At 42.5% G+C, this 50,864-nt stretch overlaps 1 protein-coding gene and 2 non-coding genes across 5 annotated transcripts; all 3 read left to right on the top strand.

Moving 5' to 3' along the window:
- Window positions 1–7,442: 7,442 nt before the first annotated feature.
- On the top strand, window positions 7,443–7,549 carry LOC116857792. Its single transcript, XR_004380801.1, has one exon. It is a non-coding gene; the product is annotated as a U6 spliceosomal RNA (small nuclear RNA).
- Window positions 7,550–18,180: 10,631 nt separating this feature from the next.
- Window positions 18,181–49,693, top strand: ZNF875 (zinc finger protein 875). Of its 3 annotated transcripts, none has more exons than XM_032842084.1 (5): window positions 18,181–18,196; window positions 18,593–18,681; window positions 29,405–29,531; window positions 30,014–30,109; window positions 46,840–49,693. In XM_032842084.1, exons 2-5 carry the CDS (start codon window positions 18,649–18,651, stop codon window positions 48,510–48,512), a joined length of 1,929 nt encoding a protein of 642 aa, XP_032697975.1. In that variant the 5' UTR covers window positions 18,181–18,196; window positions 18,593–18,648; the 3' UTR covers window positions 48,513–49,693. The 3 variants fall into 3 exon arrangements, with proteins under 3 accessions (XP_032697975.1, XP_032697974.1, XP_032697976.1); XM_032842083.1 differs by having other exon boundaries at window positions 46,837–49,693; XM_032842085.1 differs by lacking the exons at window positions 18,181–18,196; window positions 18,593–18,681; window positions 29,405–29,531; window positions 30,014–30,109 and adding an exon at window positions 45,490–45,514 and having other exon boundaries at window positions 46,837–49,693.
- LOC116857797 lies at window positions 42,211–42,317 on the top strand. Its single transcript, XR_004380804.1, has one exon. It is a non-coding gene; the product is annotated as a U6 spliceosomal RNA (small nuclear RNA).
- Window positions 49,694–50,864: the final 1,171 nt, after the last annotated feature.

The raw sequence follows: 50,864 nt of genomic DNA, 5'->3' as shown, positions 1-50,864 counted from the left end.
CTCTCTGTCAAAATAAATAAGCAAAATCTTAAAAAAAAAAAAAAGAAAAGAAAGAAAAACTCTTCGAAAGGAAAGCTATTTGAACAAAAAGGAGTTTAGGAAAGTGGTACTTCAGACAGCAAATTTACAGTAGTGAAATCTTTATAATAACCATAACTGATTAGGAAATTAATAAATGAAGGAGAAGGGGCGCCTGGGTGGCTCAGTGGGTTGAGCCACTGTCTTCGGCTCAGGTCATGATCTCAGGGTCCTGGGATCAAGTCCCGCATCGGGCTCTCTGCTCAGTGGGGAGCCTGCTTCCCTCTCACTCTCTCTGCCTGCTTCTCTGCCTGCTTGTGATCGCTCTCTGTCAAATAAATAAATAAAATCTTAAAAAAAATAAAATAAATGAAGGAGAAAAGATTCTATTCACAAAAGCAACAAAAATATCAAACACGTTTCATTGAACCTAAGGGGAGAAAACATGCAAGATCTTTAAGAAGAATGCAGTAGACTCCCTGAAGGACAAGAAAATTATCATTTTTTTTGTTTTTGTTTTTTATTAACATATAAAGTATTATTAGCCCCAGGGGTACAGGTCTGTGAATCGCCAGGTTTACAGGTTTACACACTTCACAGCACTCACCATAGCACATACCCTCCCCAGTGTCCATAACCCAACCACCCTCTCTCTACCCCCCTACTCCCGGCAACCCTCAGTTTGTTTTGTGAGATTAAGAGTCTCTTATGGTTTGTCTCCCTCCTGGTCCCATCTTATTTCATTTATTCTTTTCCTACCCTCCAAACCCCCAATGTTGCTTCTCGACTTCCTCATATCAGGGAGATCATATGATAGTTGTCTTTCTCTGACTGACTTATTTCGCTAAGCATAATACCCTCTAGTTCCATCCACGTCATCGCAAATGGCAAGATTTCATTTCTTTTAATGGCTGCATGGTATTCCATTGTATACATATACCACATCTTCTTTATCCAGTCATCTGTTGATGGACATCTAGGCTCTTTCCATAGTTTGGCTATTGTAGACATTGCTGCTATAAACATTCAGGTGAATGTGCCCCTTCGGATCACTACGTTTGTACCTTTAGGGTAAATACCTAGTAGTGCAATTGCTGGGTCATAGGGTAGCTCTATTTTCAACTTTTTGAGGAACCTCCATGCTGTTTTCCAGAGTGGTTGCACCGGCTTGCATTCCCACCAGCAGTGTAGGAGGGTTCCCCTTTCTCCGCTTCTTCGCTAGCATCTGTCATTTCCTGACTTGTTAATTTTAGTCATTCTGACTAGTGTGAGGTCGTATCTCATTGTGGTTTTTTTTTTATTTGTATTTCCCTGATGCCAAGTGATGTGGAGCACTTTTTCATGTGTCTGTTGGCCATCTGGATGTCTTCTTTGCAGAAATGTCTGTTCATGTCCTCTGCCCATTTCTTGATTGGATTATTTGTTCTTTGGGTGTTGAGTTTGATAAGTTCTTTATAGATTTTGGATACTAGCCCTTTATCTGATATGTCATTTGCAAATATCTTCTCCCATTCTGTCAGTTGTCTTTTGGTTTTGTTGACTGTTTCCTTTGCTGTGCAAAAGCTTTTTATCTTGAAGAAGTCCCAATAGTTCATTTTTGCCCTTGCTTCCCTTGCCTTTGGCGATGTTCCTAGGAAGAAGTTGCTGCGGCTGAGGTCGAAGAGGTTGCTGCCTGTGTTCTCCTCAAGGATTTTGATGGATTTCTGTCTTACATTGAGGTCCTTCATCCATTTTAAGTCTATTTCTGTGTGTGGTGTAAGGAAATGGTCCAGTTTCATTTCTGCATGTGGCTGTCCAATTTTCTTGACACCATTTGTTGAAGAGACTGTCTTTATTCCATTGGACATTCTTTCCTGCTTTGTCGAAGATTAGTTGACCATAGAGTTGAGGGTCTATTTCTGGGCTCTCTATTCTGTTCCATTGATCTATGTGTCTGTTTTTGTGCCAGTACCATGCTGTCTTGATGATGACAGCTTTGTAATAGAGCTTGAAGTCTGAAATTGTGATGCCACCAACTTTGGCTTTCTTTTTCAATATTCCTCTGGCTATTCGAGGTCTTTTCTGGTTCCATACAAATTTTAGGATTATTTGTTCCATTTCTTTGAAAAAAATGGATGGGATTTTGATAGGGATTGCATTAAATGTGTAGGTTGCTTTAGGCAGCATAGACATTTTCACAATATTTGTTCTTCCAATCCAGGAGCATGGAACATTTTTCCATTTCTTTGTGTCTTCCTCAATTTCTTTCATGAGTACTTTATAGTTTTCTGAGTACAGATTCTTTGTCTCTTGGTTAGGCTTATTCCTAGGTATCTTATGGTTTTGGGTGCAATTGTAAATGGGATTGACTCCTTAATTTCTCTTTCTTCTGTCTTGCGTTGGTGTAAAGAAATGCAACTGATTTCTGTGCCTTGGTTTTATATCCTGACACTTTACTGAATTCCTGTACAAGTTCTAGCAGATTTGGAGTGGAGTCTTTTGGGTTTTCCACATATAGTATCATATCATCTGCAAAGAGTGATAGTTTGATTTCTTCTTTGCTGATTTGGATGCCTTTAATTTCTTTTTGTTGTCTGATTGCTGAGGCTACAACTTCTAGTACTATGTTGAATAGCAGTGGTGATAATGGACATCCCTACCATGTTGCTGACCTTAGTGGACAAGCTCTCAGTTGGGGGCGACTTCTTATCCCCACCTGACAACTCTTGTCCATTTCAGCTCCACGAGACCCGGGGTTTTGAAATCAGCCTCTGAGTCAGTCATGCAGCTTGTCCCAGGATGTCAGCATTCAGAGAAATCAACAGGTATGTTGGGTGCAATGTCACATCCATGTCAGGACGGGAGGTAAAACTTCTCTTTAACCCGAAACCTCCTGAGCGTTTCTCTTGTCTCTAGTGGAGCCACAAAGTCAGACGATGCAGCTGTCAGCAATCTTGAGTGGGTGCCCGAGTTCCTTAGTTTCCCTGCAGGGAGCGCATGGCAGGGGATCCCATTTTCTCCGCTTCATTCCTGGCTTACAAAGGTACTTGGAACATCTCTTTCCTAGGCAATCACTTTAATTAGAAAGGGAAGACAAGATTTACTCTGTGTGTGTTTTTAATATATAATGTGTTCTTTCATCTAACAGTGTTTATTCCATTGGGCCGAGACTGTGGTGGTGTGGCCAGCATCTAGAGTTAGGTGGCTGTTTGTGGTCAGATAGAGACTTGGATGATGTCCTATCATTTGTCAGAGGTGATGTTTCCTAACTAATTAGTCTTTTCATCCAAAGAGGTACAATGAGGGCAGAGGGGAAATTCAAAATGATTCTAAGGAGGCTTTTATGATTTAAAAGTTAAGTTTAACTTTCTAATTTCACTAAATGGATCATCTAGATATTTGGACATGCCGTATTTTCTCTGTAGTTTCATTGGTGGTGAAGTCAGAAGGAGAGTGTTTGGGAATTTTCCTGGATAGAAACATGCTGGTGGCTTCAAATGGGTTGCCGTCAGGAACCCTGGGATGAATTTCTGGAACTGCTTGCCTGTCGCTGCATGAGTCAGGTTACCCCACAGGTTTTTCCATTCCCTCCTTAGGAAATCGCTGGCAGGTAATGTTGTGCATAAAGTGGAACACTCCTGCACTGTTGGTGGGCATGCGGGCTGCTGCAGCCACTCCAGAACCGAGTGTGGTTGTTCCTCCAAAAGCTAAGAATCGGGGCGCCTGGGTGGCTCAGTGCGTTAAAGCCTCTGCCCTAGGCTCAGGTCATGATCCCAAGGTCCTGGGATAGAGCCCCACATCGGGCTCTCTGCTCGGCAGGGAGCCTGCCTCCCCTTCCTCTCTGTGCCTGCCTCTCTGCCTACTTGTGATTTCTGTCTGTCAAATAAATAAATAAAATCTTAAAAAAAAAAAAAAAGCTAAGATTCGAACAACCCTAGGATCCAGCAATCGCACTCCTAGGTATTTACCCAAAGGACACAAAAATGCACCTTGAGTGGGGTCCCAGCACCATGGTGTTTATAGCAGCATGAACAACAATAGTGAAACTGTGGAGGGAGTCCCAGTGTTCGTTCACTGGTGAATGGAGAAAGAAGATGTGGGAGACAGATACACAACGGAACAGGACCCAGCTTCCCAAAGAATGAAACCTTACCGTCCGCAAGATGCGGATGGACCTAGAGTGGGTTAAACTAAGCAAAATCTGTAAGGAAAGACAAAAACCTACTGACTTCCCTCCTCTGGAGTTTCAGAAAGAACACAGATGACCATAGTGGGTGGAGGACGACAGGCACATGAGGAGGCAGACTCAACCTGAGAGCACAAACCGAGGGTTGCTGGAGGGCAGGGGCGTGGGGGGAAGGGGTAACTGGGTGGCGGCTGCGGGGAGGGCACTTGCGATGGGCTCTGGCTGTTGTCTGCTGGTGAGGAATCACGAAATCCTCCCCCTGAAGCGAAGAAATCAACACTGCGTGGAAACAAACTGGAATTGAAGTCAATGAAGGAAAAAAACCATGCTGTGCTTCATGAAGAGCGAGGTAAAAATGGAGGGTTTTCCGCTCTCCTGTTCTGTAGATGATAGTTTTCAAACACCCCGGGGTGGGCTGCGCTAGTTTCTGATTGCACTAGGAGTCCTCGGAGAGCTGCCATGAAAGGTTCAGATCTCAGAGCACGTTCACGCTCCATTGATGCGCCGCTCGCAGTTTGCCCAGGGAGGGAGGTGAGTGCGGAGAAATATGACAGAAGAGGAAAGGAGGCGTTCACCATTCAGGAGGGAGCCTTCTGCTTCTAATGAAAGCCTTGGGCCAGTGTAATTTTGGAAGGGGCCAATCCTGGAGCTTTGCGGCAGACAGGGGAGCTCCAGGTCTGGGGAGAGCTGGCAGGGGTCCCGGAGGAGAGCAGAGTGCATTCTGCAGGAGGCTGTGGGCAGGGCTGGCTCCAGGGGTGGCTGTGTGTGCTCCATGTGACAGTTGTGACAGGTCAGGGTGGTGAGAAGGTTCCTTGCTGAGGACGGGTGAGGCCCAGGTAGAGAGCTGGCAGAGCACCTTCTTCTGAGCCACCAGCCTCACCCAACACGCACATCCTCATCGTCTGTTCCTGTCACTCCGGTTCAGACCTCTCCTCGTTTCCAGGCCGAGACGCTGGTTTGTGCTTCGTTCCTTGCGTGTGGGTGACGTTTCAAAAGTTAGATGGTGGGAATGACGGGTCATCAGAACATCTGTTCTTTTATTTCCTGCTCTTTTTCAATCACTGAAGTGAATCAGACCTGCTAGTGGAAGAGGCAGTCTATGTGGTTTCTTTTTCATGGTTTTTTTTTTAAAGAATTTATTTATTTATTTTATAGACAGAGATCACAAGCAGGCAGAGAGGCTGGCAGAGAGAGAGGGGGAAGCAGGCTCCCTGAAGAGCAGAGAGCCTGATGCGGGGCTCGATCCCAGGACCCCTGGGCCACGACCGGAGTCGAAAACAGAGGCTTTAACCCACTGAGCCATCCAGGGCCCCTCTTTTTCCTGTTTTAATTAATTAATGGGAAAACAGTCTTCTGAAATAGTTAAAGAATCCGTTGTGGGTGTTCATGTTTTTCTCTTCCGTGAAGCACTTTCTGATAAGAGAAATTATTTTTTAGGAGTGCCTGGGTGGCTCAGTCGTTAAGCCTCTGCCTTTGGCTCCGGTCATAATCCCAGGGTCCTGGGATCAAGTCATGCATTGGGCTCCCTGCTTAGGCTTCCTGCTCAGCAGGAAGCCTGCTTCTCCCTCTCCCACTTACCCTGCTTGTGTTCCCTCTCTCGCTGTGTCTCTCTCTGTCAAATAAATAAATAAAATCTTTAAAAAAAAATCTCCAAATTTTTTTCTTGGGGTTGACTTCTAGGTTATAGTGCTACGGTCAGAAAAGATGCATGGTATGACTTTGAGCTTCTTGAATTTGTTGAGGCTTGTTTTCTGGCCTAAGGTGTGATCTATTCTGGAGAATGTTCCGTATGCTCTTGAAAACCATCTGCTGTTTTAGGATGGAGTTTTCTGAATATATCTGTTAAATCCATCTGGTTCAGTGTGTCATTCAAAGCCGTTGTTTCCTTGTTGATATTCTGTTACAGTTAACATCTTAAACTTATAATAGTCTAGCTTGAATTAATACTAACTTTGCCTCAGTAGTATACAAAAATTCTCTTCCTTTATAGCTCGGCCCCCCCTCTTTTTATTATTGTCACAAATTATGTTTTTATACCTGTGTGCCATCAACATAGATTTATAATTATTGCTTCATACAGTTGTCTTTTAATTCATATAGGAATTAAGACAATTATAGACCAAAAATATATGAACACTGACTTTTTTAAAAAAGATTTTATGTATTTATTTGATAGAGAGAAAGCATGAGAGGGGAGAGGGTCAGAGGGAGAAGCAGACTCCCGGCTGAGCAGGGAGCCTGATGCGGGACTCGATCCTCAGACTCCAGAATCATGACCTGAGCTGAAGAGAGTTGCTTAATCAACTGAGCCACCCAGGCACTTGAACACTGATTTTCGTATTTATTTATATAATTATCTTAACTGGTGTTCTTTATTTCTTCATGTGGATTGAGTTATTGTCTAGTGACATTTTAATTTCTGTCTGAAGGACTCTCTCCTGATAATTTTTTGTTGAAAACCTGAACTCCTGACATTATAATGTGGCAACTCTGGAGATCATATTTGCCCCCTTCATCTGGGTTTACTTTGGCTGCTTGTTATAGTTATTGATGTCCATTTATGACTTTTCTGAACGAATTTTGCAAAGTCTAAACCCTTTATCATATATGGCCATGGAAGTCTCTGTTCTATTGGTTTGTGGGGAACTAGTGATCAATAGAAATTTTCTTTACCTGGAACCAAAAACAATCTGCTAGTTTTTGAAGATGGTGTGTGTGTGTGTGTGTGTGTGTGTGTGTGTGTTTTGGCACACTTTCAGTACTTTAGCATTTTGCAACTATGCCTTAACTTTCATTTCCTGGTTGGACAGAGCCTGAAGGTAAATCAGAGGTGAATCTTTGGGCCTTTTCTAGAAACAACTCATAACAATACAAATAAAAATAACACAATCTTGGAATCAAGTGTCCCACGTTCTTCCCACTGAGCCAGCCAGTTGCCCCAAAAAGTCACGTCTTTCTAAGATAATCTATAAATTCTAGGCAATCTCAATCAGAATACTAGCATCAGTTTTTAATAATAAAATTGACTAGCTCATTCTAATTCTCAGTTGGAAGACAAAAGGGTCCTGAAGAGCCAGAAAAATTTTGGAAGATAATTATGTAATGGAAGGACTTGCCTTATCAGATCCCATAAAGCTTCAGCATGGTATTGGGACAGTAACACAAACATAAAAGAGAGATGGAAAGAACGGTTGTTCTGTAAATGGTGTGTGGACATCCAATGGGGGCTGGGGGAATGGTTACATCTCTACCTCACACCATGCTCCCTTCCTCAGCACATATACTAAAATTGGGATGATACAGAGAAGATTAGTGTGGCCATTGCACAAGGATGACATGGAAATTCATCTGTACCTCACACCGTACCCTGAAAATCAACTGCAAAGGAAATGTAAAAATCAGAAAGTCTTTACAGAATTAGAAGAAAATAAAGAAGTGCGTGTTTTTAAGTTTGAAGGATAAGGATACTTTTGCATGTAAGAAACAAAATTCAGTATCCATAAAGAGAACGATAAATGTAATTTAGTGAAAGTTGAATATTTTAAAAGTCCAATGATGCCATCCCTTCCAGCCAAGATGTGTACATTGAAATTGAAAGCTCTGCAACCAATTCTAATTCAGGCCAAGGGAGCAGAGACTGGGGACTAATGTCTCCTCAAAAATCCCCTAGGGGAGAGCTGCTCCTGGTAGAGAGGGAAATCTGATTAGGCAAATGTATGGTGTAAAATAAAAATACTGCCTTAGTTGATGCATCTCCCACCCTTTCCACCTGCCACCGCTCCCCAAGCTTCTACCATGCTTCAGTTCTGCCCTCTCCCCAAGTGTCTCAATTTAAAACCTCGAGGAAAAGACAGTGATTCTCTCATCACAGCTTGGGGAACCTGAGTGGGCAAAGGTGTGCTGGAGCCCCTCCCCCACTCTTCCCCCACCACCGACCCCGCCACCGGTACCCTGCATCTGCTCCCCCTTCCAAAATCCCAACTGCCCTCTCGGTAGCCGGCAAGATAGCCTGTCTAGCAGGGACAAGAGCCAGAATGAGGCAAATGCGTGGGGTAGTCAGGAGCAGACGAGTGAGATTAACGCAGTCATTTAGGAAACAGCCCTGAGACTAGAAAAAACTCGGCTACCGGAGACGGCGAATTGAGCCCTCATAAGGATATGAGAGCCCTTTAGAGAAAGAAAAACTGGGAGAAAGGATCTAATCAAGACCTAGAAGGCCCTTAGTTCCCATAGCAACGCCTCAGCGTGCCTTGGTATGCAGGATTCCTTCCTAGGGGCCTGGAAAAAACAAAAACAAAACCAAAAAAACGCAAGAGAGCCATGGATCCCTTCAAAATAGAAATTTTAAAATGTTCCCTCCAAAGGCAGTTCCAGATACTACATAAAGAGAAGTTTGCTGAAATTAAAGCCGTTGGTTGCCTATAGAAGAAGCGCTGCGCCCAGAACTGAGGTAAACTGTAGAACATTGAAATGGCTGCAAACCCTGGGACTTTACTGACAAATTGTATGAATCAAATGCAAAGCCCTGCTGCTTGCCCCCTCTGTACTCTTGACTGCTGGTTAGGAACATGCAACTTGCCCCTGGGTTTCGTTTTGTAAAGAAGGGGCCATTGCACCATAAGCATCTGTTTGATTTTATTCATTAATGTCTTCACTGTCCATTTCCTTTATTATATTTGATTTATTGGCCCATTGATAATGAGACCTGTGCGCAAAGTCAGGTCTCGGAGTTCAGGGGTCATAACACGTGGAGGAGGACAGGGGGTCTCCAGCGCTGAGTGCAAATCTCCTAGAAGATTCAGCCAACAGCCTGAAACATTGCGACGTCAGGGGGCGCCTGGGTGGCTCAGTCGGTTGGGCGCCTTGGCTCGGGTTGTGATCCTGGGGTTCCTGGGATAGAGCCCCACGTCAGACTCCCTGCTCAGCTGGGGAGTCTGCTTCTCCCTCTTCCTCTGCCCCTCTCCTGCTAATTCCCCCTCTTCTCTTTTTCTTTTTCTCCCTCAAAAAAATAAAAAACGGAAGAAGAAGAAGATGATGATGATGATGAAGAAAAAGATGATGAAGAAGATGAAGATTGAAAGTCCGGGTGAGGCGTCCAGAGCAAGTGTGTCTGCCAGGAATCCCACAAGAAACCTGTTACTCTTTGTAGGTGTGTCAGCCACAAATGCTTTTTATTGGTCAACGAGAAGTGAGCCCGCCTCCTTTGCACATCCATTGGCTAAGAGTTCTGTCTATATTTGAGATAACTGCATTCTTCCTTTCTTTCCCTGTGTTGCTTTCAAACCGAGTCCGGAGGCCTGCCTCCAAGTGAAGGCACAGGCATACACGAGGCCGGAAGAAGCTGGACAGGCAGGTGGCGTTGTGGTTCCAGAGCTTTACATTGTGCTGGCAAGAGATGGCGGGACGTGGGACGCTGGGGGCCCGCGTCGCGCGAAGTCCTCTGGGTCAGTCTTGCGTGCCTGGGAATTCGGCAGTCTTGGTGGTGAGGGTTCCAACTCGGGCTCTAAACCCAAGCGGTAAACCTGCAGCTCTTTCTGCTTTCCAACCGGACTTGGTGGGCACCTGCGCAGAGACTGATCTGCAGGGTTTCCCACCTCCGACTGGCAGGGTCTTGATATTAAAAGGAAAAGAGAGCATTTTCCAGCCCACCCTGTAAAATGCCCTTTTATTTTCTGGCAGGTGTTTGTGTGTGTGTGTGTGTGTGTGTGTGTGTGTGTGTGTGTTTAAGATTTTACTTATTTATTTGACAGAGAGCACAAGCAGGGAGGGGGCAGAGGGAAAAGCAGACTCCCCACTGAGCGGGGAGAACGATGCAGGCAGGGCTGGATCCCAGGACCCTGAGATCAGGACTTTAGCAGAAGGCGGATGCTTAACCGACGAGACACCTAGGCGCCCCTTGGCGAGTGTTTTTTGCAGGACACCCTTTGTGAAGCCTTGGCGGATGGATTCAAGTTTATTAAATGAATAAATTCCTGGTTAAGAGTGCATTGAGGGGCAACTGGGTGGCTCAGTGGGTTAAGCCTCTGCCTTCAGCTCAAGTCATGATCTCAGGGTCCTGGGATCGAGCCCTGCGTCGGGATCTCTGCTCAGCGGGGAGCCTGCTCCACCACCCCCCCTCACCTGCCTCTCTGCCTGCTTGTGATCTCTGTCAAATAAATAAATAAAATCTTTTTTTTTTTTTTAAAGAGTGCCTTGATACCATAGCGCCACAACCTTCAAAAAAAAAAAAAATCCAATTCTTGTTAGCTGTGTTATTTAGTGGAACGTCTGTGATAAGGACAGCCAGTTACAGTGACTTTGGGGATTTTATGTTAATGAAACCTTTTAGTTTTGATTAGCCTAGGCTTCATAAAATTTATTTTGAGAAATTGCTGTGAAAGCACAACAAGTTACTTTGGAATTTTTTTAAGTTCCTGACTTTGATACCACAGTATTAGTAATAATTCCCCAGTTTCTTTAACATCTTATTTTTTGGGCAGATGTACATAGTTTTTGTAGAAAAAACAGCCAGTTAAGGAGGTTTAGGGATTTTTGTTTTGTTTAAAAACTGTAACCCTGGTTTGATTCTTTTAGTAATAGGTAATAGCACCACCTCCCAAATCCTTTAAAATATTATTCAGTGGATCTTTAATTTTTGTAGGATTTATTTCATAGCTTTGGATGAGAGACATCATACAGGCTTAGGTCCCTGTGCCAAATGAAATTTTATCCTTGGGTATGTTGCATTTTCTTCTTTGACATGCATCAGTTTAGAAGTGTGTTTAGTTTCCTGAGTTTTCATTTTCTCCCTTTTCTTCTGCAGTGTCCAGCTTAGAACAAATACCGACAGAAAAGAATAACTTGAGGGATTTGGAGAGATACTTTTTACTTACCATTGAGATTGATTTTTAGTCATTGTGCATCAGTCACAGGCCTGGGAGGCCAACATTCAGATCTCAGATCTAATCTTTATTACCTGTCTGACCTTGAACCCACCCATGAGCTTCTCTGTGGCTTTGATTCCTCATGGGGAAAATGGTAGCCTCCAGAGTGACTGGCTGCCTGGTTCACATTGATGATCCAGGGGAAGGGCCTGGCCTCCATCCCTCCTTGCTACTCCAGCTTTTGTCTTGTTAATTGAAGAAATACTGCTATAAACACATCTTGGAGGTATATCTGGCTTTTACCCTCCTAACGGTTTATGGAGAAACCCCTTCACATTTGCAATTGCTTCCTCTGGTGTCTGTCATTCCTAACCCACCTGACTCGATGTGGTGTGATCTTAATTGTGTGTGTTTGCATAGATAGAATTTTGGCTTACCTGTCTCTTCAGAGTCTGATTGCCCCCACCCCCTAATCCAGGATGTGGAGTTTCTCTGGACTCCTTCCCAGCCCATCCTAGACTCCTGTCCTCTTCCCCCTCCCTCCCCATCACTGCAGCTTTATTGCTTAAACATTTCATAATGGACTTCCCTTTCTGACTTTGTATTATGTTAAATTATATTGAGTTATCCTCTGGGTGTCTGTGCTGTATTACAGTTCATGGAGGCAGGTGGGCCTAGGTAAGAATTTGCCTTCTGTTGCTGAAGGAGGAGTCACAAAGAGTTGTTGAGCAGAGATGGGGAGACACTGGGCTGATGTTTCTTTAAGGGTTGCCCTAAGAAGGGGGAGGCTGGACCTCCTCAGGCAAATCTTGTTTTTATTCTTTTAGGTCTGAATTGTGGGTAAATCGTGTAGAGATTGAAGAGGTAAGACTAAGCCTTCAACATTCACATTGAGAAAGGCACAGGAGAGGGCTACAGTTTGGGCTGGCAAAATGGTAGACAGGTGGACAGCAAGAAAATATAACCCAGAGGGAGAAGAGAAAATACCACTCAGAGATCAGGGCAAAATCCCAAAGTGTCTTTTTCCCCATGGTTATCACCAGGATGTGGATTCCCCTCCCAGCTCCACCCCTGCAGTACGAGTGAAGGACTGCAGAGTTGTGGGGATGAGGGTGTGATCTGTCCATTCAAATGCACACCCAGATACAGGCATGGCACCTCCTGGCCCTGCTGCCCCACTGGGTAAGTTCAGTGCTTCTCCGTGCGCAGCATATCTTTATTTTCAGTTGACACATCCGGTCTATATGGTACCTGCTGGTTTGGTTTTGATCTCATGTCATGGTGATAATTGAGACAGTGACCCTTAACACTATAAAATTCTTTAGCTTGTGGGTATGTGCTTGGGAGATAGTTTTTTATTTTTTTTTTTTTTTAAGATTTTATTTATTTGGCAGATAAGAGCCAGCGAGAGAGCCCAAGCATGGGGAGCAGAAGGCAGAGGGAGAGGGAGAAGCTCCCTGCTGATGACCTGAGCTGAAGGCAGACGCTTAACTGGATGAGCTCTCCAGGTGCCTCTGGAGTGTATTTTATCCCTACACCATTTCTCGATTCAGACTAGCTGTGTTTCTAGTGCTTAGTAGCCACATGTGATGAGTGGCTGCGTAATCGAACAGCACAGCTCTAGGGAATGATTTTATGAACTCACTCCACCTCTCTTCCTGCCTCCTTTATTCTCATGGACCTCCAGATCCCTGGAGCCTGTGACTCCTGCCTCTGTTTCCTCTCTTGCCATTTGTTGCATTCCTTTTCTGATACAGAGACTCATTTCCAATCTTAATATTCTGCCCTGATTTCTTCTGTCTTACTTTCCTTTGAGAATCACAGTTTTTTGTTTTTTTTTTCTTTTATCCCCCATCTCAGTCTTTCCCCATAAGACGTGCCATGCTTTTTTGTCTTGGTTGGGCATTTATTTGCATTACTTACTAATAATCATTTTCTTTGTCCCATCGGTTACATTAGACACTTTCCCCATTTTTTTCACAGATCTTTCTTGACAGATCTCCAGATTAATTTTAGAGTTAAACTGGAAAACTGGAATGCATGAATTTAGAGGTGTGTAGCACCCCTTATGCTTATGTTTCTGCCTTGATTTTTAAAATAGCACATATAGCTATATATATATTTTTAGAATATAAGATCTCTTAACTATTGCTTTGCTTGTTGACTATTTTTAATAATTGTTTTTATATCTTTTACATCTTTTTATATCTTTCCTATGTGTTTTAGGGTTTCCATTAAACTGATGTAAAATTTTGTGTTTTTTTAAATGAAAAATAAATATTTATTTCAAAAAATTTCTACTTGAGTGGATAGTTTTACCTAGGAAAGTCCATAAAAATGGGCATATTAGTGATGTTCCTTCCTGTGCTATAATGGAATGTTATCAGGAAACAGGGTGTCAGATATCAGGGAGGGTAGAAAGTAGGGGTTCTCAGAGTGCCAGGGTTCTGGGTTTTCTGGAAGGTCTACGTGGGTCCGGTGGTTGGGTGTGTCACTACCTGAAAGAGCCCTGCCTCAGTGGTACCTTTTATTTGTAGACTTGAGCTGTTAACACTCTTTCAGCATCTTGGAGGTTTTTATGTTTGAGGAGTTTCCAGAGAACCCCCCCTACACCCAGGGTTCTAGTCCCTTCTGCGGCCAATTTGCTCTTTCGTTCCTCCCCCTGACCTGGTGTTAGAGTAGAGCCCAGTGTGCGGCTTGGACCTGCAGCATCAGTGCTACCTGGAAACATGTTAGCAATGCAGATTCTCAGGCGCCACACAGACACTGAATTAGAAACTTGGCGGGGAGGCCCAGCAGTCCGTGTTTACTAAGCCCCCCACCTGGGTCTGTTGCAGCAGCTTTCGAGAAGCCTTGTATCAGACAATGTTTGAGTTCATGCTGACTCAGTCACAGACGCCCGTGTCTGCTCACTGCCTGGCCTTTGAGCCCCCATCTGGATCCCCTGGGAATCCCTCCCCTGGAGTTTCTAATCCCTCCTGCTCGAAGTCTGTCTTCCACAGCCTCTGCACTTCCTGGTTTTTGCTTCTCGTGAGTTCTGGGGTATGTACATCCGTGTCTGTGAGGCTGTGGGAGAAGTGGCCCGGGCCGGAGTAGGCATCTACTGCTGCGGTAGGTAGTAACGTGTTCAGAAGGGGGTGAGGAGCTGTGTTTGTGTCTGACTAATACTCTCTAACTGCTTTGTCTTTCCTTCATCTCCTGTTGACTTCACAGCTTGACTGCAGCTTGTGTAAACATCTCTACTGAGTGGCGTACAAATACAAGTATTTTTGTGAACACGTACAGTCTACATATGTGGGTCCGGTCCCCTTACATTATCATTTACTTATCCATCACTACGACTCTCCGTGATTCATCTACCTTATCTTCTGTCTCTGTGATTATTTGCTGTCTCCATGATTTCTCTACCTCATTTTCTGTCACTGTATCCATCTCTACTTGAAAGTATATGAAATAGTTTATTATAAAGGTATATAAGTATTATGTTTACTTTGTGTTTTTTCTCTCACTGTGGGCCTCCTGCCTGCTGGAGTTTCAGTGTGGGACCAGTAGGTCCCTTTGGGAGGCCCTAACTTCTGACCTCTCCTGCGGGACTGCCTTCTCTGGCTAACTCTTTAGGAACAGAAGGTGTTGCCTGCCACCCTGTGGCTGCAGGTGACATAGCAGAGGTGTGTGCAGCCATCTCTTACCCTTGAACCCGAGTTTCCACATGAGTAGATTTAAGGGTTATGTGTCTTTCTTTTTCTTTCTTTTTTCCCCCTTCCTCCCTTCCTCCCTCCTTCTTTCTGTATTACCTTTGTTTCTTTTTTAAAGATTTATTTATTTGACAGAGAGACAGTGAGAGAGGGAGCACAAGTAGGGGGAGTGGGAGAGGGAGAAGCAAGCTTCCAGCTGAGCAGAGAGCCCCAGAATCTTGGGATCATGACCCAAGCGATGTACTACCCAGGGGCCGTCTGTGCTTTGTTCCTTCCTTTTTGTTGATTCCTACGAAGATAGACCAACTTTTTAATGTCGGTTTAGGTGTTTGTGAGTTTTTTGGGCAATTTGTATAAAAGAAAAACTATATTCTCCTCCTAAATGAATTAACAACCTGGTTGTTTATAGCTGAACTATTTCAACAATAACGTGGAGTAAGATATTTAAGCCCACAGACAGCTTTTCCCAAAGTTGCTGGAGCCCAAGTGCTTAAAAAAGTTCATGAAATCAAATGATCCGTATACTGTGTCATACCTGCCACTGAGAAGCCAAAAAGATGATCCCGTCGAATCCCAGCAAGTGACATTTTTAGAAACACTTTTATAGACACGCATAGGCAAATGACTATTACCTGACCGTTATTTATTTTCCGCAAAAAAAAGAAGGAATATGAAACTTACATTGTGTGAGGTATTTTTTTTAAACTTTGTGTCCGGGCCGTTGTTTATAACTAAAATAAAATGAACACTGAATTAAAAAAAAAAAAAAAGCCCAAGCTGAAGGCAGACACTTAATGACTGAGCCACCCAGGCATCGCCCCCTTCCTCTCTCTCTCTCTCCCTCCCTCCTTCTGTGTGTGTGTGTGTGTGTGTGTGCGCGCGCGTGCGTGCGTGTGACAGGATTGTGCTCATTTCCCCCATCTCCCTCTTGAGGGACTATTTGCTGTGTTTATTTACTCCCCATTTGTCTGCTCCCCATTTGCCCATCACCTGCTGATTATATCCATGCTCTCTTCCCTTCTTCTGTGTGCAGAATGGGAAAGGCTCTCCACTTGACTCCACTTTTTATTCAATGTCAACCCCTGAATATACCTTTCAGGGGTATCTGTCATATTCCAGTCTAGCCACGATCCTTGTGTGCACACCTCCCCAAAGACCGTCTCTCTCTAATGATTCTGTGCACAAACTGCCCTCCTCCTTGCCTCCTGCATCCCCATAAGTGCTCCACCCCCACCCTCATCTGATTATTTCTTCCCTCTCTCATATCCTACTTTTATGTTAGCTTTCTGACCTGAAAGGTGATTACTAGCTCCTTTGTTTTCAGCCTTAATTTCTAGGTCATAGATCACTTTCAGGCTAAATTCTCACAGAATTCAGAGAAATATTTTACTTACCAGATTACCAGTTTATTATATACAGATAATATAGGAACAACCACATGGGAGAGATGCATAGGGCAAGGAACAGGGAAGGGTCACAGAGCTTTCATACTGAGTGCACCACTCTCCCCAAATCTCCATCAATCTGGAAGCTCTCCAAACTCCCATTGTTTGGGGTTTTTATGGATGCTTCATTACACAGGCATGATTAAGTCATTGGCCACTAGTGACTGATTCAACCTCCAGTCCCTTTTCCTTCTCTGAAGGAAAGAAAGGGGAGTAAGTTTGTAGAGTCACATCATCACCTGACCTGCTGTTATATTATATTTGCCTTTTTAAGGTAACCTATCAGCCTGGGTCTCTCTTCACTGTGTACACACATGTCTACATGCAGGGATCTGGATTATCTCAGGATCCCACCTCCAACCACCTCCCACTCCCTGCACCCCAATTCCTTCTCTAACACTCTCAGTTCTTCCATTTCATGTTTCCTCTTCACAGCCCCGTGCCTGATTTTGGTTCTTACTGAGTTCTGTCAACAAGCATTCCACATTCATGGATATAAAACCCTCTGTGAGCTGTGCCACCAGGATTGGAATAGGACACAAGGCTGATCCTTCCTGAACATCATCCTATTGGGGTAGGCTGATACTAACATGCAAACTTTTTTTTTTTTTTAACTTTTCCAAGTAAAGGGATATTGGAAGAGATTCTGGAGTGGGATGTGAAGATTCAAGAGTAGTCTTTGAATATTTGCATCATCATGATAGGTCTGGGAGGTGCTTTGTGGGTGGGGTTTGGGAGGTTCAGATATCAGGGGATTGTGGATATTAAGGAAGTCAGGAAAGAAAGGATAACTCACAATGCAACAATTCTGGATAAGCTTCCAAAGGCCTCTTTCTGGCTACTTAATGCCAGATGCCAGGCCCTCACTTCCTATCAAGACTACAGGCCAGTAAGTGCCAATGAGGTTCATACAATGTCAGATCTATTCATGCCTTTCCCTACAGCTGGGACTTTGAGGGCAAAATATAAGGGAGCACCAGAAAAACTCAGTAATCAAGATAAGTTTTTTGAGGTAGTATCTTTGAAAATAAAAATCAATGCAAAAAAAATTCATGGTGAACAAAACTGTCAAGTTCTGCTTCCACTTCATACCCCATGCCCCCACCTCCCAACCACAACCCTGGTAAGTTTCTTCTAAGTGGCACCTGTCACGTAGCTTCCAATAAAACAACAACAACAACAACCCAGGGATTTCTGGATCAAGTCACAGTTTCTCATCGCACTACTACTTCTACCACTAGGGAGCCGTTTGCTCTTGGCTTCAGTCCTCCTTCCCCACCCACAAATATCTCCGAGATACAGGACCAGAGCCATCCACCGCTATGCAGGGAGTTAGCCCAAGCCAATCCCGCTCCTAGAAAATAGCCTCGGCATTCCCTGTGCGGACTGGCGCACCAAGGCCGGTGTCGCTCCTATCCCGGAGTCCCAGCAGAGCATCACTCCACGGCTTCGTCCCCCAAGAGCTTTGCCCTGAGCCGCGCCCACTCGCGCCAATCTGGACTCTGGTTTCTGCTCCTGGAAGGGCGCACAGGGTTACCCTAGCTCACCCGCGCTGCTGAAGGTCAGCGCACAGTCTGTCCACCCGCCTCCGTAACACCGGTGGGGCGCCAGGACCACATTTTCTAGAATCCTCGGGCATTTCTGCGACTCTCGTGGTCCGCGAGATCCCATTGGCCCTCGGAGGAAAAACATGCACACCTTGCGGTCTGGGCATCTTAACAGTGACTCCTAAACTTCGTTGTATGAGTCGTGCAGACGTCAGAGTCACCCTGCCACCACAACCTCTCCATCTCAAAGACTACACTTTCCAGAGGCCCGCGCGGCCACTTCCGCTGTCCGTCGCGCTCTCCTTGCTGTGGCGTTGACGTGGCAGGAGCGCTTCCCGTCGGTGGGTCCCGCCCACTCTGTAGTTGGCCGCTGGGGAATCCTCGGTCTTCGGGTAGTTCTCACAGTTCCGCGCTTAGTTCCCGAGCGTCAGCCTCAAGACTGGCAACGTGCGCCCGGCGTTCTGTGAGTGCCCTATAGTCATTGCCTTGTCAGTCAGCACGTCCTTCTGCTTGTCCCTGTTTTACTCGTGAGGACACAGGTTGCCTCTGAACTCGGGCGCTCTTCCGTAGGTACCTCCAGACCATTATCTTTTCATTCCAACCCATAGAGTTAGAGACAGACCCTTATTCCTTTGCAGGGGGACATGGGCTTCATTCCCTGGCCAGAGCTTGGGGCTGAACTTGAGGGTGCTCTGTCACTCAGAACCCCTTTCCCAGGGCTCTGGATGGGAATTGGATTGTGCTGGTGATTTCTGTGACACTGAACCCCTAGGAGTGGGACTCTGGCACATACCCGCCTTGACTCCTGGGAAGGGGCTTTTCCATCTAGGAACGCTCTCGTTTCTCTTCGTATCCCCAGATCTATCTTCTGAGACTTTGCCCTTCTCCAGGAAGAGCATTCAGGAGACCAGGAAAATGGCCACGGGGCTCCTGAAAGCCAAAAAAGAGGTGAGAATTTTCATCAAATTCCATGTTGGCTGCCAACAGGATGAATCTGTTCCTATTTCTTGCACTGCAGGCTGTCCTGTTGATATTGGGCAAAGTTCACACCTGTTCCTGGAGGAGGGGTGGCTCATCTTACATGGGAGTCCCCCCATCAGCGTTCCTTTCCGCTCCATCCATATCTCAGTCATCTGCGAAGTGGTCAGTTGTAAACAACACACGGAACAGTTTAAATAAAAATACAGGAACATCCAAGCTTGACTGTCCAGTGGTAGTGATGCAAGACAGGGCCAGCAGAGATGCTTATGACCTGAAGTGGTTAGGGAGGGCTTCTGGAAGAAGTAGGGCTGTCTGAACGGCCCCTGAGGGTTTGGTAAGTTGGAGAGTTGGCAGAGCAGAGAGGAGAGAAGGAAGTATGGTTAGCCTGAGGGTGGGCACACTGCCCTTGCTACAGTGTGGGAAGATTGTAGTAACTAATGGCGTTATTTAAGGTTGATTTTTAACTATGTGCTGGTGAAGATACAGACACGTGGAACAGAGGAGAGCTTGATGGTCTGACCTGAATTTTTTATTGAGAGCGTTTTCTGCATCTGGCAATGGGAGATTTCACCAAAAATTCTGGATTGCCTGCCTCTCTGAAAATAAATTGCACTGTGGTGTCAGGGAATTCACACTGAACAATGTCTTCATTTGGACAGGTCCTGCAAAGTTTACTTGCTGCACTTTCCACAGTATCTTCCAAACTGAGGTTGAAACCACTGACCAGCTAACATTTGGCCTGCCTCCCTCATTTATATTACGTACCTTGCCCCTGAAGGATTTTCATTTTCCACCTCTTAGTCTGGGTGACTAGGTTGAGTACCAGACTGAGGAATATAGATTTTGTCTTTGAATAAGCTAGGTTTTGAAGGATTTGGGGAAAGAATTTGACATAAGAAAATCAATGACATGGATATATAGAGGAATATTTCTTAATTAAGGGGAAACTTTCTAACCCCTGTGAATGGTGGCTATGATGACCTGGACTTAACTGAATGTGATTAACATTTATTGAGCACCAGCAAAGTTGCCAGGCTGGCTTACTATCTAGTTTTGATATGCATTAACTTGGCTATTTCAGATCTTCCTTGACTATCCTTATGAAAAAAAGAAAGTTTAAACAGAAAAATGAGACCTCAATTTATTCTTTATTTTTTCTGTGACCTTGATTTATTCTTAATCCTGGTCCTTTGTGGTAGAGATTTACAATCGCCTGGATGTTATCAGAACAACTTGGAGAGTTCTGTGTTTCTCATTTGGGTAGACTACCTAAGTACTCTGATATGCATGACATCTGAATTATACATGACATCTGAATTATACAAAGCAATTTAAACAGATAGACAGTAGGGTATTAGGTCACTGGCAAGGACCTTTGCCTGAGAGAATAAATTGGAATTTGTTACAAAAGAGATGGGCTGGCAGGCACATGATATTACTAATCCTTAGCATTTTTTCACTGATTCCATTGAACAAATTTGCTGTCTACTGTGTGCAGAATACTTGATGGATGACAGTCAGTAATGTGTAAAGGTACAGCCTGCACACTTGTGGGCCTTTCATTTTATTTTTGGATTCTGTTACCATTGGGGTTTTGTTTCATTTTACACACACACACACACACGCACACACACACATTTTGACAGACCTTAATGATCAAATCAGTATATTAAAGCTAGTGCCAGGGGCACCTGGGTGGCTCAGTCTGTTAAATGTCTGCTTTCAGCTCAGGTCATGATCCTGGGGTGCTGGGATCGAGTCCCAAGTTAGGCTCCCTCCTCAGTGGGGAGCCTGCTTCTCCCTCTCCCCTCTGCTCATGTTCTCTCTCACAATCTCTGTCGCTATCTCTATCTCTCTCAAATAAATAAATAAATAAAATATTTTTTAAAATAAAAAAAATAAAACTGGTATCAGCTCTCTACCCAGACCCATATTTTATAGGTGGAGGAACAGCCAGGACTTAACCCACTGGAAGTGATTTCTATAATATGGTGCATTGAATGGATGAACCCATCCATTATTTTCCAATTTGGGGGATCATTTTTATTATTATTTTTAAATTGCATTATAGTTAACCTACAGTGTTAATTAATTTAATTAATTAAGTTAGTTAATTTAGTTAATTAATTTCAGGTGTATAATATAGAGATTCAGCACTTCCATACGTCACCAAGTGCTCATCACAAATGCCCTCAATTTCTATCACCTATTTCACTCCTCCCACAGCTTCCCCTCTACCTCCCCTCACTCCTCCCACTACCTCCCCTCTAGTATCCATTGGTTTGTTCTCAACAGTTAAGATTCTTTTTCTTGGTTTCTCTCTCTCTCTTTTTTCCTTTGCTTGTTTATTTTGTTTCTTAAATTCCACATATGAGTGAAATCGTATGGTATTTGTCTCTCTCTTTTGCTTAGCATTATACCCTCTAGATCCATCCATGTTGCAAATGGCAACTTTTCATTCTTTTTTATGGCTCAGTGATATTTCATTATATATATATAGGTCACATCTTTATCCATTCATCTGTTGATGGACACTTGGGCTGCTTCCATAATTTGGCTATTGTAAATAATGTTACTATAAACACAGGGGTGTATGTATCTCTTTGAATTTTTTGTACTTGTGGCTAAATACCCAGTAGTGTGATTACTGGATCATAGGGTAATTCTATTTTTTTTTTTTAACTTTTTCTTTCTTTCTTTTTTTTTTAATATGAGAGAAAGAGAACACGAGTAGGGGGAGAGGCAGTGGGAGAAGCAGGCTCCCCACTGAGTGGGGAGACAAATGTGGGGTTTGATCCCAGGACTCCAGGATCATGACCTGAGCTGAAGGCAGACCCTTAGCTGACTGAGCCACCCAGGTGCCCCTATTTTTAACTTTTCGAGGAACCTTCATACTATCTTCCATGGTGGTTGCACCAGCTTGCATTCCCACCAGTGGTATAAGAGGGTCCCTTCCAATTTGGGGGGGGGGCATTTAACTTATTCCCAATATTTTAATTATTGTAAATTTTGCTTCTATGATCAATTTTGAATGTGAAATTCTTTTATAGATTTGTATTTATTCTCACAGCAAAAATATGATAAGGCGAGTTGAAATGACCATTGCAAAGCAGTGGGGACTCACCCAGTTGGAGCTTTGGAACTCTGCCTGTTCTAAAACATTTGATCCTTTTGATTATTCTATTTTTGAGGCCCCCTTCTTCCATCATGATGTCTACTTTATGTTTTGCAGGGTTTTCGTTTCGTTTTTATTGCTGTACTTTGCAGTTGTGCATCCCCAGGGTAGACCTGCCAGCACAGATCTTTTTCTTTTCTCACGTGAATGTTTATAAGAGTGTCCTGGTTGGTTTCTATGTGTTGATACGGTCCTTTGCTCCCACTGCATGTTTCTTGTCTTTCTCATTTTCCCCAGACATTACAGGGACATTACTTTTCTGTTCAGAAGCCCTCCTTCAGTGGCTCACAACAGTGTCTTAGGTATTCAGAACACTCCTCATTTCACATTTATTTATTTGAGAGAGAGAGAAAGAGAGCATGGGGAGGGGAAAAGGGAGAGAATCTTCAAGCAGACTCCCCACTGAGTGTGGAACTGGACTAGGGGCTCAATCTCATGACCCTGAGATCATGGCCTGAGCTGAAATCAAGAGTTGGATGCTTAACCAACTGTGCCACCCAGGCGCCCCAGGACACTCCTCGTTTCAAATGTGTTGTGCTGTTTCTGACATCATGTTCTGGTTATTAATTCTGAAAATGTGCTTATTACACCTTTAAGTTAGATTAAGTCATTTTTTAGGAGATTGGCTGGAGAAAGGAAGACAAATAACTGTTCGAGTTGTTCAGAGGAATCTATCCTCTTTTCCATGTAATGATTTCAGGCCCAGGAGTAAGAGAAAGATGGAAGGACTGAATCTAATACTTGCCAAATCTAAGGAGTTTCTTTCTTTCTTTCTTTCTTTCTTTCTTTCTTTCTTTCTTTCTTTCTTTCTTTCTTTTTTTAAGATTTTTATTTATTTGTCAGAGAGAGAGTATGTGAGCACAAGCAGGGGGAACAGAAGGCAGAGCAGACAGGGGAAGAAGGAGGCTCCCTACTGAGCAGAGATCTCGATTCGGGACTCAGTCCTAGGACCCTGGGATCGTGACCTGAGCTGAAGGCAGAGGCTTAACCAACTGAGCCACCCAGGCACCCCTAAATCTAAGAAGTTTCTGACAGCACGAGCATCACAGCAAGTCAAGGATGATATTGGTTATAAAGTATTTTTCATCTACCATGACATTTCTTTACCAGTGTATCAGTTAGCCCTTGCTGCGTAACAAACCACCCCAAAGCTTACTGACTTAAAATAATTCATTAGCACACAATTTGATGGGTCAGCATTTTGAGCTGGGCACAGAAGAGTGTTTGGCAGGCTTCACCGGGGCTTAGCTCGTGTCACTGCAGTCCACTGGTGGTTTGGCTGGGGTGGGATGACTGTCCGTACATGACAGTAACAAGCTAGTTGCTTAAGGTGCTTTGGTCCTTGTTTTTTTCCATGTCTGTATTCTCCCTGAATTATGCTTACAAACTGCTCAGTTGCTTTTTTTTTTTTTTTAAGATTTTATTTATCAATTTGACAGACAGAGATCACAAGTAGGCAGAGAGGCAGGCAGAGAGAGAGGGGGAAGCAGGCTCCCTGCTGAGCAGAGAGCCCAATGCAGGGCTCAATCCCAGGACCTTGGGATCATGACCTGAACTGAAGGCAGAGGCTTTAACCCACTGAGCCACCCGGGCTCAGTTGCTTCTTTAACTCTCCTCTTTCTATAAGTTCTCATATGTAGTTAGAGGCATCCAGCTGAAGCCTTTAATGGGGTTCCCGGAGATCTCATTAGCGGGATCTGGAAATCATTAGGTATTTTCTTCTGTTTTCCAAGTGAGCACAGGTGACAGTGTTGCTAGTACCTAAAAGGCATGGCCTTTCTCAGGCTGCCCTAGTGGTTTCCTTAACCACTTTTCCAGCCTCCACTAACAATTCGTTTACTACTTTTCCCAATTGTGCACATAACCTCTGCTGTTCCTGTTCCCACAGCTAACGCCACATGTTTTTGGTAATTGTGATGACATTTCATTTCTTTCTACCAGTTCGGCTTAAAACAAAATCACTTATTCATTCATAATTCTGTGGGTCAGCAGTTAGGCTCGGCACAGCAGAGTGGTTCTTCTCTCGGTTTACCTGGGCTTACTTCTTACTGTCATCAGCAGGCTGCTCAGCAGGATGGCCTTATATGGTTTGTGGTTGACAGGCTAGTCTGCTGAGGAACCTCAGTCCTTGGTTCTCTCTGTGGCCTCATCAGCAGACAAGCTCCATTTACTTACATGGCGGCCTCAAAGTTGACTGCACAGAAAGAAACAAGGCCAGCCCCAAACCCAAATGCCTTCCAAACCTTTGCTTGCATCATGGTGGCCAATGTCCAGTTGGCTAAAGCATGTCCCATGGCCAAGCCTAGTGTTAATATAGGAGGAGAATGCCTAAAGGGTAGAAAAAAAGAGGCATGATTCACTGGGGGGCAGAGGGTGGGGGTGTGAAGGCAGCTATTGCTACAAGATAGGATGTTATACCTTTTGGCTCCAAACAACAGGAACCCCCCCTTGGGCTGTTCTAAACAATAACTGAGCCCACCTGAGAGAAAGTCCTGAGCCAGGACACACTTTGGGGTTTTTCTTCTCCCTTCATAAGCTTATCAAGGACTGGAGTTCTTTCATTCTTCCACTCTACCCTGTTCACAGTGTCAGCCTCATCACACTAATTCCCCTCACAGTCGTAGGATGTTTATTATTGGCAACTTTAAGTTGCATAACAATCCTAAAAGGTAAGTCATTATAATACCCATTTTCAGAAAATTGAGACACGGAAATGTCAAGTTACTGGTGCAAAGTGGTGGGAGAAAGAGAGCTGTCATTTGAACACAGTCTGTCTCCAGAGTGTGCTTTTAGTCACTGAGTATTTCTTTTTCTTTTTTTTTTTTAAGATTTTTTATGTATTTATCTGACAGACAGAGACCCCAAGTAGGCAGAGAGAGAGGAAGGGAAGCAGGCTCCCCGCTGAGCAGAGAGCCCGATGCGGAGCTCGATCCCAGGACCCAGGGATCATGACCTGAGCTGAAGGCAGAGGCTTTAACCCACTGAGCCACCCAGGTGTCCCAGCCACTGAGTATTTCTTAGACTTTTCTGTGAATCAGAATCGCCGAGAAGCCTTGTTAAAACAGGTTGCTGGGCCCCACATGCTAGAATTCTGATTCAGTGTTTCTGGGATGGGGCCTGAGAATTTGTATTTCTAACAAGTTCCTAAGAGATGCTGGTGCCATAGGTTTAGGGACCACACTTAAGGCCAGTGCACTGAACTCCGCTGCCTCTGTTGGGTCATTTGTGTCCACGTTTATGAGCATCAGGAAAAGTACTGGCTCCGTATTATTCCATCTTTTTTTCTTTAAAGATTTTATTCATTTATTTGACAGAGAGATCACAAGTAGGCAGGGAGAGGAGGAAGCAGGCTACCTGCTGAGCAGAAAGCCCGATGCAGGGCTCGATCCCCGGACCCTGACATCATGACCTGAGCCAAAGGCAGAGGCTTAACCCCCTGAGCCACCCAGGCGCCCCTCCGCATTACTCCATCTTAAAAATGTAGACGTCTTCTGCTAGGATCCAGCAGCGGTCTACTGTGTCTTGTTGGTTCCAGTTGGCCACCAATCCATTCTTCAGTTGACAAAGGGCTAGGTTACTTTTATGCCAGTCGGGCCTCCCCTTGAGTCAGCTTTAGCGCCCCCAGCTGCTAGCTGAGTTGCTCCTCAGTGAGAGAGGTTTGGAATAGGTCCGGGAGAGTCATCCATTTAGGGTTTCCATACCCACTACGTGTGTGTTTCTCTGCCAAAGATACCATGAGTTTTTCCAGGGCTGTGCAAATACCAGTTGTGTTAAACTTGTTGAAAGAATGTAGGTTGGTCTGCAGTGTTGCTTCTTTGTTAGAGATTTTCTAGTTACCTATGCGTGCACATAAAGTGTGTGTATTCATTCGAAGAGGGGCTTTAAAATCAAATCACCACAGGGACTAGGCAGATATCTGAATGAATGAATAGTCTTTTCTCTTCAATATTTAATTATGAAAAGTTTCAAACCTACAGAAAAAATATAAAGACTTTAACATGGACTCACATAGCCACCACCTAGATTCCACAATGACTATTTTGCTACACGTGCTATCCACTTGTACACTCATCTACTCACCATGTACACTCGTGTGTACTCATCAAGTATATTACTCAAGTATTACCTTCAGTGCACAGTAGAGGATAGGATTTTATATTCCTTTGGCCTTTCAGACCCTCTGTAGTCTGCCATTACCCGCCTGCTCTCTTTTCCAGCTAGCCACTTTTCATTCCTTATTTCCTCCCATCCCCTGTGTCGTAAGGGCCCATCCCTGTTCTTTCTTCTTGATCCTTCAAAAATCCTGCCTGCCCTTTACAGCTAAGATCACACCTTCTTCTTATAAAACCTGCTGTGATCTCTCTATCCTCCACTGACCTCTCCCTCTTGAGGTTCCTGTGGCCTGCTGATTCTAAACTATGACTCTACTTAGGAGCCTTTAAAAGTATAAAAGCCCTATCCCCAGAGAGTCTGATTTTATCCATTTGTGGAGAGACCCAGGAGTCCATAGTTTAAAACACCACAGTTAGTTCTAAAGTACAGCTAGACATGAGGGGTGAGAACCATAGCACTCACTCATCCTGGCTGTTCTTTATTTATAATTAATTACTTTGATGAAGGCTGGCTTCTGGGATTGCTCTTACTATAGGCGGTGGGAGGATGCAAGGTGGGGTCCTGTTTTAAGACCATTCCACAGCCAGTGCAGAACACTTGTGCTGATAGTGAACAGGAAATTTAGGGGAGGGTCCCCTGAGAGGGCACAGCATGGAATTAGTTTCGGAGACAGAGTCATCCCTCAAGGAGGAATGGTGTTCTGAGAGGGATGCAAAATTAAATCACCAAAGGGACCAGGCAGGTAGCTGAATGAAACAGGTAAGGTAGGAGTTGCAGCAATCTGCCAATAACATGGGTGGAGTAATGGACCCCTAGTGTGAGTCACCTTCAGCCATCTGTGGCCCTGCAGCAACGCAAAGCCCAGAGTGAGTAGTCAGATTCATGGACTTTTTTCAACAGAGCTCATGAGTTGATGTTTTCATATGAAATCATCCAACATATAAGTGATATAAGGAAAATGCTTTGTATGGCTCAAAGTAACCCTATCTGGACTGCAGATTGTGACCTCTTTTAAAATCTTTTTTTAAAAAAGATTTATTTATTTTAGAGAGAGGGAGAGAGGGTGTATGCAAGCAGGGAGAGGGGCAGAGGGAGAGAGAGAATCCCAAGTAGACTCCCCACCAAGCACGGAGCCTGATGTGGGGCTTGATCTCACAACCCTGAGATCATGACCTAAGCCAGAGCCAAGATATGGACACAACTGATTGAGCCACCCAGGAGCCCCAGATTATGCTCTCTTTTGAAAGACAGAAAAACTAATGAGCTAGGAAAAATCCCAGAACTAGATCCCTAGACTCCTTGGGGCTTGGGTTCTGTACACCTCCATGCCAAGACACCTCACCAAAACCTTCATGCCAAGGACCATTATATATTCCCACCCTCCAAAGTAAAGTCTTCTAGGTAGCAGAAGGGCATTTGAAATTTTGTTAGGGGAATAATAATAATAAATGCCCATTCAGTCATCTAAAAATATTTGACTGCTTGGTGTTTGTAGGCTCTGCTTTGGGTACTAGGACAATAATAGTGAACAATGCATATGGAACTTAGAGTCTGATAGGCAGTCAGAAAATAAAAATGAGTAACACATTATCTAGAATTAAGGGGGTACATTAAAGCAGCAGAGGGGAATAAGAACCTGAAGAGAAAATTTTCATGGAACAGCTAGGGAAATCCTCCCTGAGTGTTTAACTGTGTGCAACAGTCCTTTGTTTTGAGTCCTTACATTTATCAACTTCTCTGATCCTCAGCACAATTCTGTGAGATAAGCACTGTTTTTTCTTGGTAAGTGCTGAGAGGTTGACTAAATTTGCTGATGGGCACTCTACTTGGGGACAGTGTGATTTGAGTCCATAGTCTTCCCACCCATGCACTTGCACTCTTCAGGTGGGATCAAGGCAGTGGGAGTATGAGCAAGGGGGAGGAATGGGTCCTGCTACGAAATATACATATTGGTGGGTCCTCACCCCCAAGAGACTCAGCTGCCTCAGGTAAGTAGAGCATAAATGCTTAGACCAAGTAGTCTCTGATATTCTTCAAGCTCAGTAAGATAATTATTTTTTACTGTTTAACTGTGTGTGATGTCTTCCTCTTCTCCCTGCCTAGATTTAAAGCTCCTAATGTGAAGGGACTTGTGTTTTGCTTTCATCCCCGGTAGCAGCTAGCCTAGAATGTTGACAATAGTAGGTGCATAAATGAAGCTGGCTGGATAGAGAAAGCAGAATAATGGTGTTTGAACCCTTGGCCCTAAGGCCATGTAGGGGAAGGAAAAGAAAATAATTTTTCCTCAACCTATTTTGTGTTCGTTGGCTGGCACCCTATAAATTAGACCAACAAAAGACAGATCGACAAGAGAAAAACAAACAGAAGGTTATTAACATACATCATAGATACACATGGGAGCACTCAGTGATGAGTAACTTAAAGGGGTGGTTAGAACTTGGGCTCATGGGATGCCTGGGTGGCTCAGTTGGTTAAGCCACTGCCTTCAGCTCAGGTCATGATCCCAGGGTCCTGGGATCGAGTCCCGCAATGGGCTCCTTGCTTCTCTCTCCGCCTGTTTCTGGGAGCCTGCTTCTCTCTCTGCCACTGCCTGCTTGTGCTCTCTCTCTCTTGCTCTCTGACAAATAAATAAATAAACGAATAAATAAAGAAAATCTTTTTTTTTTTTTTTTTTAAAGATTTTATTTACTTATTTAACAGACAGAGATTACAAGTAGGCAGAGAGGCAGGCAGAGGGAGAGAGGGAAGCAGGCTCCCTGCTGAGCAGAGAGCCCGATGCGGGGCTCGATCCCAGGACCCCGAGATCATGACCTGAGCCGAAGGCAGAGGCTTTAACCCACTGAGCCACCCAGGCACCCCAATAAAGAAAATCTTAAAAAAAAAAGAACTTGGGCTCGTATAACATCTTAACAAAAGAACAAGAACTTTTTAGAGAAGTGAGAAGACAAAGGAAAAGGATTTTGAGTGAGGATGGCAAATAGTGGTCAAAGATAAGGGGTAGTTAGTTAGTAAGGTTTGTTGTGTGGATTCCCTCAGTGCCATCTGCTGGCTGATAAGGGTGTAGAGTTGTTTCCAGAGATTAACTTCTACTCTTCCCGGTAGAGCGGGAAGATACTTTCACAAATTTATATTCTGCTTTTAGGTAGGTAGGGGGAGGGCAGAGAGCTTTTCTTGTGTCTGCTTCTTCTCAATGCCTTCAGCCCAAAATAATCCAAAATGGATGATGATGATGATGATGATGATGATGATTTTGGCATAATTTGGAATGGCATATTCTGATACCTTTCATTCATAACCCAAAGTAGGGCTTAGAAATCTCTACCTCCCACAGGGAAGCCTTTTGATTCTTCATCCTGAGCAAGGTGAACTCCTGGATGAACAGCGGTGTGTTTTGTGTTAAAGGCATTCGTGGCATTCAGGGATGTGGCTGTGGACTTTAGCCAGGAGGAGTGGCGGTTGCTGAGCCCAGCTCAGAGGACCCTGCACCGGGAAGTGATGCTGGAGACCTACAGCCACCTGGTCTCACTAGGTAAGGATGGCTTCCCTTACCACTTAAAATCTTCCCCCACAGAGTATTTTCTGCACATCACAAGGAAAGGCTACCTATGAAGCAGCTTTGTCCTAGCGTTGGGCTTAGGAACAGTAATCCCCCTCCCTCAGGGGAAATCTGGATTTAGTGGAATTGAAAACAGGGAGATTTACTCATGATGCCTCTAACACCGCATTTCCATGCCTCTTTCTCAAGGCTGGGGCTCTCTTTTTGCTTTTCTTATTTGAAACCTAGGTGATTTTCCTTCACCACATGTTAATATGCTGTTTTTCTGACCAGAAGCACGTTTACTTACTCAGCTCTTCTGAAGAGAGTTCACAGTTACAGCCCCTTTGTACTACCCTTTGGGTTTCCCTACGCATTTTGGCTCTAACGTACGAAATGGCCCCTTGAGCCCATGACCAAGAATCTCCTTGGTTTTTGCTTGTTTGTTTTGTTTTTGTTTTTTTCCCCATGAGCAGACGTTCCGTTTTCCAAACCAAAACTCATTTCTCAGCTGGAGCAAGGGGAAGAGCCCTGGATAGAGGAGAGACAACATCCACTGGGCCTCTGTCCAGGTGAGTGTGATGCAGGGTAGATAGGACCGTTCGCAGCTTGGAAGATAGAGAAGGAGGAGGCATCTCTCAGGTACAGGGAAGAAGCTCTTCTCAGGTCTCCTAGATCATTGGTAAGTCTGCCTGGCATGACCTTCTAGAATATCATTTTCAGTTGAGGGAGGGGTTTTCTTGGTTTCCTTGTCTCTTTCCTCCACCAGGAAACCTCCCTTCTTTACCTGGCTTGCCTTCTTCATCATGTTCAGTCTTTCCTCATTCATGGGCTTCTTTCTCTTCTCTTGATTTTTTTTTAAATATTATTTATTTATTTGACAGACAAAAGAGATCACAAGTACATAGAGAGGCAGGTAGGGGGGCGGGAAGCAGGCCCCTGCTGAGCAGAGAGCCTGATGGCGGGCTCGATCCCAGGACCCTGAGATAATGACCCGAGCTGAAGGCAGAGGCTTAAACCCACTGAGCCACTCAGGTGCCCCTCTTCTCTTGATCTTAAAAACTACATCTATCCTGTGGACCTTAAGTCTGCCACCCTTTAGATACTTTCTAGTTTCCTGTAGGTGAAATGTAATTGATTATTTCTACCTTTCCAATTCCCATAATTTAAAAAAAGTGTTAGTAGTTATGATTACAGTAAGCTATGAATAATAATAAAAAAATATGCTCATGAGTCAACATCCCAGCTTAAGAAATAAGGCATTACCTAAGTAGTTGAAGTTCCTATTTCCCTACCTCCCCACACCCCTGCCCAAAGGGAGCTGTTTTTTCAAAATTAGGGGTTATAAATCTTATGCATGGTCTTTTGCTTTCTTGCATATGTGTGAATCCCTCAACCATCTACAGTGTTGTTTGACATATTTTTATTTTTTAATTTTTCTTTAAAGATTTTATTTATTTATTTGACACAGAGAGAGATCACAAGTAGGCAGAGAGGCAGAATAGAGAGAGAGAGGGGAAGCAGTCTCCCTGCCGAGCAGAGAGCCCGATGCGGGGCTCGATCCCAGGACCCCGCGATCATGACCTGAGCTGAACGCAGAACCCACTGAGCCACCCAGGCACCCCTGTTTGACATATTTTTAAATTTTTCATTAATGTCATCATACTATGTATATCCTCCTATAGTTTGCTCCCTCTGCTGACACTGAGTTTGTGAGATGAACCCATGTTGATATATGTTGTTCTGGTTCATTCATTTTCACTACTATATAGTATTATATGCATAATTATAACACAATTCATTTATCCACATTATTTTGTTGGACATCTATGTTTTTACCAATATTGGCTATTAAAGAATGCAGCTATCGGGGTACCTGGTTGGCTTGGTTGGTTAAGTGTCTGCCTTCGACTCAGGTCATGATCCCAGGGTCCTGGGATGGAACCCTACCTCGGGTTCCCTGCTCAGCCTGGAGTCTGCTTCTCCCTCTCCTTTTGCCCCTCTCCTTGCTTGTGTGCATTCTTTCTCTCAAATAAATAAAATCTTTAAAAAAATTGCACCTATATACGTTCTAATACATGTGTCCTTGGGTATGTAAGCACATTTCTCTAAGATAGATGCCTAGGAGTAGAGTAGCTGAGTCAAAGACTGTGCAGTCATTCCTCCTGCCTAGGTAAATGCCAAATTGCTCTCAACAGTTGTTTCATTAGTTTGCAAAGCTGCCATAACAGAGACTTATGTTTCTGACTCTCCTTTGGGTATGAAATGGCCTCTCACACTAGTTTTAATTTGATTAGCATTGAGTTTGAGCATCTTTTCATATGTTCTTAGGTTGATTAGCATTGGTGTTTCCTCTCCTGCGAATTCTCTGTTCAAATCTTTTGCCTGCTTTTCTTTTTCTTGTTCATTTGTAGAAGAATTTAAATCCTGGAAATGACTTTTTTGTCTGCTGAATGGATTATGTCCATCTTCCTCCAATCTGTGGACTGCCTACCTACTTTATAAAAAGCTGTTTAGGGGCTCCTGGTTGGCTCAGTTGGTTAAGTGTCTGCCTTTGGCTCAGGTCATGATCCCAGGGTTCTGGGATTGAGCCCCATGTTGGGCTCCTGCCTGCTTCTCCCTCTCCTCTCTGCTCTTGCTCTCGTGCTATCTCTGTCACCATCTCTCAAGTAAGTAAATAAATAAATAAAATCTTTTAAAAAAATAAATAAAAAGTTGTTTAATTTCGAAATAATTTAAGTCTCAGTTTGTAAAGATAATACAGCAAGTTCCCATCTATTCTTTTTTTTTTTTTTTTAAGATTTTATTTATTTATTTACAGACAGAAATCACAAGTAGGCAGATAGGCAGGCAGAGAGAGGGGGCGGGAAGTAGGCTCCTCAATGAGCAGAGAGCCTGATGCAGGGCTTGATCCCAGGACCCTGAGATCATGACCTGAGCTGAAGGCAGAGGCTTTAAGACACTGAGCCACCCAGGTGCCCCAAGTTCCCATCTGTTTTTTACCCAGCTTTCTTCAATTTCAAAACCAGGAAGTTGACATTGGTAACAATACTATTAAATCACTACAGACTTATAGCAGACTCAGATTTTATCAGTTCTTACATGTACTCTTTTGTGGTTGTTGTATAGTACTGTGAAATTTTGTCACCTACATAGAATGATGTAGGATACATCCGCAGTAAGGATACAGGATGTTCCACCACTACAAAGAAACCCCTTCATGTTACCCTCCCTCCACCCTTAACCTCTGGCAATCTCTGATCTGTTTCCCATTACTTTCATTTCAAAAGTGTTATGAAATTTACCCAGTGTTTTAATGGCCTTTCATAATAATTTCATTTTTAATGTGTTTGGATTTGTCAAACTTTTTTTGTGTTGTCTGTATATGTGTCTGTCTGATTTAAGAAGTCCTTCCCTCTGTCAAGATCATAAAATTATTTAGATTTTCTTCTTTAAATTAAAAAAAATTTTTGCTTTTTACACCTTAGGTCTTTGTTCTGTCTGGAATTGATTTTGTGAGTGTTGAGAGATATGAATCTATTTTTATAGATTTCTAAATGCATCACCATCAGACTTGACCCCATTCAATGAATAATTCATCATTTTCCCCAATTTACCTTGCCACCTCTCGTATTTTGAATTTCAATATATGCCTGGATCAGTGTCTGAACTCTGTTTTATTCCACTGCTGTAACTGTTTATGCCTGCACAAATATCACAGTTTTAATTTCCTATAGCTTTATAGTAAGTCTTTGTGTCTGGTAGGGCAAGTCCTCCCATCTTATTCTTGTGTTTGTAGCTTTAGCCCAGTGGGCTTTTACAATCAGCTTGTCGGATTTCGGAAAGTCTCCTGTCAGGATTTTGTTGTAGTTGCATAGAATTTATATATTCAGTAAAATACATGTATTAATATATTCATTAATTTAGAGAGAATTGACATCTTTCACAGTTGGCATCTTTTACAATCTCTTAGTGTGGTGTCTTCTTTTACTTATTTATTAATACATCTTTATTACTACCTATTGCTAGGTCTTACAATTTTTTTTAAGATTTTTTACTTATTTATTTGACACACAGAGAGAGAAATCACAAATAGGCAGAGAGGCAGGCAGAGGGAGAGGGGGAAGCAGGCTCCCTGCGGAGCAGAGAGCCTGATGAGGGGCTTGATCCTATGACCCTGAGATCATGACTGAGCTGAAGGCAGAGGCTTAACCCACAGACCCACCCAGGCGCCCTAGGTTTTACAATTTTTAATGTAAATGTAGATCTTTCTTTAAAGTTATACATAGACTTATTTTTTGTTGTTGTTGTTTTGAGAGTTATGTTTTTAAAAACTAAATTTTTATAATTTTTGGTTAAAATGTAGAACTAAAATTCATTTCGTCATACTGATCATATACCCAGCAGCCTTGCTGAGATGTTTAATTAATCCCGTAATTCGTCCTGTGTATATTCTTTGAAGTTTCATATAGAGACAACGATTTCATCTGCTTATTTTGCCTTTTTTTTTTTTGCTTTATTAATCCCATCTATTATATGTATTATATTTGAACTTGTATTTAATATTTCCTTTCTATTCTTACTTTGGACTTACTTTGCTATTCTTTTCCAAGTTTTTGAGATGGATGCTTACCATGATTACTTTTCAGGCTTCCTTCTTTTTTTTTTTTTTTTTTTATTTCTTTTCAGTGTAACAGCATTCATTGTTTTTGCACTACACCCAGTGCTCCATGCAATCCGTGCCCTCTCTAGTACCCACCACCTGGTTCCCCCAACCTCCCACCCCCCGCCCCTTCAGAACCCTCAGATTGTTTTTCAGAGTCCATAGTCTCTCATGGTTCACCTCCCCTTCCAACTTCCCTCAACTCCCTTCTCCTCTCCATCTCCCCTTGTCCTCCATGCTATTTGTTATGCTCCACAAATAAGTGAAACCATATGATAATTGACTCTCTCTGCTTGACTTATTTCACTCAGCATAATCTCTTCCAGTCCCGTCCATGTTGCTACAAAAGTTGGGTATTCATCCTTTCTGATGGAGCCATAATACTCCATAGTGTATATGGACCACATCTTCCTTATCCATTCGTCCGTTGAAGGGCATCTTGGTTCTTTCCACAGTTTGGCGACCGTGGTCAGGCTTCCTTCTTTCCTAATACAAGGATTTGAGACTGTGCATTTCCTTCTATTCTTTTTTTTTTTTTTAAGATTTTATTTTTAAGTAATCTCCATACCCAACATGGGGCTCGAACTTACAACCCAAAGACTAAGAATCATGTGCTCCACCAACTGAGCCAGGCAGGTATCCCATTTCCTTCTATTCTTTTTTTTTTAATTTATTTTATTTTATTTTTTTATTTGACAGAGATCACAAGCAGGCAGAGAGGCAGGCAGAGAGAGAGGAGGAAGCAGGCTCCCCGCTGAGTAGAGAGCCTGATGCAGGGCTCAATCCCAGGACCCTGGGATCATGACCTGAGCGGAAGGCAGAGGCTTTAACCCACTGAGCCACCCAGGGGCCCCCCATTTCCTTCTATTCCTTAACGCATATTTTCAGCTTCTGTTCCACCTCTGAATCCTGACCTGTGGCAACTTAAGCCCATAAGGCTGTGGTATTTCACCACTATTTCTGCTGCGGTTGTGTATGTTGGTAGTGCTTAGTAGCAAGAAAATTCCAGCCCCTCCCTTTTTACTGCAGCTTTTTTAATGTAAACTCTTTACTCCAACCAGTTGCTGGTCACTTTTGGGTGTTTTCCAGTGACTTGAAGTAATTATTTGTTGTATTTTATCCAGTTTCATCATTGTTTTCTGCAGGGGATTCTTGTGACCGATTCAATCTGCTGCCATTTTCGGAAGTAATCTTCATCCGATATGTTTTTGATTTGACATTTGGAAATTACTTCAAAATTACAGAACATTTGCAAAAATAAAAACAGTACAAAGAACACCTTTTATCCTCTACATACACACATATATGGAAATATATATGGCATATAGGTTATTATAAAATGGCATCAGGGCACTGATCGGCTCAGTTGGTAAAGAATGAAACTCTTGATCTTGGGGTTGTGAGTTCGAGCCCCATGTTGGGTATAGTGATTAATGTTGGGTATAGTGATTAATGTTGGGTGTAGTGATTAATCTTTAGGGGCGCCTGGAGGCTCATTCATTAAGTGTCTGCCTTCAGCTCAGGTTGTGATCCCAGTATCCTGGGATCGGGTCCTGCGTTGGGCTCTTTGCTCAGCAGGGAGCCTGCTTCTCCTTCTGCCTCTGCCTGCTGCTCTGCCTACTTGTGCCCTCTCTCTCTCAAATAAATAAATAAAATCTTTAAAAAAGAAGAAAAATCTTTAAAAAAAGTAAAATGGCATCATAAAATCACCTATTAATATTTTATATTTGGTTGTGTGGTATCTTATATGGATGTTCTCCCTTCTCCTTCCCCCTCTCAATATATATGTGTATATATTTACGTGTATGTATATGGGTGTATGTGTGTGGGTGCATGGGTGGGTGTGTTCATATGTGTATGTTTGTTAAAAGGTACTATACAGGGGTGCCTGGGTGGCTCAGTGGGTTAAAACCTCTGCCTTCATCTCAGGTCATGATCCCAGGGTCCTGGGATCAAGCCCTGCATGGGGCTTTCTGCTCAGCAGGGAGCCTGCTTCCTCCTCTCTCTGTCTACTTGTGATCTCTCTCTGTCAAATAAATAAATAAAATCTTAAAAAAAAAGGTACTATACAGTGGCTAACAACATAATTAATTTTTTTTTTCTAAGAAGAGCTGTATTCTCATATAACCATAGTAGTTACCAACCTCAGTAAATTTAACTTTGATACAGTCATCTTATATAATAGCTACTTCTGATATTATAGTTTTGTTAGTAGATGCAGTAATATCTTTTTAACTCTCCAGAAAATGATCCAGTCCTGGTTTCAGTAGTGCATTTACATGTCATGCCTATTTAATCTCCCTTAATATAGATCATTTTAGTAAACTTGCTTTGTCTTTTATGACACTGACATTTTAGAAATATACAGTGTTACAGTTTTTTGACAACTTCATTGAGATATAATTTATGTACCATAAAATCTTGTTATTGTAAGTGTACAGTTGCATTATTTTTTGTAAACATTTACTATTATATGGTCATTACTTCCATGTAACTTTAGAATACTCTGTTATCCCAAAAAGCTCCCTTATGCCCATTTGTGTCTATCCTCCTCCCATCCATGCTCTGGGGAACCACTGATATGCTGTCTCCATAGATTTTCTGTTTCCGGACATATTCTATAAATGGTATCATAAAATGTATAGTCTTTTGTATTTGGCATAATATTTTTGAGGTTCAGTAATCTATTTCTTTTTTTCTTTCTTTCTTTTTTTTTTTTTTTTGAGAGAGAGCATGCCTGTGTTGGTGGGGAGGGGAAAGGGAGAGGAAGAAAGAGAACCCAAAGCAGACTCCATGGTCAGCACAGAGCGGGGGCCAATCCCATGACCCTGAGATCATGACCTGAACTGAAATCAAGAGTAGGAGGCTTAATCCACTGAGCCACCCAGGCGGCCTAGTTCCTTTTTATTGCCATATAATATTTCATTGTAAGGACATAGCACATTTTGTTTGCCTGTTCACAGGTTGACAGATATATAGCTTGTGTCCGCTTTTTGGCTATTGTGAATAGCATGGCTAAGAACAGTCATGTACTAGTCTCAATGTAGGCATATATTTTCATTTTGGGGTAGATAAGGAGGTGTAAAATTTCTGGGCTGTAAGGTATATTTATACTTAACTTTTTAAGAATCTGGAAAATTATTTTCCAAAGTAACTGTACATTTCTGTTAGTATTTCTATTTTACATTTCTGATTTCTAGTTTTACATTTTCTATTAGCAGTAGGTTTCTCTACATCCTTGTCAGCACTTGGAATTGTCTCTAATTTTCATTACAGACATTCTGGTGGGTATGTAGTGATATTTCATTGTGGTTTTAATTTGCATTTCCCTAGTGACTGATGATGTTCATTTTTTTTTAAGATTTTATTTATTTATTTATTTATTTGAGAGAGAGAAAGAGAGCACAAGCTTGAGGAGGAGTGGGGAGGGAGAAGCAGACTCCCTGCTGAGCAGGGATCCTGATGCGGGGCTCTATCCCAGGACCCTGAGATCAGGACCTGAGCTGAAGCCAGACACTTAATTGACTGAGCCACCCAGGCGCCCCCTTTGCATATCTTTTTTTTTTAAGATTATTTATTTATTCATTTGACAGAGAGAGATCACAAGTAGGCAGAGAGGCAGGCAGAGAGAGAGGAGGAAGCAGGCTCCCCGCTGAGCAGAGAGCCCGATTCAGGGCTCAATCCCAGGACCTTGGGATCATGACCTGAGCCGAAGGCAGTGGCTTAACCCACTGAGCCACCCAGGCGCCCCAATTTAACAAAATTTTAGATGGATTGTGATTTTGGTGGTGTAACTAAGAACTTTTTGTCTTTTGTTTAGAATGTTTGGTTTGTTCATAATTAATATAATTATTGATATGGTTTAAGTCTGGCATTTTGCTACTTGCTTTTTATATGCTTCATGTTTTTTTATTCCCCTACCTTTTTGGCATATGTATATATATTTATCATTATTTATTATATATGTTATATATATAATTTTATAGTTATTTTCTTAATTCAGCTCTAGGAATTAAAAATACATCTAATTTAGCATAATTAATTAATACTAACTTTGTTCCAGTAAAATATATATATTATAAAACCCATAATATGGTGTTACAGTTATTACCTTTTATAATAATCTTACGCATTTCAGAGAAATTAAGAGAAGAAAGGAGAAAAATAGACATATGTAATCTTTTATATTTACCCACATACTTACCAGTTTTGGTGGTCCTCATTTGTTTCTGTGGATTTGAGTTAGTGTCTGGTGTCATTTCTTTTCAGCCTGACAGTCTTATTTAGTATGTCTTATAAGGCATGTTTGCTAGCAACAGATACTCTCTGAGTACTTGTTAATCTATGAACATCTGTATCAATTTCATTTTTGAGGGATAGTTCTGGGAGAATAGAATTCTTCCTTAGTTGCTTTTTCACCTTTATGTCAGCACCTTGAATAAATCATTTCATACTCCATTGTCTCTGAGGAGAAGTTAGCTCTAATCATATTGTTTCCTGCTGTGCATGTTGAATAATTTTCCTTTTGCTGTTCTCAAGATTTTCTCTTTTGTCTTTTTTTCTGAGAGTCAACAATGTGTCTATGATATGTCTCTCTGGGGCTCTCTTTATGCCTTTCTTTCCTTTTTTAAAAAAGATTTTATTTACTTACTTGAGAGAGAGAGAGAGCCCAGCAGGGGGGAGAGGCAGAAGGAGAGGGAGAGGCAGAAGGAGAGGGAGAAGCAGACTCCCTGCTGAGCAGGGAGCCATGTGGGACTCGATCCCAGGACCCTGGGATCATGACGTGAGCTGAAGATAGATGCTCAACTAACTTAGCCACCCAGGTACCCCTGAAGTATTTTTGTTTAAGATTAAAAAAATTTTTTTAAATTTTCATTTAAATTCTAGTTGATTAGCATACAGTGCTGTATTGGTTTCAGGAACAGAATTCAGTGGTTCATCACTTAAAACATCCAGTGCTTATCATAACAAGTGCCCTCCTTAATACTCCTCTCCCATCCAGTCCATCCCCCACTTCCCTCCCTCCCTCAACCCTATTTGTTCTCTTTTGTTAAGAGTCTCTCTCTCTTTTTTTTTAGTATAAATAACTTTATTTTTTTTTTCAGTGTTCAGTGATTCATTAGTTAAGTATAACACACAATGCTCATCACAGCACGTGCCCTCCTCAATACCCATCATCCTGTTACCCGTCCCCCCACCTTCCTCCCCTTTGAAGCCCCCAGATTATTTCTCAGGGTCCATAGTTTCTCATGGTTCATTTCCCTCTCTGATTTCTCCCCTTTTGGTTTTCCCTTCCTTCCCCAATTGTCCCCTATGCTATTCCTCATGTTCCACATATGAGTGAAACCATATGATAATTGTCTTTCTCTGTTTGACTTACTTCGCTTAACATAATCCCCTCCAGTTCCATCCATGTCAATGCAAATGGTGGGTGTTCATCATTTCTGATGGCTCAATAATATTCCATTGTGTATCTGTACTCCATCTTCTTTTTCCATTCATCTGTTGAAGGGTATCTCGGCTCCATCCACAATTTGGCTATTGTGGACATTGCTGCTATGAACATTGGGGTGCATGTGCCCCTTCTTTTCATTACATCTGTATCTTTGGGGTAAATACTTAGTAGTGTAAGTGCTGGGTTATAGGGTAGCTCTATTCTTTTTTTTTTTTTTTTTTTTTTTTTGACAGACAGTGAGAAAGGGAATACAAGCAGAGGGAGTGGGAGAAGGAGAAGCAGGCTTCCTGCGGATCAGGGAGCCTGATGCGGGGCTCAATCCCAGGACCCTGGAATCATGACCTGAGCCAAAGGTAGACACTTAACAAACAACTGAGCCACCCAGGTGCCCCTAGGTAGCTCTATTCTTAACATCTTGAGGAATCTCCATACTGTTTTCCAGAGTGGCTGTAGCAACTTACATTCCCACCAACAGTGTAAGAGGGTTCCCCTTTCTCCACATTCTTGCCAACATTTTTTGTTTCTTGTTTTGTTCATTTTTGCCATTCTAACTGGTGTAAGGTGGTATCTCATGTGGTTTTGATTTGAATTTCCTTGATGGCTAGTGATGTTGAACATTTTTTCATGTGTCTGTTAGCCATTTGTATGTGTTTTTTAGAGAAGTGACTGTTCATGTCTTCTGCCCATTTTTTGACTGGGTTTTTTGTTTTTTGAGTATTGATTTTGAGAAGTTCTTTGTAGACCTTGGATATCAGCCCTTTATTTGTAAGTCATTTGCAAATATCTTCTCCCATTCCAGGGGCTGCCTCTTAGTTTTGTTAACTCTTGCATTTGCCTTGCAGAAGTTTTTTATCTTGATGAAGTCCCGAAAGTTCATTTTTGCTTTTGTTTCACTTGCCTTTGGAGACATGTCTTAAAAGAAGTTACTGTGGCTGATGTCAAATTACTGCCTATGTTCTCCTCTAGGATTTTGATGGATTCCTGTCTCACAGTGAGGTCTTTCATTCATTTTGAGTTTATCTTTGTGTGTGATGTAAAGGAGTGGTCCAGTTTCATTCTTCTATATGTAGCTGTCCAATTTTCCCAGCACACTTATTGAAGAGACGGTCTTTTTTTCATTGGATATTTTTCCCGATTTGTCAGAAATTAGTTGACCATAGAGTTGAGGGTCCATTTCTGGAGTCTCTATTCTGTTCCAGTGGTCTGTGTGTCTGTTTTTATGCCAATACCATGCTGTCTTGGTGATCACAGCTTTGTAATAGAACTTGAAGTCAGGCTGTGTGATGCCCCACTTTGTTTTTCTTTTTCATCCTTCTCTTGGTGATTTGGGTCTTTTCTGATTCCGTACAAATTTTAAGATTTTTTTTGTTCCAGATCTTTGAAAAATGCCAGTGGTATTTTAATAGGGATGGCATTGAAAGTGTAAATAGCTCTGGGGAGGATAGACATTTTAACAATGTTTATTCTTCCAATCCATGAGCATGGAATATTTTTCCATCTTTTTGTGTCTTCCTCAATTTCTTTCATAAGTGTTCTGTAGTTTCTAGAGAATAAATCCTTTACCTCTTTATTCCTAAGTATCTTATGGTTTTTGTTGCTATTGTGAATGGAATTGATTCCTTAATTTCTCTTTCTACAGTTACATTGTTAGTATATAGAAAAGCTACTGATTTCTGTGCATTGATTTTGTATCCTGACACATTGCTGAATTGCTGTATGAATTCCAATTTTTGGAGGTAGAGTCTTTTGGGTTTTCCACATGAAGTATCATGTCATCTGCGAAGAGGGAGAGTTTGACTTCTTCTTTGTCAATTTGGATGCCTTTTATTTCTTTTTGTTGTCTCATTTCTGGGGCTAGAACTTCTAGTACTCTTTTGCTATGGGCTTTTCATAAATTTTTTTAAAAGATTTTATTTATTTATTTGAAAGACAGAGATCTCAAGTAGGCAGAGAGGCAGGCAGAGAGAGAGAAAGGGAAGCAGGCTTCCTGCTGAGCAGAGAGCCCAATGCAGGGCTCGATCCCAGGACCCTGAGATCATGACCTGAGCTGAAGGCAGAGGCTTTAATCCACTGAGCCACCCAGGTGCCCTTCATAAATGGTTTTTAAGATATTGAGGAATGTTCACTCTATCCCTGTACTCTGAAGAGTTTTATCAGGAACAGATGTTGTATTTTTTCTAATGTTTTTTCTGCATTGGTTAAGAGGATCATATGGTTCTTGTCTTTTCTTTTATTGATGTACTCTACCACGTTGATTGATTTGTGAATGTTAAACCACCCTTGCATCCCAGGCATAAAACCCACTTGGTCATGGTGAATAACCCTTTTAGTGTACTTTTGGATCCTATTAGCTAGGATCTCATTGAATATTTTGGCATCTATGTTCATCAGGGATACTGGTCTGTAATTCTCCTTTTTGATGGGGTCTTTGTCTGGTTTTGGGATCAGGGTAATGCTGGCCCCATAGAAAGAATTTGGAAGTTTTCCTTCTGTTTCTGTTTTTTGGAAAAGCTTCAGTAGAATAGGTATTATTTCTTCTTTAAATGTTTGGTAGAGTGCTTGCTTCGGCAGCACATACACTAAAATTGGAACGATACAGAGAAGATCAGCGTGACCCATTCACAATGATGACATGCAAATTTGAGAAGCATTCCGTATTTTTGATCTCTGACATGAGGAATTTGAGAGGCAGGGCGGGGGTGTGGAGGGAAGGGAGGGAAAAATGAAACAAGATGGGACTGGGGAGGGAGATGAACCATAAGAGTCTCTTAATCTCAGGAAACAAACTGAGGGTTGCTGGAGGGGATAAGGGTGGGAGGGATGGGGTGACTGGGTGATGGACACTGGGGAGGGTATGTGCTTTGGTGAGCACTGTGAATTGTGTAAGACTGACAATTCACAGACCTGTATCTTATTATCTGAAACAAATAATACACTATATGTTAATACAAAATTAATTGATTAATTTTTTAAAATGCTTGGTGGAATTCCCCTGGGAAGCCATTTGGCCCTGGACTTTGGTTTTTGGGAAGGTTTTTGATCACTGCTTTAATTTTGTTACTGGTTATTAGTCTATTCAGATTTCTGTTTCTTCCTCTTTCAGTCTTGGTCATTTGTAGGAAGTCATCCATTTCTTTCAAGTTGCTTAATTTATTAGCATACAGTTGCTGGTAATTTCTAATAATTGTTCCTATTTCCTTGGTGTTAGTCATAATCTCTCCCCTTTCATTCATGATTTTATTAATTTGGGACCTTTCTTTTTTCTTTTGGGTAAGTTTAGCCAGTGGTTTATCAATCTTATTAATTCTTTCAAAGAACCAGCTTCTGGTTTCATTGATCTATTCTCCTGTTTTCCTGGTTTCTATTTCATTGGTCTCTGTACTAATCTTTACTATTTCTCTTCTCCTGCTTGATTTAGGTTTTATTTGCTGGTCTTTCTCCAGCTTCTTTAGGTGTAGGGTTAGCTTGTGCATTTGGGATTTTTCTACTTTTTTGAGAAAGGCTTGGAACTGCCTTTGCAGTATCCCATTGGTTTTGGACTGATGTGTTTTCATTCTCCCTGGTTTCCATGAATTGTTTAAGTTCTTCTTTAATTTCCTGGTTGACCCATTCATTCTTTAGCAGGATGCTCTTTAACTTTCAAGTGTTTGAATTCCTTCCAGTTTTTTTCTTGTGATTGAGTTCCAGTTTCAAGGCGTTGTGGTCTGATACCATGCAAGGAATCATCTCAGTCTTTTAGTATTGGCCAAGACCTGATTTGTGACCCAGTATGTGGTCTATTTTGGAGAAAGTTCTGTGTGCATTCGAGAAGAATGAGTATTCTGTTGTTTTAGAGTGGAATGTTCTGTATATATCTATGAAGTCCATCTGGTCCAATGTGTTGTTCAAAGCTCTTGTTTCTTTGTTGATCTTCTGTTTAGATGATCTGTCCAGTGCTGAGAGTGGAGAGTTAAAACATCCTGTTAATATATGAGTGTTGATCTGATTCTTTATTTTGATTAATATCTGGCTTATGTAGTTGGCTCTTCCCATATTGGGGGCATAGATATTTAAAATTGTTAGATTTTCTTGTTGGATAGACCCTTCAAGAATGATGTAGTGTCCCTCTGGATTTGTTATTACAGTCTTTGGTTTAAATTCTAGTTTGTCTGGTATAAGAATTGCTACCCCATCTTTCTTTTGAGGTGTGTTGGCTTGAAAAATGGTTCTCCATCCCCTCACTTTCGTTCTGGAGGTGTCTTTAGGTTCAAAATAAGTCTCTTATAGACAGCATATGGATGGGACCTATCTTTGTATCCAGTGTGCAACCCTGTGCTGTTTCATGGGAGCACGTAGGCCGTTCACGTTGAGGGTTACTATTGGAAGATATGTGTTTATTGTCATCCTACTAGTAGGATGGCAAAAAAAATTTTTTTAAAAGATTTTATTTATTTATTTATTTATTTATTTATTTATTTGAGAGAGATAGAGAGAGAGAGTGCAGAAGCTTAAGTCTGAGGAGAGTCAGAGGGAGAGGGAGAAGCACACTCCCCAGTGAGAAGGAAACCCAATGTGGGACTTGATCCCAAGACCCTGGGATGATGACCTGAGCCAGAGGCAGATGCTTAACTGACTCAGCCTCCCAGGCACCCTCTTGATGTTTTTCTTTTTTAAAAAAATAAATTTAAATGGGGAGGGTATGTGCTATGGTGAGTGCTGTGAAGTGTGTAAACCTGGCGATTCACAGACCTGTACCCCTGGGGAAAAAAATATATGTTTATAAAAAATAAAATTAAAAAAATAATAATAAAAAATAAATTTAAAAAAAAGTATTTATTTATTTATTTATTTGACAGAGAGAGAGAGATCACAAGTAGGCAGAGAGAGAGGGGGAAGCAGGCTCCCCCGCTCAGCAGGGAGCCCAATGCAGGGGTCGATCCCAGGACCCTGGGATCATGACCTGAGCTGAAGGCAGAGGCTTAACCCATTGAGCCACCCAGGCCCCCTTGATGTTTTTCTTGCAGTTCGTTGAGCTTCTTAGACTTATAGACTAATGTTTTTCAACAAATTTCAGACTTTTTAGTTATTATTTCTTGAGACATTTTTTTCTGCTCTTTTCTCTCTGTGTTCTCCTTCGTGCATTCCCATTACAGATAGACTGACTTACCTGACGGTGTCCCACAGGTTTCTGGGGCTCTTTGCTTTTCTTCAGTTTTCTTTTAACTGCTTTTCAGTTTAGGTAATTTCTATTGATTTATCTTCAACTTCATTTGTTCTGTTGCAAACCCAAATATGCTGTTGTGCCTTCCTAGTAATTTTGTAATTTATTTGATTTTTTAATTCCAGAATTTCCTTTTATATTTTTAATAGTTTTTATCCTTTATTGAGATTTTTCTATTTCTTAAGTTACCATGCTTTCCTTTAAGTTTTTACACTTTGTTTCCTTTAGTTCTTTATATACATTTATAGTAACAGCTTTGAACTCTCTTTCCCCCTATAAATCAACATGTGGGCCACCCAGCAACAGTTTCTATTGTCTGCATTTTTTCCTCACTCTGGGTTCCTCTTTCCTCTTCCATTGGAAACTGGATATTTTAGATGTTGTAGCCCCTCTGATAGCTGGTGATGTTTCCTGCCTAGACGTTGTTGTTGTGACTTTTAGTAAACTTGTCTAGACTAAATATATGGAATATGTTTTCTCTGTGAAGGTGATGTTTCCGCTTGCTTGATTTGTTATTGTATTCTTGTGTTTAATTTTAATCCTGGCTTCCTGATTTCAGCCTTGTATCTGCAGAGCTCCGTGATCTGCAACAATTAGCAATAGGCTGTGTTCAAAGACTGAGCCAGTGAGGCTTCCTACCTCCGTCAGTGGAGAAATGGGTGGGTTGGGGAGCTCCTTCAAATTTCAGATAGTTTCCAGGTCTTGTCTGGCTTTTTACTTTGCACCGATCCCTCTAATGTTCCCTCTGTACCTGATTATAGCCTCTGTGTCAGGCAGGGTTATGTGCGTAGCCCGGGCCTCTACCCATTTCCCCTACTTTTGCAAACAGCCTTCCAATCACCTGGGGTTTCATGGAGTTTATCAAGCCCCTCCCTTGCTCTCTCACTTTCAGGTTTTCCCCTGCTACTTTTCTGGATCATCTACCAGTCTTTGTTTTTGTTTTTGTTTGGTTTTGTGTTTTTTGGCTTTTGTTTTTTGTTTGGGTTTGGGTGGGGGGGTCCCTGCCAAGTCTGCAACCTCAGATAGCAGTCACTGGTGGCCTTCCCTAAGCCACATTTATTGACAGGTCCACCCAGCACTGGTTTCTCAGCTTCCACCCAAATCAGGTGACTGCCCCTGTAACAGGAACAGAACTGATCATTTTAGGACCTGTCCGAATTTAACTACCATACCAACCAAGCTGGGGATCCGAAGGGCGAGTGCTTCTCTAGGCAATAATGCTCCAGATTCCTGCTTTTCTTATCCAGGGCTCAGTGTTTTTCATGAATAAATACTTCTCCCTGTATTGTATGTGTTTGATTTCTGAAAGTAAACTTTTTGCTCTGTCAGATATTGTGAAAATAAGTTTTTGGTAGGAGTTTTCTACATTGCAGTAAGACAAGGGGCCACCCAGGAAGGATTTTAAGCTTTCCAGGTCACATGCCGTCTGTTGCCCCATCGGCTGGTTTGTTTGTTTGCTTATTTATTTATTTCTCTTTCTTAGAAAGAAATCCTTAGAAAGGTAAAACCCATTTTTGTCTGGTGGGTCATACAAAAACAGGTTGCAGGCTGAATTTGGCCTACCTGACAAGTTTGCTAACTCATGTAATTAAAAATGTAGTTTATAGGGACACCTGGGTGGCTCGGTTGATTAAGCCTCTGCCTTCAGCTCAAATCATGATCCCAGGGTCCTGGGATCGAGCCCCACATCAGGCTCCTTGCTCAGTGGGGAGTCTGCTTCTTCCTCTCCCTCTGCCCCTCATCCTGCTTATGCTCTCTTTCTCTCACTCACTCTCTCTGTTTTGCTCTCAAATAAATAAATCTTTTTTAAAAAATATAGTGTATAAAGTAAAATGAAAAATAGCTCTTGTTTATGACGCGAGGGTGTCTGAGGGAGACACAGGTTGTGATATAAACATATTACAAACGACCAACTGGCAAAGCAGAATGGCTCCGGCAACCCTACCCATGGCTACTCTGACTAAAACTGTTCTTTCTTCAGCAGAATCAAAGCTAAACATTCCACCTTGTCCCCACTGCCCGCTGGCATTCACTAGTCAGCAAGGCCTCAGCCAGCACGTGTGGTTCAGTCACTTTCCTCAGCTCTTCTCAAGTTTACGTGCAGGGAATCATCTCCCTCTGGGGAAACACTATCCAGAAGATCAAAAACAGCAGCAGAGGCAACTCTTTGGTGAAACCTGCTGGAGTGACAAAGCAGAAATTCAAGAGACAGAAGACTCCGAGCCCTTGTCCGAGAGCAAGGGTGGCACTTCAAAGGTGTTGTCCTGCCCACTGCAACGACAGCCAGTAAGGGTGGAGCAAGACAGGGCAGTGACGGCCACAGGGCCCAGTCGAGACCAGAGGACAGACCTTGGGGAAACAGACAAAGTGTTGCATGGTGTAAAAGTCTCAGGATTTGGAGCAATCAAATACGGGGAGTTGGGGCTAGGCTTCATGAAGGAGTCAAACCTGCTCAGCCTCCAGAAGATACACACAGGGGAGACACCGTGCGTGTTCACCGAGTGGGGCCAGGGCTTTGGCAATATGTCAATCCTCATAAAAAACCAGAGGACGCCCTCTAGGGACAAGCCTCATGTGTGCAAGGAGTGTGGACGAGGTTTTACCTGGAAGTCAAACCTCATCACACACCAGAGGACACATTCAGGGGAGAAACCTTACGTGTGCAAAGAGTGTGGACGAGGCTTTACTTGGAAGTCAAACCTCTTCACACACCAGAGGACACATTCAGGGGTCAAGCCATACATGTGCAAGGAATGTGGGCAGAGCTTTAGTCTGAAGTCAAACCTTATCACGCACCAGAGGGCACACTCTGGGGAGAAGCCTTATGTGTGCAGGGAGTGTGGGCATGGCTTTCGCCAGCATTCACATCTCATCAGGCATAAGAGGACACATTCGGGAGAGAAGCCTTATGTGTGCAGGGAGTGTGAACGTGGCTTTCGTCAGAAGTCACACCTCATTAGACACTTACGGATACACACAGGAGAGAAGCCTTACATATGCACAGAATGTGGGCGCCATTTTAGCTGGAAATCAAACCTCAAGACCCACCAGAGGACACACTCAGGCATTAAACCTTATATGTGCCTCGAGTGTGGGCAGTGCTTTAGCCTGAAGTCAAACCTCAGCAAACACCAGACGTCACACACGGGGGAGAAGCCATTTGTGTGCAGGGAATGTGGGCGAGGCTTTACCCGGAAATCAACCCTTATCACGCACCAGAGGACACACTCAGGGGAAAAGCCATTTGTATGTAAGGAATGTGGACGAGGCTTTAATGATAAGTCAACCCTCATCTCACACCAGAGAACACATTCAGGGGAAAAGCCTTTCATATGCAGGGAGTGTGGTAAAAGATTTAGCCAGAAGCCAAATCTCTTTAGGCACAGGAGGGCACACTCAGGTAGCATACCTTTTGTGTGCGGGGAATGTGGGCAAGGCTTTTGTGATAAGTTGACTCTCATCACCCACCAGAAGGCACACGCAGGGGGGAAGCCTCATGTGTGCAGGGAGTGTGGGCAAGGCTTTAGCCGGCAGTCACACCTTGTAAGACATCAGAGGATACATTCGGGAGAGAAGCCTTATATTTGTAGGAAGTGTGGGCGATGCTTTAGTCGGAAATCAAACCTCATCAGACATCAGAGGACACATTCAGGATAGAAACCTTGTATGTAGGAGTGTAGTGAAGTCTTTAGCCAAGACTCATACTTCTTGAGATACCAGAAGTCACACCTAGGGCTTTAGTGTGGCTTTAGTAATAAGTCGGGCATTGCCAGACACCAAAGTGGAGACATCTTATGTGTGATGGGAATGTTCATGAGCCCAATGGTTAAGAGTCAACATCTCTAGTCCCCGTGAAGGAGAGCTGCCCGCACATTTTCAGAGCTCTGACATTCTCTAGTAGGGATGGTGGGTTATGGAAGATCTGTCAGGTAATGTGATAGAGGGGGTACTTCCAAGAGGTTGAAATTAGGGAATGGAGGCTTTTCTAATGTTGTTTCCCAAGAATACTTGAACACTCTTTATACAGTAACCTTGATGTTGGAGAAACAGCAACACTAGAGCTCATCTCTTAATGTCTGTCTTAACCTTCTGAGAACAAGAGACTTGACAGAAATCATGGCTGATTTAATCTTGGTTTCCCAGAGAATGAGCCAGCAGAGTCCGCTTCAGGGGACAGTTTGGGAAATGGTGAATTCATGGGAACAGAGATGGTACATAGGTAGAAGGTTTTATTATGCAACAAGCTAACTGGTGAGAAAAATTGTGACTATCCTAGCTGTAGATTTTGGGAAGAAGTATCCATTTTTGCTTATTTCCTGAGGCCTTCTCTGGTTTCCAGGTTGAATTCATACCAAAAATAGTTTTATTTACTGGCATATTTAGACTAGAAATGTGTTCTGTGCTTTCACGAAGAAAACACACTCACGTATACAGAAATAGAAAATGAAATTACTTTCCATTCTTTGAATTACCATACTACATCCCATAGGTAATTCTTTGGTTTAAATCTTTCCAGCCATTGTAAAATACATGACTTTTCTGGTTGGGAATACTCTCTTTTTGAGAAGGGCGGTGTTGCATAGATTCACTTATAATTCTGAGCCAGGGCCCAATTTTTTTTTTCATGGAACTTGACTAAATTATTCTGAGTTTTATTTGGAAAGCAAAATTTTTAGAAATGGCAGGATAATATAAGAACTGTATAGTAACATGTCTTTTTCATCTGTGGACAGATATCTAGAATAGAACTGCATAAAAAATAGAAAAACAAACTCACTTTTATATGAGTATTTAGAAAGTGAGGAAGCAGGATTTCAAGTTATTATGAAAATAGCAAGTACAAGGGGCGCCTGGGTGGCTCAGTGGGTTAAGCCGCTGCCTTCGGCTCAGGTCATGATCTCAGGGTCCTGGGATCGAGCCCCGCATCGGGCTCTCTGCTCAGCAGGGAGCCTGCTTCCTCCTCTCTCTCTGCCTGCCTCTCTGCCTGCTTGTGATCTCTCTCTGTCAAATAAATGAATAAAATCTTTAAAAAAAAAAAAAAAGAAAATAGCAAGTACAAGATTCAGTATTTGAGTCATTGGCTCTCAACCGAGGGAAAAAATAAACATAGGTCTCAGAAAGTCTCAATAACCAAAGTTAGCGTTAGGAAAGATAGAGCTCAGATAATATGAGGTGCAGAGGTCTTTTTAATTTAATTTAATTTTTTCTTTTAAGTAGGCTCCATGCCCAGCATGGGGCTTGAACTCACGACCCTGAGATTAAGAGTCACATGCTCTACTGACCGAGCCAGCCAGGCACCCCAAGGTGTAGGAGTCTTAATTTTTGTTCAAAATCTAAGTTTAGGTGGAGTGATCAGAACCCGGTGAAGAATTATGAAACATTATCCTAGATGGAGCTGCTGGTGTAGCTTGCCCTCCTCTTTCCTTCCCTGGGATAAATCCTGGCCTGCTGTCATTTCTCCTTCTCAATAGAAAAATACTTTTAGAGTTTTAATCTCTTTGTATCCTAGAATTGAATTATTCTTTTTCATAAAATGATGTCACAAAAATAAGGATTCCCACAGTAAACATGTATCTTTTACATTTTTAAAAAAATATTTTATTTATTTATTTGACAGAGATCACAAGTAGGCAGAGAGGTAGGCAGAGAGAGAGAGAGAGAGAGAGGAGGAAGCAGGCTCCCTGCTGAGCAGAGAGCACAATGCGGGGCTCCATCCCAGGACCCTGAGACCATGACCTGAGCTGAAGGCAGAGGCTTAACCCTCTGAGCTACCCCAGGCACCTCAAAATTTTTAAATTATACTTTTTATTTTGAGATAATTTTAGATTCACATCCATTTGTAAGAAATTATGTGGAGAGATCCCATGAGCTCCTTGCCCAGTTTACCCTGTTGGTAATGTCTTGCAAAACTATAATGTTACAGCCAGGATATTAAAATTTATCTTCTAAATATTTTATATAATGAGAGAAAGGCACATCAATTTTTCCTTCATTCTGAAATACCAAGTT

Source organism: Lontra canadensis, unplaced genomic scaffold (genome assembly GCF_010015895.1).
Source record: "Lontra canadensis isolate GAN:19392208 unplaced genomic scaffold, GSC_riverotter_1.0 scaffold125, whole genome shotgun sequence".
Lineage (NCBI taxonomy): Eukaryota > Metazoa > Chordata > Mammalia > Carnivora > Mustelidae > Lontra > Lontra canadensis.
The sequence above is the reverse complement of the archived record's forward strand: the minus strand, read 5'-3'. Positions and strand labels throughout refer to the sequence as shown.

What these genes read in the sequence shown, in the direction of transcription:
- ZNF875 (XM_032842083.1), top strand. Translation starts at nt 18,649, where the DNA reads ATGGCCACGGGGCTCCTGAAAGCCAAAAAAGAG. An exon ending in TCCTGAAAGCCAAAAAAGAG is followed by an intron (nt 18,682 to 29,404) that starts GTGAGAATTTTC and finishes TTTGTGTTAAAG; the next exon opens with GCATTCGTGGCATTCAGGGA. An exon ending in CAGCCACCTGGTCTCACTAG is followed by an intron (nt 29,532 to 30,013) that starts GTAAGGATGGCT and finishes CCCCATGAGCAG; the next exon opens with ACGTTCCGTTTTCCAAACCA.